This window comes from Gossypium arboreum, chromosome 12 (genome assembly GCF_025698485.1).
Source record: "Gossypium arboreum isolate Shixiya-1 chromosome 12, ASM2569848v2, whole genome shotgun sequence".
Lineage (NCBI taxonomy): Eukaryota > Viridiplantae > Streptophyta > Magnoliopsida > Malvales > Malvaceae > Gossypium > Gossypium arboreum.
This window is the reverse complement of record NC_069081.1, coordinates 104,234,576-104,288,915: the sequence shown is the minus strand read 5'-3', so window position 1 is coordinate 104,288,915 and position 54,340 is coordinate 104,234,576. Positions and strand designations below refer to the sequence as shown.

The window sequence follows — 54,340 nt, the reverse complement described above, 5'->3', positions numbered from 1 at the left end:
TATAAAAAGAATACACATAAAATATGATCCAATTAGAACTTCTAAGAAACGAAAATAAAGGAAATAATGAGAACGCCAATAAATAAAAAGAATCATTAATAAAAATTGGTTAAAATCGAAATTATATAAATAAATAAATTGAACAACTTGAAGTAATACAAAATTTGAAGATAAATAGATATACGTATAATATAAAATTTAGAAGTAAAAATAATGAACAAATAGTTAAAATAATGTTGGATAATAATCTAGGTAGAGTATTAAAAGATGAGTAATAATAAAATAGAATACTATGGTAATAATGATGACAATATTAATAAGGGTAAATTACATCAACAGTCACTCAACTTTGGGGTAGCTGACAAAACAGTCTCCTAAGTTTCATTTCAGTCACTCAACTTTGAAAAAAATAACAAAATAGTCCTTTTAACCATTTTCCGTTATAGACGTAATGAAAAAATAAGATGACATTTAACAGTGGTAAGCTGTCATTTTAACATTCCTTTTTAACCCTAAACAGCCCTGGGTAGTAGAAGAAAAAGAGAAAAAGAAGAATAAGAGAAGAAACAAAGAAGAAAAAGAAGAGGGGGAGAAGAAGAATTAAGAGAAAATGGAAGGAGATGAGACTAGTGCTCAATTTAGTTTTTACTGGAGCCATCCTGCACGTATCATGCATGATTATTCTTAATAAATAATAACTGCTAGTTACTAATGTTTTCTGTCTTCACAAGGTGTAACGTAACTCAATCTTTGATTCATGTTTGTTCTGAAAGAGTGAAGGAAAGGAATATGAGAAGAAAGATGGAGGGATACATAAAAATGGAATTAATTTTCTTTACTAGATTTGATAATTTTTATTAGTTTATTATAAACTTTACATAGGCATTCAAACAAGAAATGAAATATTATCCTGTTTATTTTTCATTTTTCTCCACTTCTCCATTTTCCTTCCTCCTTTTTTTTCTTCACATTTCCTAATATCTAATCTGTAGAAAATATTGTAAAGATCTTTGGAGCTTTTCTTGCATTAATTTCTCCATTTTCAATGATTGCTTTACATATAATAATAACTAGCTGATACAAATTCTACCATTGTAGGTTCCTCAAAGGCTCAAGGACAAGGTGAACTAGATGCTACACCTAGTGAAGTCTTGGCTATGTCTACTACACAGACAAAATCAAAGGTACAAATGAGGCAAACAACAAGTGTTTCATTAGGAGAAGATTCAGATGATGATGAACTTAGAGATACTGAAACTACTGACAACATGGATTCGGCTGATGCAAAATGTGCAATGAGGTAATCATGTTTTCTATTTTTGACTTGTATTATTGATTGTTTTGAGGAGTTTGAAATGCTTTCTGTTATTTATTCTCTTTTGCTTAACATGTTTGATTTCCTTTTCTCTTCTTTTTATCCTAATTAAAAAGACTAACATCTCTTTTAAGTACTAGCTATAAGAATTAATTTCTTATCTTCAAAAAGATCAAATATTTATTTTGCAAATAGAGCTTGAACTTACAATTCTATACCTCTTAGTCGAACATAGTTCTATTTTCTTTTTCAATAATTAATCTCAGCTTTTGGCTTAGGGATTTTTCTTTTTGTGTTTTCTTATGTCTTCTTCTTTGTCACCTTTTCCTTCTTCATTTGTAGCTTCTTCTTCTGCTGCTTCATCATCTTCTTCTTCCTCTGCTTCTTTTCCACTGGTTCATAGTAATCCCATGGTTTTTCAAGGATGCGGGTGGCTTGGGGTTGTTCAATAACTGTTGTTGTAGCTCTGATTTGTAGCCATTGTTCTGTTGTGAGAGAAAGAATATGAAGAGAAATGAAAGAAGAACGAGAAAAAATAAAAGCAGCATAAAGAGAAAGAGGTTGAGGGAAAAGAAGATGAAGAGAAAGATGAGAAGAAAAAGAAGAAAAATCATTCTGACCAATCATCTTTTCTTTTTTGTGTTTGACCCTTTGACTATTTGTCCTACGTAGCAAGTTAACTTGCCACGTCAGCGCTCCTGTTAACCTCCTAATAGAAACTGTTAATCAGTGACTATTTTGTCACTTTTTCATAATGTTAGTGACTGTTTTGTAACTTTTCGAAAGTTGAGTGACTGAAATGAAACCTAGGTGACTGTTTAGTCAACTACCCTAAAGTTGAGTGACTGTTGGTGTAATTTACCCTATTAATAATCAAATTGCAATAACAAAATAAATAAAGTGACTTAAAATAAAATAAAAATGAAGATAGGAAATGCATAATAATAAAAGAGTAAATATAATATGAAGATATAAAAAATAATAATAAAAGAAATAATAAAACCACAAACAAGAAGAAAACGTTAAAATAAAAAAGGTAATAAAAAACACCATTAAAAAACGAATAATCTATTTTCTAATGTAAAAGATGAAGAAATAATAATAATAAATAGATAAATAAAAGTAAATAAGTGAAATAAAAAAAAATGAGAGAGTTAGAAACTAAATGACTAAGGAGTAATTTGCAATTTGGGTAACATTTTGGGACGAATCTTAAAAATAAAGAAAGGATGGGGCCAATCAAAGGGTTAAAGTAAAACACGCGCAAAGATACAGGGACTAAATGAGAAATATTCTCGTGTCCTAAAACGACACCGTTTCAGGTGTTTACCTGTGAAAAGTTTCGAGGGCTAAATTGAAATAAAGCAGATAAAATGTGGCAGAATTGAAAAAAGGAAAGAACCACATTAAAACAACATTAAAAGCGGAAGGACTAAGGGCGCAAATAGACTCTTAGTCCAAAAACACGCAGATCCTAAGCTGTATTGGGTCGGGTCGGGTCGGGTCAGTTTGATCCATGCCAAAATGATGTCATTTTAGGGCTTCAACAGACTGCCCTAAACGACGTCGTACAGGGGGTATATAAATGCAAAAAAAATTCCTCAAATCCTCATTTAGCAGCAAATTAAAAAAAAAAAACAAAACAAAGAATTTCTTTTCTCTATTTTTCTTTCCCTCTGGCCATTGGGTTCCGTCATCGGACCACCATGGAGGTTATCGGTCGCCGGCGACGGCGGCCGGAGAATGCGAAAATGGCCTTTTTTTTCACCCTTTTTCAGATGGGTTTGAGGATAAAGCCCTCCTAGCCCGAAAAATGTAAAAAAATGGACTTTTTGTCCTCTTCTTAGAACGGTTTTAACACCGAAGAGAGGGGCTTTGCCGACAATGAGAAGACCAAACGACTCAGGTGAGCCTTTACTTTCTCTTCTTTTTTATTTTCGTATATATATATAAAATAAAAATAAATCAATAAAAAAATAAAGCAAAATGAACAAGAACTTAAAACGAAAGTAAAAAACCTTTGAATCTTTGTTTTCTGTTTTTATTCTTTTTTTCAAAAATCCCCCCTTTACAAATTGTTCGTTGTGGCCTTATATAGCCGGTTTACAACTTATTTTACTATTTTATGCCACTGTTTCTTTTGTTTCTGCTACTGGTATCTTTGTTGCGTGCTGTTTTTTCTTCTTTGTTTGCAGGTTCGAGCGACGTGCGCGCTGGTGGCAGCAGGGAGGCACATGGGTGGCGCGGCGCAAAGCAGATGGGGCTAGGATTAAGGTTTCCAAAAACTTTGAAAGCATTGGGCCTATCGGACTCTATTTTGTTGGGTTTTGGTAATTGTAGGATTGGGCTTGTAATTGTGTTTTAACTTTGAGCTGTGTAAATTTGACAGTGGACATTTAATTATTTGGTTTTTGTTTTTATATTTTTAATTGTTTATTTGGTTCTGGCCCGGGCTAAAATTAGCCCTTACACGTATGTAACTCATATACTTTGAGATATCGAAAGACTATGTTCAATCAATATTATAGCTGAAAACTAGTATGTTGGGAATAGGTCTTATGTATGACGTGACTTCACCGGTAATAGTGGAATTCATAGTTTGATTAAAGAGGAAATGACATTCTTTCGCTAGCATTGCATGGATTATGGAAAAGAAATGTGGACACAAGTGTCATTTAGGGACAAATTATTGTTATTACTATTTGTTATTAATAATCTTTTTAATCATGGAAGATGTAATGGTGACCATAATATAAAATAAGATCATATTAGGTGAACAAATATAACCCAAATAGGTTAAAGATATCCTATGATTGTGGCCCACTAATGACTTTTACTTTATTAAAATTGGGTTGAGAAAATAATTTAATCGAATTTATTACTTTTTTTGATAATTATACGAGCTTGTTTTAATTTAAAACTAGACTGCGTATATAATTGTACCCAATACATGAAACAGTAAATAAGTCCTATACCAGGTAGGGTGGGGTCACAATAGGTACAAGAAACCTAGTGTGCACCACCCACTAGGTACAACCTTAAGGGGAATCTGTATTTTTTATTAAAATATTATTTTTTCTCTTCTTAATAGAATTATTGTGATTCCCCCTATATAAAGGAGTTATGGGTAGCCGAAAAATAGACTAATCATATACATGGATACTCTGTCAAAATTTAAGAAAAGTTATTTACCTAAAAAATAAATTATAAATTCACGAATATTTGAATTAGTATTCTTTTTTTTCAAATTTGGTTTACCATAGAGAAAGTAAAACTTTCCCCACTAGAATGCTATTGTTTTTATTCTATGTTCAGGTTGAGATAAAAACCTACTCTCTTAGCAATCTAAGGCAATCTAATGGTTTAAGGATAGAAGAGAAAATCATTTGATAGAAAGTCAAGGCTCAACAAGTCTCACTAGTTTAAAAACAAATGTACTAAATTTGGTAAAATTTATTATCATAGATAACACAACAAAAGTTCAATTTTACAAAAATTTTTGAAAGTCCATTATGCGATAAAATTGTTTTCACAATCAATTTTTCCAACATCAGATCACTCCAATGATCATTAAATCCTACTCCTAATCAAGTTTGCAATGCGAGTCGCATAGCAAAACAAGTAGATATTTAGAAAGATTCAAGATAAAACTAAAAACTAACAAATTTATCATATTACTCCAAAGATCACTGAATCTTATTCTATATTAATTTTGTAAAATGAGTTGGATCTTTCTATGATCGTAAAACAAATAAATCTTAATAGAAATTTAGAGATCGATAAATAGAAAAAAGAAGAAGAAAAACACAAAATTAAAAAAAAATTAAACCACAACCCATTGAATGAAACACAAACCAAACAATCAAATCAAAGAACACAAAATGATTGCAATGAACGCATAAAACCATATCAAGCAGTAAAATCAAGATCAATACTAGGTAGACTAACCAAACATAGCTTGATTTAGCTGATAACATTTGACAAAAACACTCAATTCATCACTCCTTAAGCGCAAGTCTCAATATGCTTTAATCGTTGAACAATTCAATAACACAGTATGTTCCCACCAGTGATTGGAGAAGCTCTAATACCATGATGATAGTTCTTAAGCATGATGAGAAAACTCAAGAATTTAACATGGAAGAATGCAATGAAGAAAGAATATGGGAGAAGAAAAACAAATAAGGAAAAATAGGCTGCTTCTTTTATTAAACCAACTTTAATATCTAAAAAACTACAACAAACTTATTAATAATATATTTGGTGTAGTTGAAAATTCAGAGAATTTAACTGATCTAACAACCTCCTAATCAATTTTCTATTTAAGCTGATTATCAACTGTAAAACAAACAATATAAACTATAACAACATATAAGATATATTTAACATGTTTATACAATACACTATACTACCCACCCACCCTATTAGCTCTTAAACTAATGATTTATTTTTTTATTAGTGATAGATCACACTTATTATTTTATATTAATAATTATCACTCGATTATTTTTACAATGCTTATATTTTGATAACATTAATAAATTAGAAGTACATAAAAAAGTGCAGAGCACTAAAACTAGATTCTAATAAGAATAAATAATGAATTATATTCAAACAACAATGACATCGAAAAAGATAGAAAATAGAAAATCATTTTAATAGATGATAATGTAATACTATTATATTTATATTTTAAAATTTATTTTTATTCAAATTATTTGGAAGTTCTTTTAAAAATTCCATGGCACTAAAACTTAAGCTAATATATTTAATGATACTATAGCAAAATTCAAAGATTTTTTGAAGGCCTATATTATTACAAATGGATAGGTGGAAAAACCGAGTTACTAAATAGTTGTTAATGGAACCACTTTTTCAATCTAAAAATACTTTGATTTTGTTTAATAGAAATTGTATAAGTAAATATATATAATTTTATTATTAAATACAATATATTTTTACAAACTTAATGTACTTTATTTTTATTAAATAATAAAAATGTATATTTACGTGTAACACAAATGATGAAAGAACTAATATCTCAATTGCATTATAAAATAAGGGCGTGTTTGGTTTTAGACAACATTTTATGCTTTTATTTTTATTTTCTGAAAATTGGAAAATATGTTTAGCTAATGGAGATAAAAATTATTTTCAATAATAAAAATAGTGAAAGCACGTATTTTTCAAAATAAAATAAAAAATAATTTATTTAAAATGTATTAAAATTTTAAAATAAAATGTAGTTAAATTAAAAAATAAAAAATGAATAATTTTAAAGTATAAGATGAAGGTTAAAAAATCAATTCCAAATTTTTAATCAAATCTATTTTGTTCGCGATAGTGATGTTATCTGTTTTACACCCAAGCCTTCTAAGCTGTTAGGGCTTAGCATCAAGGGCATGACCCGTTAACTAAGCGTTGGGCTAATTAGCAGAGCGTATGGGTTATTAAATTTAAACCCATGGGAATGGAATTGCAAAATACAGAGAAAAATCATAGGTTTTTAGGAGGGTTTAAAGGCGGCTATCCGTCTCTGCGAACAAAACACCATCCTCCCCCTGTCACGTCCAATCTCCATATCCTTCTCTTCTAAGAGCCTCTCACCCTTTCTTACAATTTCGAATATTTCATTGCATTATTCCCCCCCCCTTTTTTTCTTCCTTTCTCAACCCCTCTAAAATTTTCCCACTTCTTTCATTTATTTCGTAGACAAAACGAGAAAGGAAAAATCCTAGAGAAAGCTTTGAATTGTAGGCATTCCCTGTACACGAAAGCGACATAGCTCAAACATGTGGAGAAGCTTACTTAAACAAGCTTCCAATACACACAAGTCTAAATTTGTTCCTGAATCATGTACTTCCTCGCTTTCGTCATCTTCTTCTACAGGGTTTTGTCAGACTTCTGCTTTTATCAATAAATTCAGACCTTCCAAGGCCATAAACCATGGTTTTTCCGGATGCCCGATTCTGGGTTTTCGAGAAAACTATGTCTTTCCCTCGCAAAAGGATTGTTTGTGCAGATTCGGTTTCTCCCACTCAGGTAACCCTTTATTTTTTTCTGGGAAATTTTGGAACTTCAAAGGGTATGCAAGTGCTGCTGAGGCTATTGTTTCTAATGAAGACGACCTTTCGGGTTCTGAAGAAATCAATGAATTAGTAGAAGCAATGATCAAAGAAGAGAGGAAAGAGTCTTTTTCAAAGCAACCAAAGATAATGGTAGGAGGAATGGGGTTGGCGAAGTACAATACGTTAAAGAGGCGGCAAATAAAGATTGAGACTGAGGCATGGGAAGAGGCAGCTAAAGAATATCAAGAATTAATAGCGGATATGTGCGAGCAGAAGCTTGCTCCCAATTTGCCTTATGTTAAGTCATTGTTTCTTGGTTGGTTTGAGCCATTGAGAGATTCTATTGCTGCTGAGCAAGAGGTGTGCAAGGGGAATTTTAAGATAAGTCACGCTGCTTATTTTAATGAGTTGTCAGCGGATATGATGGCGGTTGTTACAATGCACAAATTAATGGGGTTGTTGATGACTAATACTGCTGGAACTGGGGGCATTAGGGTCGTTCAAGCTGCTTGCCAGATTGGTGAAGCCATTGAAAATGAGGTGAGGAGGTTATAATTTTTCAAGCCAGTGAATTTGTTCTATTGACATAATATGTGATGTTTATGGTGGATGAAATTTAAGAGAATTATGAGCTTTTGTTAAAAATTTCCAGTTGATAACATGATCTATATAAATTGATAACATTATTGCTGGAGTTTATGATATTCTGTTGTTGAAAATATCCATGTCCTAGTAAAGTAAAACTTACTTAAAGGTTCAGTCTTGTGATTGGTGGGACTGTTTCTAGATTTAAAATGGTAATTGGTCACATAGGAATGGTTTGTCTTTCATAGGACAGTGCACCCTGGAAATGAAGTTGGAGTTGAGATTATCAGCACAATTTTGTTTTCTGTTTCACAGGATAGAATATATGAATTTCTGGATGATATAGATTCAGGCAATTTTAAGTATGTGGGGGTTAGGAGATTGGTTATTGTTAAAGCAAGTTGGGCATGAAAATATGAAGTTTGAGATTAACATTGTCCCCCCTCGCCCCCCCTTCTGTTTTTTCTGAATGATGCGAGATAGATGTAGTTATTTTAGATTTATAACATAGATTTGTGCCTTATGCTAAAGGAGTATTTGCTATTTCTTGATGAGAACTTGTTTATGGGTGTTTCATATGTGGATCAGGCCAGGATACAGAAGTTCTTGGAGAAGACAAAGAAAAAGAGCACAACAGATAAAAAATCTGCCACTGAATCTGAACCTGAGACCACTGAACAAGGGAAACTGGCCAAAAATGAGGAAAAGCTGAGGAAAAAGGTGACTCAGTTGATGAAAAAGCAAAAGGTGCATCAGGTACGGGAAATAGTGAAGGGACGTGATACTTCAAAGCCTTGGGGTCAGGAGGCACATGTTAAGGTATGCGATTGTTGCAGTTGAAAATAAAATCTGTTCTGGCCATTGTGTGTTCGTGATGTTATATCATGGGGTTGCCATTATAGGTTGGCTGCCGTCTGATTCAGTTATTGATGGAAAACGCCTACATACAACCACCAGTTGATCAGATAGGAGATGGCCCACCGGATATTCGCCCTGCATTTGTACATGCTCTAAAAAATGTCATCAAAGATGGAAAGTAAATAGTCATCTCCTCTCTCTCACTTTTGACTTATTCTTCATTCACTCATAACACACAATAGAATTCGTATTTTTTGTATTTATCCTTTACCAGTAGAGGCAGTAGAAGATATGGTGTTATTGAATGTGATCCGTTAGTTCGCAAAGGACTTGAGAAAACTGTAAGTAGTCTTTAATAGATGGCACTTAACAAGCATTCCATTCATAAACAGCCCCCTTGAATAAATTTCTCTACTTGAAAGCATATGGATAAACTAATATCACTTGTGCAAGCAGGCTAAGCACATGGTCATTCCTTATATGCCAATGTTAGTGCCTCCACAAAACTGGACAGGGTATGTACTCAAGGTCCTATCTTTGTACAGTTTATTCCCTCTACTCATTCAGATATACTGACAGCTTTGTACAAAATTTTCCTGCTTATGCAAATATCTTCATTTGTCAACTTGAAAAAGCTATATATATATATATGATTATATTCCCACTTGTTCAGTTCCTATCCAATCACTGTTGAACTTTGTGATACTTTGGCAGGTATGACCAAGGTGCTTATTTGTTTTTACCATCATATGTCATGCGGACACATGGAGCAAAACAGCAACGTGAAGCTGTTAAAAGAACTCCAAGGAAGCAATTAGAGCCTGTTTTTGAGGTTTGAAATCCTTGAGATTTATATTTATATCTCTATGTTCTGCACTTCTAAGTGTCGGCTTATTTCATTTAATTTAATATGTAATTACATATTTTATTCATTTTTATGAATATTTATTAAATATTATATTTTTATTTTTATATAAGATTGCTGTTTTAATTATATAATTGAATAAATGTATAAGTTTGCGCTTAAAAATGAGAACAGTTCTGAATAAATTGTTGTCACTCACAACTTTATAACACTGTTCAGTATAGCCTCTTGTTACAATGATTCTATTATTTCTCATGCATCAGGCCCTGGATACACTGGGGAACACCAAGTGGAGGATAAATAGAAGGATTCTTGGTGTAGTAGACAGATTATGGGCTAATGGAGGTCGTCTTGCAGACTTGGTTGACCGTGAAGATGTGGGTACATGCCAAATAAGTAGAATTTGATTTTCTTGTGCTGGTTTATATTATCTTTTATTCATTATTTTTTGTTTCTGAGGAGAGATAATTTGTTTTCTTGTGAAGTCTACTGTTTTATTGCTTATTGAATATTAATTTGCTCTTTCTTATTTTTCAAGTTAATGATCTTCCATCACCTTTTAATTGTTAAATTTTAAATAGGTTCCTCTGCCTGAGGAGCCAGACACTGAAGATGAAACAGAAATTCGGAAATGGAAGTGGAAGGTAAAAGCTGTTAAAAAGGAGAATAATGAAAGGCATTCACAGCGGTGTGATGTTGAACTTAAACTTGCTGTAAGAAGCTGCCTTAATCAGTTTCATTGACTTTCTGTCATATCATGTTTTTAATATTGCACGTTAACTTTATTTTCTATTGGAGATAGGTGGCTCGAAAGATGAAAGATGAGGTTGGCTTCTACTACCCACACAACCTTGATTTTCGAGGCCGAGCATACCCTATGCATCCATACCTAAATCATCTTGGCTCTGACCTATGTCGAGGTGTCTTGGAGTTTGCAGAGGGACGTCCCCTTGGGAAATCAGGCTTACGCTGGCTGAAGATACATTTGGCGAATTTGTATGCTGGAGGAGTGGACAAGTTGTCCTATGAGGGTCGAGTAGAATTTACAGAGAGTCATTTGGATGATATCTTTGATTCAGCGGACAGACCTCTTGAAGGAAAGCGCTGGTGGTTAAGTGCAGAGGACCCTTTCCAATGCTTGGCAGCATGTATTAATCTCTCTGAAGCTTTGAGAAGTTGCACACCAGAGGCTACCATTTCGCACATGCCTGTCCACCAGGTATTTTTCCCCTAGCAAAAATGAAAAGTAGATGCTGAATTTCTTATTTCTTTGTTAGTTCTTTGGGTTTTTAGTCAAATGCTGCTAGAAACCAACACACATGAATTTATACATAGAAACACCTTTGTGTGTACATTCCTACTCTATAGGTTTTGGAGGTTTTCTCCTTTTGAGGATGCAATACCCTCTATCTAGGATTTATTGAGATCATTATCACTGTGTTAAAAGATGAGACTGTTTGCTTCATGTGACTGATAGATAGTGTTAACCGCTAGAAGTGCTGTATTTTATGTGATGTTATTGCCACTATAGCTGTATTCTCTGGTTTTCATGGTCATTTTGAGGGTTTCATTGTATTTCAATTGCCTGAATCATAATATTGGGTTTTTATGTCTTAATCTTCTGCAAGGATGGTTCGTGCAATGGTTTACAACACTATGCTGCATTGGGAAGAGATAAGGTAATGTACTTTTCTCTTAGTCATATTTCATAGAGATATTTTATCCAGCTTTGCCAAATTCGGATGTTTCAAACTGTTTTCCTTATACTAAAAGCAGAAAGCATAACTATTGATACTTTCAATAATCCAATTATGCTTTTAACTTTATTGTTAATTAGAATTTAAAGAAAGATTCAATCAAGGTTTTGGGTCTGGCTATAGAGGGGAAGAGATTTGAGAGATCTACAAAATGTTCAAGTTCAACTACATTCCATACATGGATTATTGATTCTTAAATGTGGTTTTTCTTAATATCTGGGTATCTCTTCATTCTCACTTGTTTTGTGGAATGGCTTCTTCACTCATAGCAAGTGAAAAGTCATTAAAGTTTGATTAAATACGGTAGTCTGTGTTTCTCCATGTCAACTGAATGTCTAGCTTGTATATATGGTGAATGAGTGATTCAATTAGCTTAAATCTGGATGAATACCTTTTTTTTTGTTCTTTGGTATGTTAATTGAACTGCTTTGGCTTTCAGTTGGGAGCAGCTGCAGTGAATCTTGTTGCAGGGGACAAACCAGCTGATGTGTATTCAGGAATTGCTGCCCGGTAAGTCTAACTTCCTGTCTCTAGTTCTCTTCTTTCTCCACCACCCATGCTGGGCAGGAGACTCAACAATTTTGGTTTATATGTAAATGCTAACTAAAGAGGCTTCATTACCCGGGTTTGATCATTCTTACCTCTTTGATTTCCGAAGGCTAAGATCAAGGTCCTTTACTCTAAAACCCTCAAAATTTTCTAACTGTTGCCCTCCTAATTTCGAAGCGGGTAGACTATACCTGAACTATGCCCTACAGCAATATCTGTCTAAGTAGTATGGATTCAAAAGATAAACTACAATCCCTACTCTGATAAGGTTACTTTACGCTTTTGCTTTAAACTGTGGTAAATTATTAACCTTTGAATTCAAAGGCAGACTCCATTTCTGACAACTAAGGCACATTAATGAATCCATGTATTTTTGTTAACAATCTGGTCCCACTAAGTGTATATTTTTACCAAAAGCTATATTCTCTCATTGACCTATCACTCAATTTGCAATTCTGGTGTAGGGTTCTTGATATTATGAAGAGAGATGCACAGGAAGATCCTGCAACAAATCCTAATGCGCTACATGCACGGCTTTTAATCAATCAGGTTTGTTTCATTTCCTTCTGTTACGGTCCTGAGTTACTGATCAAGTCACTGGACGGTTTGTAGACAAACTGTTTGACTCAGCGGGGCTTTTCCCCTTGTTTCTGTTTCTTCCACGCGAATATCCTATGATGAATATGTGGAACTTGTCAAAGGGAATTCCATACCTTAGACTTGTTAAGAGAAGAGTCTTAAACCTCTAAATATTGGAATAATTCCGTACTTAATTTTATTGCTATCACTCAGCATCTTAAATAGAGGTTACATAGGTTTACTCTTTTGAATAGAAGACTTATAAGCCAAGAAAATTAAAACATTGACTGTAAATAAAGAAAGACTCCTAATATCTCTCTAAAATACTTTTAATTATAAAATATCTCCTAAAGATATCAAATACTCATAAATAAAATCTCCTAATACTTCTAATAAAATAATAACCTGATCTAATAATTTATTGAGGACTAACACCTTCTGTTGGCTGAAAAGAGGAAAATGATGATCTGGAAAAATGTTATACTAAATAGGATGTGGGATTCTTCTATTATCTAATTTGTACATTTGGTCAACTAAAATTGCAACGCTTGTACTCAGGCGGTTAGTTCCTGGTGTAAGGAGTTTCATTGCTCACACTTGTGTTAATCTTATCACTGATCCGTCACTATTTCAAATCTTTAGGTTGATCGGAAGCTGGTGAAGCAGACTGTGATGACTTCTGTATATGGTGTTACTTATGTTGGTGCACGTGACCAGATCAAGAGACGGTTGAAGGAGCGAGGTGCTATTGCAGATGATACACAGCTTTTCGTTGCATCTTGCTATGCAGCAAGAGTGAGGAATTTTCTTGTGTGTGCATGTATGCATATCATTGGCTGGTTTTGTGTATTAACTTGATTGTTTTCTTCTATGTTCAGACCACATTGACTGCCCTAGGAGAGATGTTTCAAGCTGCAAGAAGTATCATGGGTTGGCTTGGTGAATGTGCAAAGGTCAGTCATTTATTGTTTTAATGTTTTATTTTGGTATTTATGTGATTGTGGATACTGCTAATGTTTTCTGACTCTGAAGTTGGCAAATGGCTCTTCTACAAACAGATTTATGAATTTATCATACATGCAAGAAGGCTAGAGAAGTAGAGAATAAAAGAATAGAAAGAAATGTTCATTGGTTTGGCACATGTATTTCTAGACTTAAAACCTAAGTGCTTAATGTTCGTTGAAACTGGTAATAAGTACTTTAAGGGAATTTGTGAAAATCTTTATATTGGCTATGCAATTGGTGACAGCTTCTGGTGAAAATTAGTTAAGTAATTAAGAATGAGAATCGAACTACTAACACAATATCTAATTCAGTTGGTGATTCCTACTAACTTGTTTTTATGGCGTTTTTTTGACATGCTTTCCATCTTGATTTGTTTGATTTTTTTGCTCTTGATTTTGTATTTTCCTATAATCTTTCTAGCATACTTCCACATGCTGACAGATGAATATAAACAGGTTATAGCTTCTGAGAATCAGCCAGTGCGTTGGGTCACTCCTCTTGGTCTTCCAGTTGTACAACCTTACCGGCAATTAGGGCGGCATCTTGTAATTGTCTAAGACATTTATGGAACTTTGAAATGGGAATATTTTACTATGCAAAAATGAAAGCATTAACAAAAATTCTAATATCTTTAATTTGATGCAGATAAAAACTTCTCTTCAGGTGTTGACCCTACAACGAGAAACTGACAAGGTACTTTTCTTCCATTATCTGTGCCCTTTTATGATTGCTGAACAAAGGAAATGATTGTCAAATTTTCTAGGATTTTATATCCATGGCAATAAACCATTTTCTTGATCTCCATTGATAGTGCAATTTTAGATTTGCTTATGTTCATAACCAATTTGCTATGTTGCCATGTGTAACTTCTAATTCTGTTAAAACTGTGATCGTAGGTCATGGTTAAGCGGCAGAGAACCGCATTCCCCCCAAATTTTGTTCACTCCCTTGATGGCTCCCATATGATGATGACTGCTGTTGCCTGTAAAAAGGCAGGCTTGAATTTTGCAGGTATGTAGTGAATTTTTTCCTGTAGTGACTTTTAGTGCATCCATGCGTTCATATATTTGCCTATCTGATGAAGTCTAAATTCAATGCTTCTGCCGTCACAGGGGTCCATGATTCATACTGGACACATGCATGCGATGTTGATGAAATGAATAGGATACTAAGAGAAAAGTTTGTTGAACTCTATGAGGCACCAATATTAGAAAATGTAATGTATCTCTGATTCTGCACTCTTTTAGAATTTATATTGATGCTTGGATTATTTTAGAGGCTTTCCTTGTGAAATGTGTTGTATATCGGCCAAATTCAAGTTTAAAAAAAAAAGGAAAGAAAAGAGTTAAGAGAGACTGTCAAATTTCTAAGATCTTCCATGCCTTTCTTGAAGTTCCATTATGATGATTTCTTTTCATGTTAAACACATTAATGGAAAAGGTAATATAGAAATGGCATATTGGGATAACCTTGTATTAGTATGGAGGTGAATATCTGCAAACTGCAATGAACAGTCTTGTATATCCAAGTTTCATCTTAATTCTCATGTATCTTCGATAGATGGTGGAAAACAAATTTCTCAAGTGATATAACATTTGTTATGTTTGCTGGTTAAATGTTTTCTGCTGATTACACGATGATGGTTGAATTTTTGGTTACAGTTATTGGAAAGCTTTCAGAAGGCCTTCCCTTCATTGAACTTTCCACCGTTACCTGAGCGAGGGGACTTTGATCTTCGGGAGGTTCTGGAATCTCCCTATTTCTTCAACTAGCTGGATGAGCGACTTATGATGGCAATCATATATATTCTTTCACCAAAGGGATGAGATTGTGAATTGGCAAAGCTCCTTTTTTCCACCTCATTAAAGAGTAAGGTCTGAAGTGAATGCATCAACAATGGGCTTGCTAACAACAGCCATTACCCTGTGGGCATTTTTGTACATATGCTATACAAAATAACCAATTAGGAGATTCCCTTCAAATTTATTGCCCCATGGCTGAAGTTGGGGCGTTGGTCCGCTATTTTTAAAGGATTCAAAGAAATAAACGGCGCCAATGGTCCTGAAACTAGGCTGTTCAATTTAAGCTATACAGAAGTGATTGAGGAAGTGATCTAGAGCAAGAATGGGAACTTCAATCAAGCACGGGGATCAGCAGAGTTTTTTCCAATCATTGGAGCAACAAACCATAGCAGCCCTGGACGCTGGTCTTTCTATTGATGACCAGGCTCATTCAAGTGTTATTATGGGCATCATTGATGTGTGTGTTCTTTGTTCCTCTATTGTATATTTTACCTGTGACACAGTTTTCTGGAATGGTGGTTGTTCCTTTGAATAAAAAAATAGTTTATTTCTTATAGTAAAAGAGGTTTAAGTTAAATTTTCTTCATTTGTTAAGATCATCTACTTTACTTGCTGATTTTTGTTGTTAGAATCCAACATTTTCAAGATGAGAAATGGTTGACTGATGCTTATCATCTTTTCTTTCTGGGCAAAGCTTATAATCATGTTTGCTTATTCCAAATTTTTGTCAGCGGACAAACAAAAGAAAAAAAAAATATTGAAGGGAGGTTATTTATTTATTTTTTGTCACTTCATTCGTGTATGTCAAATTCAGAAATTTGTGTTAGTAAAATAATGCTTCATATGATTTGATAAAATATATTTTATTTTCACGTTGAGAAAAGTAATTGAAAATTAAATAACTCATTTGTTAAATGAAAATGGAAATATACTTTTAAAAATGTATATATGAAAATAAGTTCCTTAAAATTGTTAAATAATTTATTTTAAAATTCTTTTAACTAAACACTCAATAATTTTCAATTTTCAAAAGGATAAAATCAACCATGAAATTTTAATTTAAATAAATTTCTTTGGTAAGATAGGGAGTAGTGATTTTTTGAGTTTAATTAGTGGGAGAGCAATTCTAGTGTGTAGTATAATAAAATAACTTTCTCAAAAATGTGTCATTCCTTTGGAAATTATTTTCAAAGGAACATGAGAATGTAATTCATTTAAATAATGGTGTAAAGCAACTTTCTCATATGGTTGGAAAGTGAAGAAAATTATCTATTTATTTATTTTCATTATTTTTATTTAATATACTTTTCCAGCTACAAAATCATAAAAGTTATTTAATTTTAAATTTATTTTAAGTATGGTTGAATTAAATATTAATTTATATTTAAATTTAATCATGTATTACTTTTAGAGTAATGTATTAACTTTTTATTTAAAATAAATAATATTTAAGAACAAACAAATATAACTTTTGTTAATAATAAATATAATTAAAAATATATATTTATTTAAGGGCCTAACTTCAAAAGTTACTGTAACATTTTCTACTAAAGTGTTTAATGAATTAATTTTATGGATATAACTTTTCAAAATTTTAATCAATATTACAATCAAGATCTTAAAATTTTGAATTGTAGTTGATTGGAAAGTAACCTTGTTTCGTTGGTGTTTGGCTCAACTTCACCCACATGCAAGGCAGGCACTTTAATGAAATTGTTGACCAGTATATTGCCATGTTAGAAGAAAGCAAAGAAGGTGTAACAATCCAACTACTACTTAATTACTATCTTTTTCATCATTAAACTTCACACCCATCTTTCGTTCATCCCAGATTAACATGGTCATCAAATCCTATTGGTCGAATGAACTCCTATATGGGAGAAAAACAATTGGTTTCAGCTCTCATGTTCAACACTTGTATTTGCTTTGTTAATATTAATATTAAACACGACACTATTGTCTGACTATTCTTTGTGTCTTGCTGCGTTCATAATCTTTTGTTTCCTTTGTTAAGCAAAAAAGGTGTTGTCCATATGTATATGAAGACGAGTATGCATCAAGTAAATATAGATACATACATAATTTCGCATGGAAGATAAAGTAGAGATAGTGCTTTTGATGTCAAGCAATTAAATTTGACTCACTTTCAGGAGAAAAGACTGATTGAATGAGTCTAACATCATTTCCAACTCAAATCTTCTGCTTCTGCAAGTTTCTTCAAGCTTTTGAGATTCTTTTCTTCTTCATTTTCATTTTCTTTTCTGTTGAATTCGAGTATAATAATTTAACCTTTTTTTTTTTTTGTTAGTTTAAGTTTTTTAATGGCACGCCCCAATCTCAATCTCAAAGAGCTTTAGGACATAACAACTCCCCTGTTCGAATTTGATGTGTTTGTGGATCACACAGTTCATGTATCTCAACTCACGTACAACCCAGTTCTGCTACCATTTTTAAAATAATATTTTGATCCGGAAGTTCACTGTTTGTCTTAGAAAACCGTAACAAGTACGGATTTCAGTATCATCAACCAGCCCGTTAGGAACTACACCTACAAACTAGAATAAACCATCAACAGTTTATTGGAAAGATTCCTACGAAGTAATCACGGTGAAATTTTCAGGCATCCCATCCCATGTATACTCCCTACTTTATATACAAAACAATGAGTATATGATTTTGAAACTTGAACTATGAATTTAAGGAAAGGTAGCTGTTATCTTCAATAGGACGCAAGTTTCAACCTGATTGGCAGACTTGCAGAATAAGTTGAGACAATGGACTGCATCAGCTCCTTAAATTTTGAACATGTATTTTTACTTATGTTGCTCTGACTTTTCATTCTTCTTACAGAATCTGTGTCCAATACAAACTTGCACATAAGTATGGGGATATAGTCCTCTAAATACTCTCTAGACATACTATATTTTATGCTACATTCTAATCCGAGGAACATAGCTTTCTTATATTTGTATGCAATACTTTTTTTTTTTTTCAGATAAAGAACACTTCCTTTGCTAGTGTTTTTGAATCCTTGTTGGCAGATATTTCATCAATCATAGAATCTGTAGAATGTATACAAGCTGAGCAGGAAAACTTTGTTGAATTGGGATGCTATCTTTATCGAGTTTTTCCAGCAATAATGGAGTTGCAGTTTTCAGAGAATCCCCCAAAAAATACAAAAGTGATTGTAGAATCTCTTTCCATGAATGTCAATTTGGTTAAAGATCTTGTTGGAGAATGCCATAAAGAGAACCATCCAGTCTCAGATGCTGAACTTGCGAAGATCTTAGCTAAGCTAGTAAGGGTGATTAAAGACATAGGTGAATGTTTGTGTTTGTGATGAGCATTGGCCTGCACTGCAACATGTGACCAGCAGCTCACCAAGCTGACTTGCATTAGAGCAGAACCGAGAGCAGCACCAACTTGGTCCATTTTGATTTATTTTGTTCAAATGTAACTTGCCTTAGTTGAATTGTAACTTGTAATCAAAGTTAGTAAGATTTTTGATGTAATTGATGTAATGGCTGATCATATCAACTTACTTGTGTATGTGGTTCACATTTTGAAATTGTTAAGCATTAGTGGGAGTAGTTAAGTCATTAGGTAATTGTTCATTGACTTTGTAATTCATATAAGCTATTTTTTCAATGAAATGAATTATCATTCAGTCATTCTTGAGCTCAAGTCCTCTTTGTTTTTGCTTGTTTTTAATCCTTTCAATTCTCTTAAGTTTGTATGAGAGTGTTGTTGCTGCCAATGTTCCAACAAATGGTATTCAGAGCCTAAGTCTTTGAGGGCCTCTGTTTTGTTGGTTTCTTTGTTGAAAAAATATAAGCTTGAGAAGGAAGAAATCGAGGCTGTTAAGTTTGTTTCAGCAAGATGAGCTTTACAGCACCTCCACCTCTAGTATTTGCTGGTGAGAACTACCACATTTGGGTAGTTAAAATGAAGACCTATCTTCAAGCTCAAGACTTGTGGAGTGTAGTAGAAAACGACATCGAACCACCTCCATTGAGGGCTAATCCCACAATTGCTCAGATAAGGCAGCATGCTGAGGAGAGCACCAAGAAGCACAAAGCTTTAGCTTGCCTGCAGAATGGAGTGTCAGATGCAATCTTCACTCGGATCATGGCCTGCAGCACACCTAAGGAAGCATGGGAAAGGCTGAAGGAGGAGTTCATGGGGTCGGATAAAACTAGGCAGCAACAAGTCATCAACTTGAGGAGGGACTTTGAAAACCTGAAGATGAAAGAGTCTGAGAGCATTAAGCAATACTCAGACAGAATCATGGCCACTGTTAACAGCATAAGGCTGCTTGGTGAGGATTTCAGTGACAGCAGAGTGGTTGAGAAGGTTATCACCACACTTCCTGAGAGATTTGAGTCTAAAATCTCATCACTCGAGGACTCAAGGGACTTGACAACTATCTCTTTGTCTGAGTTGGTGAACTCCCTTTATGCATTGGAGCAGAGAAGGGCCAACAGGCAGGAAGACCATCCTGAAGGAGCCTTCCAAGCAAAGGCCAAAGAGAGCTCCAGCACAAGCCAGAAAGGAAGGAAGCCTTGGCTTGACAAGAGGGATAAGCTAAAGAGAGACTCAGGCAAGAGGAAGTTTCCACCATGTGTCCACTGCAAGAAGACCACACATTCTGAAAGGTTTTGCTGGTTCAGGCCAGACATCCAATGTAGAAGCTGCAAGCAGTTTGGACATATTGAGAAAGTTTGTAAAAACAAACCAAAGGCACCAGCACAACATCAGACTCAAGCTCAAGCTACTGAAGAGCTTCAAGCTCAGGAGGAGCATGTGTTCACAGCCTCTTATTTTTCATTTTCAAATAAGGTCAGAAGTAATTGGTTGGTGGACAGTGGCTGCTCACACCACATGGCAGGTGATGAAAGTCTGTTCAAAGATCTAGACAGAAGCCATGTCTCTAAAATCAGAATTGGCAATGGTGAATTGATTGAAGCCAAAGGCAGGGGCAGTGTTACAGTCAGCACTTGTACAGGTAACAAAGTCATTTCAGATGTGCTCTTTGTGCCTGATATTGATCAGAATCTGTTGAGTGTTGGTCAGTTGGTTAAAAAAGGGTATTCCCTAGTTTTCAAGAATGACTCATGTGTTATTAAGGACTGTCATGGTCAAGAAATAATTACAGTAGGCATGGTAGATAAATGTTTCATGCTAGATGTTAATCAGCTTGAAAACAAAGCTTATGCAAGCTTGGCTGATAATGCTGGTTTATGGCATAGAAGATTTGGCCATGCTAACTTTAGATCACTTGATCTGTTACAAAAACAGAATTTGGTAGAGGACATGTCTAAAGTAGAAGCAAATGACAGTGTCTGTGATGTTTGTCAGTTTGGCAAACAAGCCAAATTGCCATTCCCAGTGAACCAAGCCTGGAGAGCTCGAGAAAGGCTTGAACTGGTGCATTCTGATATTTGTGGACCAATGAAGTCCCCTTCTTTGAATGACAGCAAGTATTTTGTGCTGTTTATTGATGATTTGACCAGATTCTGCTGGGTTTACTTCATGAAACACAAATCTGAAGTGTTTGAGGCCTTTAGCAAATTCAAGGCACTAGTGGAGAATCAATCAAGCTGCAAAATCAAGGCTTTGAGAACTGACAATGGGACTGAGTACTTGTCTGAGAGGTTTCAGAAGCTTTGTGAGCATGCAGGGATCCATCATCAGCTCACCACTGTTTATACCCCATAGCAAAATGGAGTTTGTGAAAGAAAAAACAGAACAGTAATGAATATGGCTAGATGTCTGTTGTTTCAAAGCAAGCTTCCAAGTAAATTTTGGGCAGAAGCAGTCAACACTTCAGTTTACCTGTTGAATAAGCTTCCTACAAGAGCTGTAAAGGATAAAACACCCTTTGAGGCATGGTATGGGCTCAAACCATTCGTTTCCCATCTGAAGGTGTTTGGATGCATGTGCTATGCACTCATTCCAGCTGAAAGAAGAACTAAACTGGAAAGAAGGTCTGCCCCTGGGATATTTGTTGGCTACAGCAGTACAAAAAAGGGCTATAGGGTGTATGACCCTTCAACAAAGAAAATTTTGGTGAGCAGGGACATTAGATTTGATGAAGGAAAATTTTGGAGTTGGGATGATTCTGAAACGAGTCAGTTTGATGAAGATCAGCTCGATATCAGCCTAGAGCCAACTGAAAATGAACCAGAAAGTGGTGACATCGATGATCCTCTTGTGAGAGGAACCAGAACCATTGCTGACATCTATCATAGGTGTAATGTAGCCATAGTTGAGCCTTCAAGCTATGAAGAAGCTGCAAGGGACAGAAGCTGGAAAAAGGCAATGGAAGCTGAACTTGAGATGATCAGAAAGAATGAAACATGGGACTTGGTTGATAGGCCAGACCAGAAGAAAATCATATGTGTTAAATGGGTTTTTAGGGCCAAATTCAACTCTGATGGCTCTTTAAACAAACATAAGGCAAGGTTAGTGGTGAAGGGCTATAGTCAAGAGTATGGCACTGACTTCATGGAGACTTTTGCTCCAGTGGCTAGGCTTGACACAATCAAGCTTCTTTTTACCTTGGCTACACAGAAACAATGGAAGATTCACCATTTGGATGTCAGGTCAGCTTTTCTGAATGGTTTTCTGAAAGAAGAAATCTACATAGAGCAACCAGATGGATTTAAAGTTCCAGGAGAAGAGAACAAGGTTTACAGACTGAAGAAGGCCTTATATGGCCTGAAACAGGCACCTAGAGCCTGGTATGACAGAATTGATGAATATCTGTCAAGGCTTGAGTTCGAGAAAAGCCTAAGTGAACCAACACTTTATGTGAAGAAAGCCGAAGATGAAACTTGGCTAATTGTTTCAGTTTATGTGGATGATCTACTGGTGACTGGAAGCAGAACTGAGCTGATCAATGACTTCAAGACTCAAATGAAGGAAATGTTTGATATGACTGACTTAGGAGCCATGACATACTTCCTTGGTATGGAAGTGAATCAGTCTGATCGAGGAATCTTTATCAGTCAGCAAGCATTTGCCCTGAAGATCCTAGATAAGTTCTGCATGTCCAATTGCAAATCAGTGAACACACCAATGGCTCAAGGAGAGAAGCTGACCAGCTTTGGGAACCAAGAAAGAGTTGATGAGAAGGAATACAGAAGCCTAGTTGGCTGTTTACTTTATTTAACAGCTACTAGACCTGATCTTATGCATGCTGTTAGCTTGTTGTCTAGGTTCATGCATTGCTGTGACACATCACATTTTAAGGCAGCAAAAAGGGTACTTAGATACCTTAAAGGAACCTTGAAACTTGGAGTCATGTTTAAGAAAGAAAATGAGCTTAAACTTATGGGATATTCAGACAGTGACTGGGCAGGCTCTGCAGATGACATGAGAAGCACCTCGGGTTATTTTTTCACACTTGGCTTAGGAGCATTTTGTTGGAGTTCAAAGAAGCAACAAACTGTTGCTCAATCCACAGCTGAAGCAGAGTATATTGCAGCAGCAGCAGCAGTGAATCAAGCCATTTGGCTCAGGAAGTTATTGTCTGATTTGAATGAAGAACAAAGTGAAGCTACTGAAATTATGGTTGACAACCAATCAGCAGTTGCTATAGCTAAAAATCCAGTTTTCCATGGCAAGACTAAACACTTTAAAATTAAGTTCCATTTTGTTAGAGAGGCTGAGCAGACAGGAGAAATCAGTCTTGTTCATTGCAGTTCACAAGATCAATTGGCTGACATTCTAACCAAGCCACTCGGTACATCCAGATTTGAAGCTTTAAGGAAGATGATTGGTGTTTGTTGCTTACAGTCCAAGGAGGAGTGATGAGCATTGGCCTGCAATGCAACATGTGACCAGCAGCTCACCAAGCTGACTTGCATTAGAGCAGAACCGAGAGCAGCACCAACTTAGTCTATTTTGATTTATTTTGTTCAAATGTAACTTGCCTTAGTTGAATTGTAACTTGTAATCAAAGTTAGTAAGATTTTTGATGTAATTGATGTAATGGCTGATCATATCAGCTTACTTGTGTATGTGGTTCACATTTTGAAATTGTTAAGCATTAGTGGGAGTAGTTAAGTCATTAGGTAATTGTTCATTGACTTTGTAATTCATATAAGCTATTTTTTCAATGAAATGAATTATCATTCAGTCATTCTTGAGCTCAAGTCCTCTTTGTTTTTGCTTGTTTTTAATCCTTTCAATTCTCTTAAGTTTGTATGAGAGTGTTGTTGCTGCCAATGTTCCAACAGTTTGATACCATCTACAACATTTGGGGGCCAGAAGTATGTGGAAACTGCGGTCTGGTCTCTTTCGGATGAATTGCAGAATGTTCATTTTGAATTCAAGCAACCTATAGAATCACAGATGTCTTATGCAATGCAGATCCCAAGTTCTCAAATGTTGCCATTTTCGGAAGAATCAGATCTTTACCCTGTTGATGACGAAGTATTGGTGCCTACAGAGAGTTCTCAAGTTTTGAGTATGCCATGCCCGGTTGATTTCATTAAGAGTACAAATCAGAGAAGCCAAGAGCAACATGAAAACGTGGACAAATCTTTGGTGACATTGCCACATGTAGCTCACTATATCGAACCATTGTACAACACATTCTTCTGTCCATTAACCAAGCAGGTTATGGATGACCCAGTTACCATTGAAAATGGAGTGACGTACGAGCGGAAGGTCATAACAGAGTGGTTTGAAACCTCCAGTCATCAAGACAATATAGTCTGTCCAACCACAGGGATGAAGCTAAAAAGCAGAGTTTTAAGCGTCAATGTTGCTCTAAAGACCACAATAGAGGAATGGAAGGAGAGGACTGAGGTTGCAAGGATCAAAGCTGCCCGTACCGCATTATCGTTGGCTTGTTAGGATAGTATGATACTAGAAGCAATAAGAGATCTGCAACGTATTTGCAAGAGAAGACGGAATAAAAAGGTACTAGTAGTTAATGTTGGAATATTGCCATTGCTTATTAGGTTACTTGGATATAAAGATAGAGATGTTAGATGTGAGGTTTTGGAATTATTACGACAACTGACGGAGGAAGATGATGAAGGAAAGGTTTGATTCTTACCCCTTTCCTGATATTTTTATAGCATGATTTTGAGCTTAAGCTTAGCATCTATGATATATATATATGCATATATTTACATATATATATTTGATCTTGCAATAAACCCATGTTTTCCTTGGAGATATGAATAGTTATATATATTTTCAGGAAATGATTGCTAATATAATGGATATATCGGCAATGATTGAGTTGATGTCAAGTAGTCACCAGCAAATTAGGCATGCATCATTGCTTTTCTTAGTTGAGCTTTCAAGATCTCAAGCTTTGGGTGAAAAAATTGGCTCAGCTACTGGAGCAATTTTGATGCTGATCAGAGTTAAATTCAATCATCATGTTGATTCCTTTGCTGCAGAAAAAGCAGATGAAATTTTAAAGAATCTAGAGAGATTTCCAGATAATATAAAGCAGATGGCTGAAAATGGATTCTTGGATCCTCTTTTAAATCATCTAACAGAAGGTAATTAAATTTCATTATGTTGTAGCTGATAACTTGTAACACTCCAATCTAAAAGCTCCACCTATTGTGGGGTCCTTTTGTAGGCAAAAGAACCGGTTCTAAACTAAACATTTCTGTGAGTTAGATTTGCTGAAGGATGATTAACTTCTGATAATAAGTTTCAAACATGTTTCAAAGTCAAACATAAGCATGCTGATTACAGTTACGTGGTTAACTGAACAGGTTCTGAGGAGGTTCAAATGGAAATGACAAGCTTCTTGGGGGAACTCATACTTAGTAATGACAGCAAAGTGTACGTGGCTGAGAAGGCTTCTACAAGTATTATTAAAATGGTGCAAAGTGGGAACACTATTTTCAGAAACGCAGCATTTAAAGCTCTATCACAAATCTCATCTCATCATCCAAATGGCAAAATCCTTTTAGAAACTGGCATTCTCAACATTATGGCTGAAATGATGTTCACTCGCAGGATATATGATGAACTAATGGATTCAAAGAAAGAGGCTGCTGCAATACTTGCAAATGTTCTTGAATCTGGGGTTGAACATGACAGCATCAAAGTGAACACTCATGGCCGTAGGTTAAGCTCAGATTATGCTGTTTACAACATTATCCACATGCTTAAGAACTCAACTCCAGAAGAGCTCAACATCAATCTCATCCGGATTCTGTTATGCTTAACAAAGTCACCCAAATCAATGGATACAATTGTTTCGGTTGTGAACGAGACTGAAGCAAGCTATACCCTCATTGAACTCATCAATAACCCACATGAACAACTTGGGGTTGCCGTAATCAAGCTACTGATTTTGCTTGCGCCGCATGTCGGTAACACACTAGTTGAAAGGCTCTGCAAAACCAGGGGACAACCTCTGGGTTTAATGGAATGCCCTTCTGGAACTAATCACATTACAGAGAAGCAAGCACTTTCTGCAAGATTCCTGGCGAAACTCCCTCAACAGAATCTCACACTCAACCTTGCTCTTCTCAACAACAATGTCGTCCCCACAATCCTTGAGAGAATCTTTCTAATCCAAAGAAATGGAACAAGAACTAGCAGGCATGCAACTGTGTACTTAGAGGGTCTTGTTGGAATTCTTGTTAGATTCACAACTACATTGTATGAACCCCAAATGTTGTTCCTTGCAAGAACTCACAACTTGACATCAGTGTTTACAGAACTGGTCATCAAAACATCCAGTGATGAAGTTCAAAGGTTGTCAGCAATTGGACTGGAGAATCTCTCATTAGAGTCAATAAATCTATCACGGCCACCACAGATAAAGAAAACTGGGTCTAAAAAACTCTTCCGCCTACCGAATTTATTGTCTTCCAGGTCAGTTGAAACCAGAAAGATGCCAGTTCTATGTCCAGTTCATAGAGGTGCTTGTTCTTCAGAAACCACATTTTGTTTGATCGATGCTAAGGCAGTTGAGAGGCTGTTAGTATGCCTGGACCATGAAAATGATGAAGTAGTTGAAGCTTCAATGGCTGCTATCTGTACTTTGTTGGATGACAAGGTTGATGTAGACACCAGTGTGAGCCTGTTAAGTGAAATCAATGCTATTCAATATGTATTGAAAGTAGTGAAAGAGCATAAACAAGAGGGTCTATTGCAGAAATCATTTTGGATGATTGAAAAATTCTTGGCAAGAGGTGGAAATAAGTCAGTTTCTGATATATCACAGGATAGACTACTGCCTGCTTCATTGATTAGTGCTTTTCATAATGGGAATGATAGTATGAAGCAGATGGCTGAGAATATTTTGAGACACTTAAACAGGATGCCGACTCCTTCAGCTACTTATTACAGCATGTAATGAAAAGATGCTTGAATTTCAATTCAGCTTTGGAAGCTCATCTCTGAGAACAAGCCAACCATTTTTGTTGCGTAGTAGTTCCAACTTGTGATGGGAAGAAAAGAAAAGAAAACTTGTTTTACGATTGCCATTACCATTTCTTTCTTGCTTTTAAAAGTATAGTAATTAGATATTACCTTTTAAAGTTGATTAAAGGAATCAATTGGATGATGTATAATTTTGCTTTAGAGCTGACTAGTAACATACCACATTAAACCAATGAATATTAAAAAGACAATTATAAACGTTAATTTCTTCCAAGTTAGTGGACTGTCTAATGCTTTAGCATTTCTCACTCATTCTAAATCATCTGGATTTCCTACATATTATAACTTGATTCTTCATCCTTGCTCTAGAAAAATGGAATTGCAGCTTATAACTATCTGTGTATATTTTATCATTGCTGGTAGGCTTGACTGTAAGAAAATATATTCCATTGGACTGTTATCATCCATCATTAAATAAGAATCATATAATAATAGATTTGTGTTTCAGACCTTGGAAGGACCAGGATTGTATGTGACACAAGCAAGACATGACAGTAAAGGACAAGAGAGTGCCATTGTTTACTTTTTCAGGCTTTTTCATCTGTAAACTTGATGAAAACCGCCATTCTAGCCTTCCAATAAGTGTAATCCACACCATTAAGCACAGGAGACGAGACATTGATGAACTTTTTATTGCAAACATATATCAACATCAGTAAATCAACAAGATGTGTTAAATGGTAGGATATCATACCAATTAAAAAAAACTAAGAACGACGTTTGCAGCAAAACTGAGCAGTGGCAGAAGCAATGCTACGAGCAGTGTCAACTGCGGCACTGATGAAGAACAAAAAAGAACAATGAAGAACACAATGATATTTTTACGCAATTTGAGCCTTGTCCAAAGAGATAAACCATTATTTTAATACCTCATGCAACAAGTGATTAGAAACTCTAACACTCACTATATTAGAGTCTCACTTTTGCACCTAACTATATTCCCCTAAACTTAAGATAAAAATCAAGTAACACACTTGATTTTACACTCAAATAGAAATAAGTGCTCTTAAATCAGTACCACACTTGTACAAGCCTCCTCAATTTATAAACATTCAAGACTTGCTAACATTGTAGATCAATTACAATCAATCTTTACCTAGAAAAAAATAGGATAATAAGCTCTAAGAATATGCTTACAAGTCTACCGAATCTGGTTCAATCTCTTCAAAGCAGGAAATTCAATGTCCTAAATCTAATTCAAACTGATCTTCAAAATATGTTGCGGTTTGGATATCATAGATGCTTTAGCCTGGAATTGGTCCACGAATGGTACGTTCCCTATAGCTGAAACTTATAACCATTATGTTGGCGCGTCTTGGGGGTTGATGATCTGATTTATTGCTGATTTGAAAGTGCTCAACTCCTTAACGTGTACGACAATTGATTTGGATTGTCTTTAAAGGTCGCCTTTTGACCAATGAAGAGCATGGCAGACGAGGATTAACTAGAGATAGGTGTTGTGTTCGATGTGGTGCAAAGGTTGAATCAACTTTACATATTTTGAGAGACTGTATGTATGCTAAGGGGTTTCAGAATGCCACTGTTCCTACCAGGTCTAAGGCTAAGTTCTTCTCACTGCCCCTACATGAATGGATGCACTGGAACTTGATTAATCATGACAAGATTTAGTTTGACGATGGTATTTGGGTCACTTTTTTTTCAATATCGACTTGGCTCCTTTGGAAGCAGCGAAATTCCGTTGTGTTTCAAGGGACACACATCGATTCGCAGGAACTAATGCGTATTTGATTTTCATGGGTGCCGTCGTATGATAACACTATGGCTAAAAGGACAGTTGAAATGATTGTTGATGATAGTAAACAATGGATAACTCCGAAGGATGAGTGGGTAAAACTTAATTCGGATGGATCGGTTGGCTTTGAAACGCATACTGCAGCTGTTGAAAGATTTTTGTGGAATTCTGTTGGGTTTTAAATCGAGTTAAACAATTTTGAATCGATTCAAACAATAAACAATTGATTCAAACAACAACAAAATAAAGTCCATCGACAAAACAATCGATTCAAAGTGGCTACAATGTTTTTGATACTTAAGCAAATATATGAGAGCAAAAAATTGAGCCAAAGATTGCAGCCTCAACTAATCTGCAAACTGATCTGCTCTATCTGCTGTCTCTCAATTTTTCATTCATGAAAAGATTACAATATAAGTCATTTATTTTCACCAAACACACCTAACCCCACTAATCTGCCTAGTAACGAGTGAAACATAACTTGTACACATGCTGATTTGTCTAAATCAGTACCTAAACACAAGTAATTTTCCAACTTAGTTCATTTACAACTAAACACCGTAACAAAAGAACTAATAATGAAACTAAAAGCTAAGCAACATGCAATGTGTTGCATGCATGTGTGCAAACTGTGATAGTTACATGCAAACACCAAAAAACAACCAGTTGCATGGATGGTCATCTTCAACACTCCTCCCTTGGCCTCCATGCTGTTAACACCATTCATTTTTGTTGGGTTTTTCACACAGGAAGAAAAACAGAATTAATTTACCCGGATAAAATATGAAGCTCTTGATGAAGCTAGAGCAACAAAGCAATAATTCCGGGTAAAATATGTGTTAAGTTTCAACCAAATGATCAATGAAAACAAAGCAAACAAATTTTGTGTTTGAAAGCTCAAAAACAGAAGCAGAACTCAGAGGTTGAAGGAGAAAAAACTTAAGTTGACTTCTTCTCATTCATAAAATGTTTTAAGATAAAATGTACATATATTAAACTATTACATTGAAAGAACAATAAATTTTCTGAAAAGTAACTTGCACAAAAAAGGTTAAATAGTAACCTGCTGACAGTCTAAAGCTGCTTAGTCCTTGACTCACTTTAAACAGACAAAACAAAAAAGTTGTCTGAACAAATATAGGTCAACTGGTACAAAAATATACTTCATCCGGATAAAATATGTTGTTTTGCATGTTGCTGTACTTCATCCAGGTAACTTACATATGCTGTTTGTTGCCACCTTTTAACACTCCTCCTTGGCTACGAAACAGCAAACTCCAATTTCCTTCCTTAAACACTCAAACCTTGTAGCAACCAATGGCTTGGCCAAAATATCAGCAAGCTGATCCCTCGAACAACAATGGACCAAGCTGATTTCCTTAGTCAATTCTGCTTCCCTCACAAAGTGATATCTGATCTTGAAATGCTTCGTTTTGCCATGGAACACAGGGTTCTTGGCTATTGCAACAGCTGACTGATTGTCTACTATAATCTCTGTTGCTTCTACTTGACTAGCATTCAAATCATCCAACAGCTTTCTAAGCCAAATTGCTTGATTAACAGCAGTAGCAACTGCAATATACTCAGCTTCTGTAGTGGATTGAGCTACTATCTGTTGTTTCTTTGAACTCCAGCTAAAAACTCCTGAACCTAGAGTGAAAAAGTATCCTGATGTGCTCTTCATATCATCAACTGAGCCAGCCCAAGCACTGTCTGAATAACCAACCAGCTTCAATTCTTCAACTCTCTCAAGCATCACACCATAGCCTAAGGTTCCTTTGACATACCTTAAGACTCTTTTAGCAGCCTTGTAGTGAGCTATGTTGCAGCAATCCATGAACCTCGAGAGAAGGCTAACAGCATACATAATATCTGGCCTTGTTGCTGTTAAGTAGAGTAGGCAACCAACCAAACTCCTGTACCCCTTTTCATCCACTCGATCATCCTCACTGGTGCTTAACAGTTTCTCTCCTAGTGCAACTGGAGTGCTAGCAGACTTGCACTTTGACATGCTGAATTAGCTTAGAACTTTCAATGCAAATGCTTGCTGGCTTATGAAAATACCATCCTCATTCTGATTTACTTCCATACCAAGGAAGTAGGTCATCAAACCAAGATCAGTCCTTTCGAACACATCTTGCATCTGCTTCTTAAAATCCTCAATTAACTCACTTCTGCAGCCAGTAACTAATAAGTCATCTACATAAAGTGAGACTATCAACAAAGTTTCTTTCTTAGCCTTATTCACATAAAGTGTAGGCTCACTGATGCTCTTCTTGAATCCCAGCCTTGACAAGTATGCATCAATCCTGTCATACCAAGCCCTTAGAGCCTGCTTTAGGCCATACAAAGCCTTCTTGAGCTTGTAGACTTTATGTTCTTCACCAGAAACCTTAAATCCATCAGGTTGTTCTATGAAGATTTCTTTCTTGAGAAATCCATTTAGAAATGCTGATTTGACATCTAATTGATGGACTTTCCATTTTTTCTAAGCAGCCAAGGCAAATAATAGCTTTATGGTATCTAACCTTGCAACAGGTGCAAAGGTTTCAAAGAAATCAACCCCTTGTTGCTGACTGTAGCCCTTCATAACTAGCCTGGCCTTGTGCTTGTTCAGTGACCCATCTGCATTGTTCTTGGTCCTGAACACCCATTTGACACCAATAACTTTTCTATTTGCTGGCCTATCAACCAGTTCCCAAGTATCATTCTTGTGGATCATATTCAGTTCAGCTTCCATAGCTTTTTGCCAGCAGCTCTCCCTTGCTGCTTCATCATAGCAAGAAGGCTCAACCATGGTTACAGTACACCTTTCATAGATGTCTGCTAGTGTTCTAGTCCCTCTGACAGGTACATCATCATAATCACCTTCAGCTTCAGCTTCAATCTCAGCATGCTACAAGTTATGATCATTTTGGTCCTCCTCAAGCAAACTTGCATTAGTTCCATCCCATTTCCATTAGCTTACTTCATTAAACTTCACATCCCTACTCACTACAATCTTTTTTGTTAATGGATCAAAGATCCTATAACCTTTCTTCACACTGCTGTAGCCTACAAACACCTCTGGCATGGACCTTTTTTCAAGCTTAGTCTTTTTTTCTGCTGGAACCAGTGCATAGCACAAACAACCAAATACCTTCAAGTGTGACACTGTTGGTTTTTGTCCAAACCAGGCTTTAAAGGGTGTTTTACCCCTCACTGCATTAGTTGGCAGTCTGTTCAGCAAGTAAACAGATGTGTTTACTGCCTCAGCCTAAAAATTGTTAGGCATTTTAGCCTCAAACAAGAGGCACCTGGCCATATCAAGAACTGTCATGTTCTTCCTCTCACAAACACCATTTTGTTGTGGTGTGTAGATGGTTGTTAGTTGGTGTTGAATTCTAGCATCATCACATATCTTTTGGAACCTTTGAGACACATACTCAGTTTCATTATCTGACCTTAAGCTTTTCAGCTTGCAACTGGCTTGGTTCTCAACCAGTGCTTTGAACTTGCAAAAGAAGTCAGCAACATCTGACTTTTGCTTTAGAAAGCCTACCCAACAGAATCTGGTGCAATCATTAATGAATAGTGCAAAATACCTATTGCCATTCAGGGAGGTGGTTTTCATAGGTCCACAGATGTCTGTATGGACCAGCTGGAGCCTCTCTTGAGCTCTCCATGCTTTGTTGACTGGAAAGGGTAGTTTGGTCTACTTGCCAAGTTGACACACTTCATACACATCCTTCTTTGGTTCAATACATGATATGTCTTTTACTAGACTCATTTTATGCAGCAGGCCAAGTGACTTGTAGTTCACATGGCCTAGCCTTCCATGCCACAAACTTGATTCATCAGCCTGAGCTACACATATCTTTAGTTCTAGCTGATTCACATATAAAGTAAAGCTTCGATCATTCATGGCTACTGTTACTAACACCTGGTCAGCAGCATCTTTAATCACACAAACCTTGCTTTAAAAAATAAGAGAATACCCCTTCTCTAGTAGCTGACCAACACTCAGCAAATTTTGGTCAATGTCAGGTACATAAAGAACCTCAGAGATGGTTTTGTTACCTAACTTTGTGCCAATCATTGCCTTGCCCTTGCCTTTGGCCTCTATGAGTTCACCATTGCCGATTCTGAATTTGGACATGAAACTGGTGTCTAGCTCCCTGAACATACTTTTGTCTGAAGCCATATGATGAGTACATCCACTGTAAATCAACCAATTTTTGCTGACCTTACTTGAGCTTGCAAAACAAGAAGTTGTGAAGACATGCTCTTCCAGTGCTTCAACATCCTCGTGACTGAGCTTGGTTCAATCTTGTGGCTGTGCTTTTGGCTTGTTTTTGCACACTTTTTCAATGTTTCCAAGCTGTTTGCAACCTCTATAATGAATGTCTGGTCTGTACCAGCAGTATTTTTCAAGGTGAGTAGTCTTTTTGCAATGAGCACAAGATGGAAACTTCTTTTTGGCAGCATCCTTCTTCTCTTTTCTCTTTCTTTTCTAGCCAAGGCTTATTGCCTTTATAACTTGAGCTTGAGCTTGAGCTTGAGCTTGAGCTTTCTCTACACTTAGCCTGAAAAGCTCCTTCAGAGTGCTCTTCCATTCTGTTTGCTCTTCTTTGCTCTTGTGCATAGAGAGCATTTATCAACTATGTCAAGGGAATGGTTGATAGGTCCCTCGAATCTTCTAAAGAAGAGATTTTTGATTCATACTTCTCTGGTAAGGTTGTTATGACTTTCTCAACCACCCTTTGGTCACTAAACTCATCTCCAAGCAGTCTTATGTTGTTGACTGTGGCCATAATCCTGTCAGCATACTGCTTGATGGTCTCTGAGTCCTTCATTCTCATATTCTCAAAGTCCCTCCTCAAGTTGATCAGTTGTTGCTGCCTGGTCTTGTCTGACCCTTGAAACTCCTCATTGAGTTTTTCCCAAGCCTGCTTTGGTGAGTCACAGGCCATTATCCTTGTGAAGATGACATCTAAAACTCCACTCTGGAGACGCGACATGGCCTTGTACTTCTTGGCAGTGTCCTCACTATGCTGCTTGATTTGAGCTATGGTCGGATTAGCTCTCAAGGGAAGTGGCTCTGTGTCATTTAGAACAACATTCCACAAGTCATGTGCCTGCAGATATGTCTTTATTTTTACAGCCTAAATGTTGTAGTTTTCACCAACAAAAATAGGTGGTGGTGGTGGTGAAAAACTCATCTTTGCAGCAAACAACAAGCCAACAAAAAATAGCTCATGCTTCTTTTCTTTCAAACACTTGTCACTCACAAACAAAACACAACCAAGGCCCTCAAAGATAACAGGCTCTTGATACCATTTGTTGGGTTTTTCACACAGAAAGAAAAACAGAACTAATTTACCCGGATAAAATATGAAGCTCTAGATGAAGCTAGAGCAACAAAGCAATAATTTCGGGTAAAATATATGTTAAGTTTCAACCAAATGATCAATGAAAACAAAGCAAACATATTTTGTGTTTGAAAGCTCAAAAATAGAAGCAGGACTCAGAGGTTGAAGGAGAAAAAACTTAAGTTGACTTCTTCTCATTCATAAAATGTTTTAAGATAAAATGTACATATATTAAACTATTACATTGAAAGAGTAATAAATTTTCTGAAAAGTAACTTGCACAAAAAAGGTTCAATAGTATCCTGCTGACAGTCTAAAGCTGCTTAGTCTTTGACTCACTTTAAACAGACAAAACAAAAAAGTTGTCTGAACAAATATAGGTCAACTGGTACAAAAATATACTTCATCCGAATAACATATGTTGTTTTGCATGTTGCTGTACTTCATCCAGGTAACTTACATATGCTGTTTGTTGCCACCTTTTAACAATCTTCCTTAAATATTCAAACTTGACCTTTCCAAGTTGCTTGGTTAGTATATCAGCCAGTTTGCATCTTGATCAGCTCGCAAGATTGTAGTTTGATGAGCTCGCATTTTGGGGAGCTCGCACTTTTGTAGCTTGCACATTTGTCAACTTGCACTTTTGTTGAGTTCGCAACTTGCATTTTGGAAGCAAAACTTGTGTGAATCTTTGGAAGCAACACTAGTGCAGTCACTATGTCAATCAAAACTAGTGTTAATTTTGGAAGCACATCACCTTTTCCCTTAGCCTTAATAAACGGGTCATTTCCAATTTTTACTTTGGAAGCAGAACTAGTGTCAGTCTTCCAAAAAATGCTCTTATTAGAGGCCATGTGATTTGTGCAGCCACCATCAATCAACCAACTCTTGTTTACTTTGCTGCTTGAAATAGAACGAGAGGTAGTAAATAGATGCTCCTCCTGAGCTTAGTTCCAATCAACTGCCTGAGCTTGAGCATTGTGCTGTTGTGGCTGTTGCTCTTGCTGCTATTTGTTTTTACTCACCTTCTCTATGTGACTAAATTGTTTACAGCTTCTACACTGAATATCTGGCCTGAACCAATAATACTTCTCCAAGTGATTGGTTTTCTTGCAGTGAGAGCATGGTGGATTTTTTTCCTTTCCATTGTCTCTCTAACTCTACTTTTTTTTCAGCCTTTCTTTTCTTTATTACCCGAGGAGCTCGAGTCTTCTTTGTTTCTAGCCTAAAAGGCTCATTCAGTGTGCTTCTTCAGTCTTCTCTTGCCTTCAATTAAAACAAATAAAATAAATAAGAATGGAGTTTTGATTTTTAAAAAATATTTAAAAATTAAAATTAATATTTAAAAGAAAAGTAAAGAAAACTATAATTAAAATAGAGGAAAATCAATACGATGAAACTCTACTTAAAGCAAATTCTCCGTTTTATTCAACAATTTAATTATTAATGTAAAAATGAATTTCAATTCGCTCAGCAACCTACCTAATTTTTTTTTATCTTTTCGATAATCAAGACAATCGCCATTAATTATTTCTTTTATTAACAAATAATCTTATAATAATCACTTAAGATTTAATTTATCAATGGCAGTAAAAATGAAAGAGACTTAATTCTAATCAACAAACACACAATTAAAGTTCATTTAAATTAGATTGCTGGCTACACTACACAAACAACTATATAGTTCATCACAAATATTAGAAATCAATCAATCAACTAAATTTCTAATTGACAAGACAATCATTCTAAACTATTAAATTCTGACCACATATTTAACAAATCTAAACAATTGTAATTAAACTAGAAGACCTACAAATGCCAAAGAACAAAGAAAACGTTAAGAATAATTCTATCTTATAAATTATATAAAATCAAACTTTGAATTTTTTTTACTAGAAAAAAGAATTAGCAATAGAAAGAAAATAAAATTTAGATTTTTTAGATTTTTTTGGCAAATTTCGGCTTAAATTTTCAAGTCGTTTTTAGGTGTCTTCCTGACTTTTCTGGGCTTGAGTTGTAAAATAACTTTAACTAAATCTTTAAGTTCTTTTCAAATTGGTATATTATAAGCCCAAAAATAAAGAACTACAGCTCAAATTATGACCAAAATATTAAAACTACATTGTATTGAAAGTTCAATCAACAAAAACTTGTCAAAAATAAACTTTGAACTCATTTTTCTCCAATTATTCGCTAAATTAATAATAAATAAAATATAAATATAAATATAAATTATATAGTTAAAAATATTACAAAGAAATTAAAATTACAATCTTTAATATTGAAAATACAAAGAATTGAATTTAAATCTCTGAAATGTATTCTCGTGGCGTAGTTTCTTTTCTTATAAGCTTTTGTAAGGATTTATTTTCTCTTATTTTCCAATATTTTTAATCATTATTTTATTTATATTTAGTTATAAAAATATTTTAAATAATAATTTAAGGGAAAAATTGTTGTTAACCAGATTTTATCCAATTCAATTTTAATTTTTAAGTGTATTAAAATGTTAAATGAAAGGTAAAAAAAAAATGTTATTTTAATTGTGCAGGTGTATCTAATTCAATAGCACAACATACATGATAGTTTTATTGGAATCCAACTTCCACCCTAACATCCTACTCCAAAATGGAGTTCATGTATATAATTAGTTTTTATATATGCTGCAAAAGGAATAATAAACGAATAAAAGTATTATTAGTACCTCAATTTCATACATTATATTTTTATTTAGTTTTGCAATCATTTCCACTTGGAGAAACAAAATTATCTACTTTCCTCTACTCATGACTTCCATAATTTGATGGCTTACTCGGTTTCTCATTAACTCAAGTTTTAACACTTTATGTCTGATCGTAAACATAAATTTCATGTTGAAAGTTGACTTCAGAATTTGAAGTCAAATTTTATTGATAGTTTTAAAGAAAATTATAACCTCTAGATTTCTTTATAGACTCTTTTGATTCTTCTTTTCACTTTGACTTTGATTCAAAAGTCGTTTGACTTGATTTTGAATTAATATAGATTACTTTAAAGATCCTTGAGACTTGATCTTGAAACGAGTTTGGGCTTTCATACTTCAGTTGAAACAAATCAAAATGTAGCTTTCTTTATAAATGGTTTTTGACTTTTTCTCTACGGTTGAACTGGATCGGAAGGTAACTTTTTTTTAGAATCGATGTGGTGTTCTTCAGAATTACTTTAAGTTCTTCAACTTCTTCAGAGAATACTATAAAGATTTGCTGGACTTCTTGAACTTGCCAATGTCCAAAATGACTCAGGGTGACCTTTTTATAGTGTCAATTATATGAATAAAAGAGAGCTTTTGTAGAATTTAATTGTTCTATTTAATCCAATCACATTAATAAATGAGAGTTATTGCATAAATTAATTGCTCCAATTAGTTGTTCTACAAAAATTTAAACTATTTTCACCATTTAATTATTCTACACATATATGATGCCATTATTTTCACCATGGTAATTTTCACTTTGACTCACGATAATTTTAGCTTGACACGTGGCATTTTGTAATTGGTCCAAAAAAATTTTCACCTACAAGGAGTAAGTGAATTTTATTTTTACAAAAGAAAAACTTCTCACAAGTATAGACTTAAGTCTTAATACACGCAGATCCTCGGATGTTAGATCATGTCATTGATGACTTGTTTAGTTACTTATAAAATAACATGAGAAAAATATTTATTTATTACATATACCATATAAGATAAAGAAAAAAGCTACGTAAGTGACTGAAAATTACTGATTAAAATTAATTTATAACTAAGTCATATAGTAAAACATGGTGAAAATTTTTTACTCCTTAACATGAATTGTGCTGCAAAATATACCAGAAAATGAGACGTCTACCAATGAAATTTCGTAACATATACTAGAAATTTCGTTTTCTCTATTTCGCTTAACTATAACCCTTACTGCTTTAATCATGACTGATGGCTCATCAGCAAGAAAATTATACATATACGCATCAGAATCATTCAAAGTTCTAAACAAATACCAGAAAGAAAAAAAAAAACAAACTTTGCAAACCATCAATGTTGTCAATTCCATTATAATTGAAATCATTTTAATACTAAATCAGATAAAGAGGGTGTTCAAGCCAATGTCTATAACACAATAAGAAGACTTTTGGTGCTAGAATGGGCAACCTTGCAAACGTAAAAGCATATATAAAAGAGTTATCCTCTATAAATATAAATAGAACACTTTCCTCGAAACGATGATGTGGACTGGGTGCTTTCGGCAACATGGAAAATTGTCCATCTCCATTTGCCTTGTTGTCCTTTGTTCGGTGGTTAAACCCACAGCTCATCAATTGACAAGTACCTAATAGGGCTTTTCCTTTTTACAAAGAAAGGCGCATTTTTTTTTTTGGAGAAAAACAGATGATTCCATGAATCAATAAGAAATGATTAATTACAAATGCATAAAAACTTTGTAGAATATAGGCAATTTGTTTGTTTTTAGAGTTTGTCTAGAAGTTGAGATGGATCATTAGTTAAACTGTTTAGGGGAAAATATGTTGCTAGTTTGTAAAGATGAAGTTAAATGTACAAAAAAGAAAGAAAAGTTGGACCAATTAAGTTACTAAGAGGGTAAACAATTTAGGTTACGTTTGGTTTAGTGTAATGGAATATAGTTGTAATGGAATAGAATTGTAATGGAATAGAGTTATAATAGAATATAACTGTAATAGAAATTCAATTGTTTGGTTGAATGGAATAGAACTGTTATAGTATTCTTATGTTTGATTGAATGAAATAGAGTTAGAATAGCATAAGAAAAGAAGCTGAAATGGCGAGTACTTTTAGTAGAAATTTTGTTAAAAGGATGGTTATTGTTATTAAATTTTAATAGGATTATTATTAAATATAATTTAATAAAAACAATAATACATAATTTAATCCTATTTTAATAAATTTGTTATTAAATATAATTTAACAATAATAATATATAATTTAATAATATTCTTAATATAACAATTAATAAAATATGAATTAATAAAAATATATATATAATATTACAAAAATAATATACAACCTACTTTATTATTTTTAAAATATAATGCATATTTAATGTGTTAGAAATATCATAATCTATATGTTACTTAAAGAATAATTTAAAAGAGTAATTTAAAGAATATCTTGTCTCAAATATTTTCTCACAGACAGATGTTGAAATACAACAAAAGAACTAATGAAATTGTTATGTTGTATATATATACTTTTAACATATTTTCATTAATTTATTTATGCTGCTAGACATGTATAATATAAGAATCTTATGTAAAAGTAAAAATGAATAATATAGATTTAATATTTGTAATCACAAACTCTCATGCAACTTCATTTTTACATCGCCAAACTTCATAAAGAATATTGATTGAAAGTATCTATTCAAAAGAATAGCATTAAGGTTCCTTTAAAATACTGACAGAGAGTATTCTATAGAATCAAATATGATAATACAACACTATTTTAATATAATATATATTAATGGAAAATTATTGAACATATAAAGCTTCCTTGCATCAATGAATGTATTTTAGAAGCTGGAAAATACAAAGCAAGAATACCAATAGACTGAATATACTTGAATAACATGCAACCATTGGCTCCTCTTCTTGAAAATTTGTAAAGCTTTTGCAGTTGCGATCAATGGAAACTCAGTCTCCCAAGCTACCCATTTGTCCAATGCTCCATATACTGTCTCTTTTTTATTAGGAAGTTGAGAAACCTACTTTTACATATAGAATCAATGTATATCTTTATCTTTAAATACTAAATACATACTATAACTAAAAACTATATCCAAAATAGAGAATTGCATACAATTAGTACTAAGAGAAAAAGAAAAAAGAAAACAGGTGAGGGTTTCAAGCTGAGAAGCATTCAAGTAAAATTGGACTTATTTCTTTTTTTCCAAAAAAAAGAAGGATAGTTCTTTCTTTCTTTTTTTCCAAAAAAAAGAAGGATAGTTCTTTATTGTCACTGATATGAGCAATCATAAACGTTTCTGGAAGGTTAATTGTATCATAATCACAACAAGAGTTTATTCCAAGTTTGGACGAATATAATAGACATCTTGTGTGTTGGCTTGATTTTAGCAAATTGCAAACGTTTGTGATTAAGATGGTAAAAAATTCAACCTGAATCATATTTGAGAGTGCATGTATTTTTGTTTGTAATCACGCCCTCTAAGCCAGGATCTAAGTTATCAATAAGAGAAGCATTGAATGCTTTAATTTAAGTAAAGAACACAACATTGAACCAAAAATAAAAACAAACAGAGAAAAAATAACAGCACAACAAGTTCGCATGTTAGATAGTATGCATTTACATATAGAAATATACCTATTGAAAGAAAAAGCTGAAGAATTATTGCAGGCACAAATCAAGCAGGCTAAACCATACTTCAAACCCATGAAAAGAACCTTAAACAACAAATATTCATATACTAAATGAAAAAAAATAATAATAAAACATCAGACCAACGTCAATAGTTACCAAATTTTTCTTTGATTCAGCAGATGTGGTGGGTGGTCTCAACCTAGTGAACAATTCCTGAATGAAGGTGCTATCATCCTTCAATATAGAAATAACCTACAACACATTATTGCAATTAGTGCAAAAGAAAACAAAATGGCACATGTATTTAACAACAAACACTAAAAATCTTACAATAGTATTGTTTGAATGAATTATAAAATTGAGACTGGCAGCTGTGGCCTCTTCTAATACCCTTGCCAAAATAACATCCTGAAAGAAACAATCGAAAGCAAGACTAAAATGATTAAAGACGAAAGTGAGACTCATAAATAAAGTTTTTAACATGCATACCTTCAGATAACCAACCCTGCCATAATAGAATTTCAACAAGTTGATTAGAGACTGCACTTATCAACCTTAATTATTAAATGTGCAACAATTGAAATAGCATTTCAGAGATACATGAAGATGCCAAGCCTCTTACTGGTATCATAAAATAAGCAAAGCTGATCTAATTTTAAACTTTACAAATGGTTATACGAACATAACCCCCCAAGTGGATAATTCTTCTAACAATAAATCACCCAAAAAACAGCATTTTTGGCTCCTTTTCTGAACTTTTGAAATGATGTCTAATCCAGCTCCTATGCTAAATTCACAATCCAATAACAAAGGCAAACTATCTGTCAGTGAAATAAAAGGCTTCTTTAATACCATGACCATGATGTACATCTATATCAATATATAATACACGGGCATGATACTTTAGAAGCTCCAAGATTCCCAAAACCATGATACTTTAGAAGCTCCAAGATTCCTAAAACCAAGTCATTGATGTAACAAAAGCCAGATGCCTTACACTTCTTGGCATGATGTAAACCACCAGCCCAATTTATAGCAATATCACATAACTGATTGTTTAATCTTCTTGCAGCATCTGTCAACCATGACAATCAATTACCGCTGAAAATGTACAAATCAAATTAAGAGAAACAGCCCACCATAAAAAAATTTACCTATTGTCCCACCAGCATAAATTTGACAAAATTCAAACAAGTTTTCAAACACAGAGCAGTCTTCTCTAAGATTGTCTGGGAAGAAGAAAATAGAAAAAGATGGAAATCAAACTCTAAACCCATATTCATCAGAAAAAGCATAACTTAATCATTTCTCCATATGATATTTGCATGTTCATTGAAATAGAAAAAATACAAATGACAATTTTGATAGAGAATTTCTAAGAGAGGAAAGAATAAGAAAATAGACAGCGAAAGGAAGAAGACAAACAACAATCACTGATAATTGATTGGAGCCTTGCTGTTTCCACAATCGCTGGGATACACGGTGGAGACGTGTGTATTTCTTTGGAAAGCTCCGCCTTCGACATTGATTTCTCCATATTTTCCACCACACAGAAATCTGCCACACTCAAAATCCAAAAACAGAGAGTATTCTATGCATTTTATGGAAAACCCAAGAAGATTTTTGTCTGAATGATAAGTGGAAGTGGGAGGAGATTTTCATCTGAAATAAAAAGAAAAGCTATTACGAGAGGCTCAATGGTAATACAGCGTTTACGCGTAATAGAGCCCGCATGGAATAGTGATTCGGTGGTCATTTTCAACCAAACAAATGTGTCACTGTAGCGCGTGGAATAAGGGCGAAATGGAATGGCCATTTCGTCGAATCAAACAAGCCCTTAGTCATTTTTGAAAAATGGGAATGCCATGACAAATATAGGTATGAAGCGTTGATAAACTGTAAAAGTAACATATTTTAATTCTATTTGCATTTTTAGATGATTAATTATGAAAATTAGTGAATTTGATGCTCCTAATCCTTTAAATTCATGTTTCTATACTTAGGAGAGCATTTGAGAGCAAAAGGAGCGAAAAACAAGCCAAAATCGGACAAATAGAGCTATTTTCAGGGTCCACATGGCCTGAGCATTTCCACAAGGGCTGGCCACATGCCTATGTGGCAGCTCGTGTCGATTTCACACCTTACTTCCAAAATATGCGGAAAAACCCAATTTTTAGGCTTTTTGAGCATTCTAACGTCTATAAATACCAATTATAAGAATGCCATCAGAACCAACTTGTAAGTGAATCTCCCTCAAGATCGAAGATCTTCATTTAATCTCTTTTAAAGTTTTATTGAGTTTCTTTATATCTTGTGGTTATCATAACCTTGAGATGTTTCTATTCAGGATTATGATCTAAATTCCCTAGATACCTAGGGAAAATGAAACCTATGATGAATCTTATTATTTAATTTCTGTTTTTACGCGATAAATACTTGATTATTGTTCTCAATTATGCATGTTTATTTTGTGTTTTAATTTTTAATATGCTTATTTCAGTGGAGTAAAAGTCTCTGTTTAAGAGTAGATCTAACATAATTGAGTGGACTTACATGCAATCCTAGAAATAGGATGAAATAAATCTACCGGATTAGAGTCAAATCTAATAGGAGAATCCATAGATCTAGCTAATGTGACGATAGAGGTTTTAATTAGAAAGAGATTTCAATTAATCAACCTAGAGTCAATTTCAATTAATCAACCTAGAGTCAATTGTTTTTACTCTCGAAAGAGATATTAACATAATTTAGGGATTTCTACAAATCGAGACACAAGTGAAGAAATCGTTTAACTCAGATTCATAATAATAGGTGAAGTCTAGGTGGATTCTTTCCTGGGTATTGTCTATCTCATTAGTTATCTTCGATTATTTTCCTATTTCATTCTCTGTTGTGTTCTTGGTTAGATTAGTTTAGAAATTTTAGATTAAATACAATCACTCCAATTTGTCAGCTAAATAATAGAAAAATGGTAATTACTAGTACTTTTAGTCCTTATGGATATGATATTCCTTCTCATCATAACTATATTATTGTTCGATAGGTGCGTTTGTCTTAGTCGTATTTATAGTTAGTTTAGTGACCATCAAGTTTTTGGCGCTGCTGCTGGGGGACTAAAATATTAGAAACACTTTAATTTTATTAATTTAGCAATTTTTATTTCTATTATAATTTTTATTTGGTTTTTAGGTTAATTTTTGTTTTATAATTTTCTTTTATTTGCTTCTGGAAGGTTCTTTTAGTTTATGACTAGAAGAAACCCGTCAGGACTATTATTATATGACAATGAGATTGAAAGTACAGTTTACAGAAATCATAGAGAAGCAAGGCAGAGTCGATAGAGTATAGTAGACGAGAAAGAGGACGTTATTCTTATTACTGAGGAGAAGGATGATAATCAAAATAAGCAGCTACCTCCTGTGGTTGCTACAAATCCAGATTCTGTTCTTCGTACTATGTATGATTATGCCAAGCCCACTCTAATTGAGGATGAATCGAGTATTGTGAGACCCACTATTGCTGCAAATAATTTCAAACTGAAGCCGAACACTATTCAGATGGTACAACAATGTGTTCAGTACAATAGTTTGTAAGACGAAGATCCAAATACTCATTTGGCTAATTTTCTGGAAGTCTGTGATACTTTAACGATAAATGGCGTTTCTAGCAACGCCGTTCGCCTACAGTTATTCCCGTTCTTGTTGAGGAACAAAGCTAAACAATGGTTGAATTCTTTACCATAAGGTTCTATTACTACATGGGATCAAATGACCGAAAAATTCCTACTGAAGTACTTCCCACCAGCTAAGATAATCAAGTTCAAGAATGCATGGGAGAAACCTTATATGATGCATAGGAGAGATACAAAGATTTATTGAGAAGGTGTCCTCACCATAGGTTACCTCTATGGCTACAGGTTCAGACCTTCTATAACGGTTTGAACCCCTCAACTAGGCAGTTAATTGATGCAGTTGCAGGTGGAACGCTTAACAATAAAACACCCGAAGTGGCTTATGAGTTTATAGAAGAGATGACACTGAATAATTACCAGTGGTAAGTCATGAGGACAAAGCCGATGAAAGTAGCCGGTGTTTTTAACTTAGATGCGGTCACCATGTTATAGAATCAGGTAGAACTTTTAAATAAGAAAATAGATGGTTTATATGTTTCTACGTAGGTACATCCGGTGATGCAGTACGATACGAATGGAAGAGGAATGAACAATCCAGAATGTTTACCCTACGGTTTCAGTACAGAGAACGAACAAATAAATTATATGGGTAATAATTCTAGGCCTCAAAATAACCATTATAGTAATACCTATAATGCAGGTTGGAGGAACCATCCCAATTTCTCTTGGGGTGGTCAAGGAAATCAAAGAGCACAACCCCCTCTAGGCTTCCAACAATAATTTTACCAGCAAAAGAAGAAGCTAGACCTTGAGGAGATGTTAACGAAGTTTATCTCGGTGTTAGAAACCCATTTTTAAAAAACTGAAGTAGCATTTAAAAATTAACAAGCATTGATTCAAAAGCTCGAGAACTAAATAGGTTAGCTTACTAAGCTAATTTCAGAAAGACCACAAGGTAGCTTGCCTAGCAATACTGAAACTAACCCAAGAGAGCAGCTTCATGCAATTACCATTCGAAATAAAGAAGGGTTAGTTAAATTTGAATCAAAACCGAGGTAAAAAAGTGTGTTAAGTAACGATAAGGTTGAAGTAAGCCAGAATGAGCAAAAACTAGTTGGTAAAGAATATAAACCTCGAGTGTCATATCCTAATGCGACGAAGAGAGACCGCACGAATGAACAATTTAGTAAATTTCTTGAACTTTTGAAAAAATTACATATTAACTTACCATTTATTGAAGCTCTTTCACAGATGCCTAATTCTATTAAATTTTTAAAAGGGCTTTTGGTGAAAAAAAGAAGTTAGATGATTCGTTGATTGTGGAGCTAAACGCAGTTTGCTCAGCCATACTACAAAACAAATTACCCAACAAAGTGAAAGATTCAGGGAGTTTTACTATTCATTGTTTAATTGGTAGTTTGAATATTAATAATACTTTGGCTAATTTAGGGGTAGTATTAATGTCATGCCTTATAAAATGTTTAAGCAATTAGGTCTTGGGAAACCCAAACAAACTACGATGAGTATTCAATTAGCAAATATAACCATTAGATTTCCTAAGGGTATTATTGAAGACGTACTTGTAAAAATTGATAAATTTATATTCTTAATTAATTTTGTTGTTTTAGACACGGATGAGGATAGTGATGTACCTCTGATTCTAGGTCGGCCTTTTTTAGCAACTGCTAGAACTATTGTTGATGTTGGTACAGGTGAATTAATACTTCGTGTAGGTGATGAAACAATTACTCTCCAAGCTCGTGATTCTGTTAAGACATCTAGTGGTCGAGATGATTATACAAGTTTTGTTAATATGAGTAACCTTGTAGTTCAACCTTCTTTGCAGGAACTCCTCGAAAAAAATGTAATGGAGCCACGTTCTAGTCCATGCGACAGAAACAGAATGACTCATGAAGAACGAATGTTACAGATTGATGAACTAGACAAATGACGGACACATGTCAAGGAGAAACCGAGAATACACGATGCAAAACCAAAGTGACACCATGATGAGCATGTGGATGGAATAAACCAATTTAAGATTGGGGACAATGTATTAATAGATAAAATGAATCCACGTATTGCCACTTCAGAGCTTGATGCAAACGGATCAAATTACTTTATGGTACTGAATGTCTTCCCATACGGTACAGTCGAGGTAACGCATTTTTAATGTGGCACATTTAAGGTAAATAGTACTCGACGTAAACCCTATTTTGATAATAGAGTTGATAATGAGGAAGAGTTTCAACTCTGTGAACCACCGTGACCGTGTGAATACAAGGTAAGTCGAGCTTAGACTTTAAATAAGCACTTCTCAGGAGGCAACCTGAGTGTTAACACTGCTAATTTTCTTAATTTTATTTCATGTTATTTTTAAAATTAAATAATTTAAAAAAATTATTTTTGACCCATGCGGCCTGGATATATGGGCGGAACACATGGGTGTGTCCTATGCCATGTGCACTATAAGAGGTCCAACATTGAGTTATACGGCCTAGCGACATGGTTATGTGGGCACACTGCCTGGGCACACGAGTCCTTGGCCGTGTGAATCTTGAGACTTAATTTCTTAAAAATTCGATGGTGACATGGCCTAAAATAGTCCACACGGCCTGGACACACGGGCGTGTCCTAGGTTGTGTAAAATTTGGAGCTATTTTTTAAAAAATATTAAATCAAGTCACAGAGTTACACGGGCAAAACACAAGGCTATGTGTGAGACACAGCCAAGCCATATGTGCGTGTGGGCACTCACATTGGCGTGGGAGAAGCGAAGGAGCCTACACACAGTCGTGTGTTCAACATGGCCTGGGCACACGGGCCTGTTCGAGGTCGTGTACAAACTGGGTAGGTAATTTTTATCGCACATGGGCTGAAAACGCCTCACACCGGCTTATGACATAGCTGTGTGGCCCAATAGAGGCCTCACACGACCGTGTCACCCATTTTAAACCCTTAATCCCCTTTTAATTTTTTTACTTCATCGTATTCAAATTTCACTCCCCAAACCCTAGCCGCCGCTCCCTGCAACTGCCCTCTTTTCGGCCACCGCTTATCACCCCCGCGTCCCTCTCTTCTTTCTCTTCCTTCGTCGAAAACCCCATTGCGTAACCTCACCCCTTTCCCCTTTCTTCTTTACTTCGAGCCGCACATGCCCTCCCGCCATTCCCTTTCCCTTTTTCTTTCTCCCGTCGAACCACCACCACCACGACCAACCACCAAACCGCTCTCCCCTTTCCTTTCCCTTGACCTTTCTTCTTTACTTCGCTCAGCCTTGTCGCGCACCAGTCCAACACCCTAACCACCGTGCACACCCTTCACTTCGACCACCGCCCCTACTGCCATCGATTCTTCCTTTTTCCCATTATTCTTTTATTATTATTATTTCTTTATTTTTTATTTTTAAGTATTATTTTTACTGATTATTTATTTATTTATTCTTTTTATTTAGTTTCTTTAATTTTAATTTTGTGTTTATTCTTAATTTATTTACGGACATTTTACTATTTTATTTTATTTTTCTTGTTTTTCCTTATTGTTTTTAGTGTTATTCTTTTATTATTTTTAGTCTTAGGTTTATTATTTTCATATTCACTATCATTTTATTTAGGTTTATGTTTTTAGTCATTGTTATTCGATTATTACTTAATTCTATTTTTGGTTATTATTATCGTCATTTTGTTATTTTTGAAATTACATTAGGATTTGATAACTTATTTTATTTCTTTATTATTACGTTAGGGTTTTGTTTTCTACTATTATTATTCTTGCATTTCTTAGTATTATTATCTTCTTTTTGCTGCTACTTGTCTGTGACTGTTGGAGTCAATTATAGGTTTTTTTTTGCTTAGTGTACTATCTCATAATTTTTTATTTTAAGTTGAATTTGCGTTTTGTTTTGAGGTTAGTTAAATTAATCCATTGTGTCGATTCGTACTCTTGCTTTGAATACTGAAATTATTATTTGGCTATTTTTCTTGTAGAGCCACCATGACAAACACACGCAACAAATCTAAAATCACCGTCACTTCTAAAAAGAGAAAGACCCTTGGTGCGACCTCCTCTTCGGGTGTTTCTATTAAGATACGACATCTATTCCTCCGCTTTTCTCAAGGTTCTCAGGAGGATTTATATCAGCTACTTTGACTGCAACCACTTGGCTTAGGTCGATGTATTGACTGGGCCGCTTTGGAGCAGGTCTAATTAGCTGATCATGTGCACCCATTTATTACCACAACCCCGTAGGATCGATTCTTCTCTATCATCGAGCCCACATATATGGAGCTAACTTTAGAGTTCTGCTCTACATTTACTCTCCAGTATGTGATGATGACTTATGACAAGCCGGGCACCATCACTTTTTGACTCAGTGGCTAGTGCACCATATGAGTGTCCTTGAGTTTGGCGCTGCTTTAGAACTATACACTTAAGAGTTTAAGAGTGTCGAAAACTTTCTCTACTTACATTGGCACATCCACTACTCATCATTTAGTTGTTGGGTAGATCTTATGGCGAGTATAACACCTTATGATGCAAGTTGCTCGAAGGTGACTTCTCTCCCTCTAACTTTATGGTATATTCATGCCCTTTTAGCTCATACTTTGACCAGTAGGAGGGGGAGCACCGGATTCGTCAGTACTACCAATGCATATTCTTTATGGAGTATGGCTATTGGGCATATTTTTTATTTAGCCTATTTCATCGCCATCGCCTTCTGCCATCAGACAGACCGCAACAGGAAGGGTCCTATCTGTTTAGGCCATTATGTAACTCGACTAGCTTGACACTTTGGTCTCCTTGAAACACCGGAGTAGTCCTCTATACTTACACTCGCCGGCTAGATGTCTCCACAGGGGATATCGAACATGACCCATATGAGGATGATGGAGCGACTTCGTAGAATGAATCCTCCTCAGCATCAATTATTTCATTCTAACTCTCAGAATGCACCCGAGGACTTCACTGATGATGTCCCTTTCCATCACGATAATCCATCTCCTTCTCCACTTTTGAGTCACCGTCCTGTTTCTTCTGCTGCTACATTCGAGGACCTCTTTGAGCGGTTCACTCGTTTCAAGCACCACTGCTTTCAGAGGTTCGATAATATTGACGCGACATTGCAATAGATCTGTCAGCACCTCCACATCTCTTTTTCGGCATCGGCAACTCACCCTACCGATGCCTTTGGCGATGAGAATCATAGATTTTATTTATTTTCTTTTTATTTTATTTTATTTTTTGTTATTTTTAGTTGTTTTGTTTTATTTTTATTTTCTTGTACTTTTAATTATTATTTTTTGAACTATATTTTTATGGTTGTTTCTACTTGAGTTATAACCCCTTAATCTTTTTTACTATTTGTGTTTATTTTCTTATTAGTTTGCTCGGACTCATGCACTACATCTAGATTTGTCTACAATTCCGCTTTTCACCATTCTGGCAATTTCATCTAATATTCAAGGCAGTTTCAGTTTTCTTCCTCTCTTATGATATTCTGCTTATACTATGATGATATTTGTTTGTACGTTGAGGACAATGTACATATTAAGTGTGGGGAGGTTATTTATATTATTATTAGAAAATCCCTGAATTATGTCTTGTATTTAAATAATTTTCTCATACTTCTATTAGAATGAATTTTTGTTGATTTGGAATTTTTGTTGATGTGTTTTAGATTAATTTGTCGATAATTGAATATTGGTTGATTTAAATTTGAAGACATGAGAGAATCAGGCATGATAAGCTATTTTTCAGAAATTAAAACTTTTAGGTTGTTTCTCTAAATTGAAATATTACCTTGAAGTTTGTGATTTGCAAGTTTGACATAAAAAAACCATAAATTTTTGTGAGATTTTGAGCCTTTAGAGCATACATTCATCTTGCTCATTTTATTATTGGTTATGAGTGCATCACTTTGATTTGTTATTCTAGAACTTGCTTCGATTATACATGTTGAGAGACCACACCTTTAATTTGATATACTGAGATGATAAAGACACTTAGGTTTTAACCCACTTACCCCATAAAAAGCCTACCTTTTTAATTAACTCTTAGTGAACCCCGTTGAGTCTAACATACCGTTTTTTTAATTTACCCATTAATGTTAACCCATAACTCAATTTTTTTATTCGTTGAGAATTTTTCCCATTTTATTGACTCTTTTTTTTGTCGAGATTTGATTTGGTTAGTTGTCTAACTATGCTATTTTGTTTAATTTGTTGAATTATTTCTTATTGTTTAAAAAATAAAAAAATACATATATATTGATTATTATTTTAGTTTTATGATTAAGCTTAAACAGTTAAATTCATATTTTGAGAAGAAGCTCATTTTCTTATTCTTGAATAGATATTGATTTATGCACTTGCTTTTAATTCAGCATTTGTGATTTTTCTAGTTTGGTAGTTTATCAATTCGATCTTGATTTTAACCATATTTTTCGGCCTTTCCCCACACCCTTAACCTAAGCCCCACAACAACCTCTTAAAGACTTTTTGATTTGTGTATCATCTCATTTTATAGTGGTGGAGATTTGATTTTCATGCAAGCATATGGTAATGGCTTTTCTTGTTTGATATTGAGTGCTTATTCGTAAACCTTAAACACTTTGAGTGATTTGAGTGAATCTTTAGTGAGGATGTCGATTCTTATAAATCTTGAATTAAAGATAACTACTTAAATAAGGGGGGACACCTACGTTTTCGTATTTAAAAATGTTAGCTTGGACTATTTGAGACTTTAGTGCTCTTTTGGTTGAATTATCAATGCATGACTATTTGTGAATTATTTTGAGACATTATTGATGGGAATTGCAAGTTAAGAAATATTAATTTTAATGGGAGTTGAGGATTTTGCTTGAGGACAAGCAAACACTTAAGTGTGGAGATATTTGATAAATTGTAAAAGTAACATATTTTAATGTCATTCTTAATGCATTTTTGGATGATTGATTATGCAAATTAGTGAATTTGATGCTTCTAATCCTTTAAATTCATATTTCTATACTTAAGAGAGTATTTAGGAGCGAAAGAAGTGAAAAACAAGCCAAAATCGGATAAATAGAGCTGTTTTCAGGATCCACACGGACTGGCCACATGCCCATGTGCCAGCCTGTGTCGATTTCGCACCCTGCTTCCCAAATACGCGGAAAAACCCAAATACGAATTGAGACACAAGTGAATAAACAGTTTAATTCATATTTATAATAATAGGTGAAGTCTAGGTAGATTTTTTCTTAAGTATTGTTTATCTCATTGGTTATCTTCGATTATTTTCCTATTTCGTTCTCTGTTGCGTTCTTAGTTAGATTAGTTTAGAAATTTTAGATTAAAAACAATCACTCCAATTTGTCAGCTAAATAATAGAAAAACGGTAATTACTAATACTTTTAGTCCTCGTAAATACGATATTTTTTACTCACCATAATCATACTATTATTCGATAGGTACACTTGTTTTAATTGTATTTATAATTAGTTTAATGACCATCAAGTGTCCCAACCTTTACTCCCAAGATGCACTCATTATTAACTGGCTTTGTCTCTTTGTACGTGGCTTTGGCATACTCCGTAAATGAGCACTTCTTGTTCCCTCTATAGGTGACTGTTTCCTGCATCTTTCTCGCGTGTGTACGGTAATGTTACCAGACATGCTCCTAACTTAGCCAACAGCTTAATAATTGTTTTAGGTATTTTACTATTTTATTAAATTAGCTCATAATAAGTCTGATTTACTTTTATTTAATATTGAAAATTTTCAATAACTCTAATTCGAGTGTAAATAAACCATGGTTTAGTTAACCCTATGAGCTAGTCCCATGATGCAGTTTACTTAGGGTGACACCGAAGTTTTGATCTTGACGTGCTTTCGCCACTTTTTTGTTTAGCTTCAAAGTAGTGGTCATTAGTAAAACATCGCATATCTCCACAAAGTCCTTGCTTGTGAGCTGTACTTTTAAATATATATATATATATATATAATATATATATAATTTGTATCTAATACACAACCCCAGAGAGATGATCTCTCTCATATTTGTATCTTATACTTATCCCCTAGTACAGATATTATAAGTGTATTGCTTATGTATTTGCAATTAGTGAGTTGTGTGGCTCAGGCTACTTGGAGAATCGCCTTTATCATTCCTATAGGAATTCGAATTAAGAAGATGTGCATATATCAGCTTCTTAAATCTGATTTGGTTAAAGGAATTATATGACAATGAGATCACCAAGCAAGCTGAGGCCTATCTATTAGCAAGAAGAACTTAGGTCTCTCCATTAAAGACAAGGACATGTGGAGCTTCACTATTCGTCCATACTCCTATGAATAGAGATTGATCACCCTCACACGTCTACCGGTTCCAACTTCACCAACAATGTGACTTTACGATTTTCCTATATCATATTCTTTTCAACAAAAATCTATCAGTGGATCATTATGCAATTATTCAGATTCAAAGTAAATATAATGTACAAATATGATTAATTTTCGCAAATTTTTTATATATTTATAGAATTATATTCTTATATTTATGCTTAAATATGTGTCGATACATGTAATTTAAAAAAAAAAAAGTCAAGTAATATAGACTTTGAAAGCTCTCACCAAAAAGATAATAATAAATATGCAAGCAATATGAATTTATATAATATTTGAAATCACTGATTAAACTAATACATGTCTTCAAAGGACCTACATTAACTTTAGTTCCCACATTGTTAGTTGATTAAGACCTTAATAAAGCTATTTGAAAGCTAGATATTAAGCATGCGAGTTACAGCAATATTCTAAATGTAACATCCACCTTTATTATTACAAAAACAAACAGCCTATATGTCATTGACAACAACCCTTTTGTCAAGAATTTTAGGGTTTAGTAGAGAAGAGGAAAGATGGTGATGACTGATGACTGATGAGTTTATCCTATTTGAAAGCAATCACTGCAAAATGTGGGTAGAAAAGGAAAAAAAGGCTGGGTTGTTTATGTGCACATTCAGTACACGTGAAGGTGAAAATTCTACGAGATTAATTGCAATCTTGATTTTGATCTATCATAATAATATAAACAATGAAACCGTAATATTGCATTGTAACTACTATTTATTTTTAAAGAAGGCCGGTTTTAATAGTATGGGGGGATTTCTTAGGTTGTTTGGTCAAAGACTTCCAAGAGACTCGTACCATGATTGAAAGTAGTGGCACCTATATGACATTTATTTGGTTGATCTAAATCGGTTGTTAATATGTTAAAAAACTATAGTATGAATGGAAATGACAGTCGAAGTAGGAATTTCTGATGGTACTGTGCAAAACACAATAAAAACAGAAGATAAGAAATTATTTATACAGTTCGGTTTTCTTAGTCTACGGAACTTAACTCTATGAGATGAATTCATTGTCTTTAATCACAATACAATAAGTGACCTTAGTTCTATCACACTTTGATATAACAACCTTATTCTTAGGTTGTAAAACCAAACTACAAATTAGTTTAGTGTCCCAAATGCACTCATAAAAACATTCTTCAATAAACTAATAAATGCTCTCAATACTTAGTAAAAGACCTATACAAGTCTCTCAAATATATTCGAGACTTGTTAACATACTAGAAATCAATTACAATTCAATCCCTATTAAATAGTAGCTAAAATAGCTAAATGCAATATAGTAATAAAGATCAAAGTAAAATGGATTGTTTTGGAGATATGACTTCAATGCTACCAATCCAATCTTTGCAAAGGGATTTAATTGCTTGATCTGATTAAGACCAATTTTCAAGATGCGTTTCTCTAAATGGATTGATCATCATTAATGAGTTTGATATATCCACAATATCAACATTGATCACAGCCCAAAAATTTTGTTTCAAAAATTGTCAAATTTCAAATATGGCAAGAAAGTAGTCTAACACAATGATGACTGAAATGGGCAATTCCTTTGGCACATAGAAAGTCACTTCAAAAACTTACTTCAACTATCTTCCCTCCAGCACAACTCTTAATCCATCATATTTAACTTAGAACATAATTAAGCAGATTAATCATTAACATTTTGTCTAGAATTTATATCGATAATCAAAATACTATAGTTATATCTAAGACACGTAAAAAAAAAAAAAGTGCACCTAAGTAAAATATCCAACCATTATAAAAGTTTAAAAATTAGCCGATCCAACTCCTTATTCTGGACCAATACCAAACCAATTTTCAATTCAACCGGTCCTATCAATCAATCCAACTCGGTTATGCAAAATAGTGCACTTTAACCTTCTCATTATTTTGAAGTAAAATTAGTTGTTTTAATGTTATTTTTAGTGTTTTGGGTTAATGAGTGTTTTGCTCATCTTAATATTAGGTTTTAACTTAGTTTTATAAATAAATAATTAAGTTTATTGTGGGATTATTTTGTGCAGGTG

At 34.4% G+C, this 54,340-nt stretch overlaps 3 protein-coding genes across 9 annotated transcripts; 2 read left to right on the top strand and 1 right to left on the bottom strand.

Annotated features, from left to right (window-relative positions):
• The first annotated feature begins 6,800 nt into the window (after window positions 1-6,800).
• LOC108479655 (DNA-directed RNA polymerase 1B, mitochondrial) lies at window positions 6,801-15,945 on the top strand. 2 transcript variants are annotated; one of them, XM_017782376.2, is made up of 19 exons: window positions 6,801-7,923; window positions 8,557-8,787; window positions 8,871-9,004; window positions 9,101-9,167; window positions 9,283-9,341; window positions 9,541-9,658; window positions 9,955-10,068; window positions 10,273-10,404; window positions 10,494-10,910; window positions 11,320-11,370; window positions 11,888-11,958; window positions 12,462-12,546; window positions 13,219-13,371; window positions 13,455-13,529; window positions 14,037-14,126; window positions 14,227-14,274; window positions 14,478-14,592; window positions 14,694-14,797; window positions 15,243-15,945. In XM_017782376.2, the coding sequence occupies exons 1-19, from the start codon at window positions 7,108-7,110 to the stop codon at window positions 15,351-15,353; spliced, it is 2,991 nt and encodes a 996-aa protein (XP_017637865.1). In that variant the 5' UTR covers window positions 6,801-7,107; the 3' UTR covers window positions 15,354-15,945. The 2 variants fall into 2 exon arrangements, with proteins under 2 accessions (XP_017637865.1, XP_052879074.1); XM_053023114.1 differs by having other exon boundaries at window positions 6,807-7,923; window positions 9,104-9,167.
• Window positions 15,706-26,730, top strand: LOC108477837 (putative U-box domain-containing protein 42). Its single transcript, XM_017780322.1, is given in 6 exon segments — window positions 15,706-15,840; window positions 18,379-18,713; window positions 19,734-19,736; window positions 23,627-24,440; window positions 24,601-24,910; window positions 25,133-26,730. Coding segments are annotated over 6 exon segments (3,195 nt in total).
• Window positions 26,731-39,305: 12,575 nt separating this feature from the next.
• LOC108477140 (uncharacterized) lies at window positions 39,306-42,147 on the bottom strand. Of its 6 annotated transcripts, none has more exons than XR_001870200.2 (7): window positions 41,716-42,144; window positions 41,445-41,519; window positions 41,288-41,365; window positions 40,780-40,795; window positions 40,621-40,698; window positions 40,447-40,542; window positions 39,306-39,676 (listed from the first exon to the last, which is right to left on the bottom strand). XR_001870200.2 is itself a non-coding variant. In XM_053022521.1 (7 exons), exons 1-6 carry the CDS (start codon window positions 41,825-41,827, stop codon window positions 40,520-40,522), a joined length of 414 nt encoding a protein of 137 aa, XP_052878481.1. In that variant the 5' UTR covers window positions 41,828-42,147; the 3' UTR covers window positions 39,306-39,676; window positions 40,447-40,519. The 6 variants fall into 6 exon arrangements, 4 of the variants coding, with proteins under 4 accessions (XP_052878481.1, XP_052878480.1, XP_017635087.1 ...); XM_053022521.1 differs by having other exon boundaries at window positions 40,780-40,830; window positions 41,719-42,147; XM_053022520.1 differs by having other exon boundaries at window positions 40,780-40,830.
• Between the last annotated feature and the right edge of the window lie 12,193 nt (window positions 42,148-54,340).

Excerpts from the sequence above, each read along its gene's own strand:
- LOC108477140 (XM_053022519.1), bottom strand. Across the intron at positions 40,699-40,779 it reads GCAGGGTTGGTTATCTGAAG|GATGTTATTTTGGCAAGGGT; the intron begins GTATGCATGTTA and ends TGTTTCTTTCAG. Across the intron at positions 40,543-40,620 it reads TTCATTCAAACAATACTATT|GTTATTTCTATATTGAAGGA; the intron begins GTAAGATTTTTA and ends AATGTGTTGTAG.
- LOC108479655 (XM_017782376.2), top strand. The coding sequence starts at position 7,108 with ATGTGGAGAAGCTTACTTAAACAAGCTTCCAATACACACAAGTCTAAA. Across the intron at positions 12,547-13,218 it reads CACGGCTTTTAATCAATCAG|GTTGATCGGAAGCTGGTGAA; the intron begins GTTTGTTTCATT and ends TCAAATCTTTAG. Across the intron at positions 13,530-14,036 it reads GGCTTGGTGAATGTGCAAAG|GTTATAGCTTCTGAGAATCA; the intron begins GTCAGTCATTTA and ends GAATATAAACAG.